The sequence below is a fragment of the Malus domestica genome, chromosome 09 (assembly GCF_042453785.1).
Source record: "Malus domestica chromosome 09, GDT2T_hap1".
Lineage (NCBI taxonomy): Eukaryota > Viridiplantae > Streptophyta > Magnoliopsida > Rosales > Rosaceae > Malus > Malus domestica.
Window position 1 is genome coordinate 20025042 of NC_091669.1, and position 71655 is coordinate 20096696.

Below are 71655 nucleotides of genomic sequence, written 5' to 3' on the forward strand. Positions count from 1 at the left end.
GGATGTTCTTCCATACGAAGTCTTCTATTTTTGCCTCAGTAATGGTTGCCAAGGGTTCTACTTCGGCCCACTTTGTGAAGTAGTCAACTGCAACGATTGCATAGCGAACCTTGCCTATCCCTGCAGGAATTGGGCCGATCAAATCAAGTCCCCATTGGGCGAAGGGACAAGGGCCAAGGGCTAATCATAGGAGTGAGCGGCTCGGAAGGGGAGTGAGGAATAGTTGCATATCGTTGACACTTATCATATGAGCGAGATATTCTGATGGCATCTTGGTGGAGTGTTGGCCAGTAATATCCTTGACGAAAAGCCTTGTGTGCTAGGGATCAAGATCCAGCATGATCTCCGCAGACTCCTTCATGTATTTCCCGAAGGACAGTTTCCGCCTCTGCGGGCGTAAGGCATCTTAGGTATGGTAGGTTAAAACCCTGCTTGTAGAGTTGGTCATTAATGATCAAGTAACGAGTAGCCTTGTATCGAATCTGCTTAGCTTGGACTTTGTCATTTGGAAGGGTGCCATGAGCAAAGAATCTATAAATCGGGGTAATCTAACTATCTCCTTGTTGTAAGTTGCACATTTCCGCAGCCATGGTGCTTGGTGTTACCAACAATTCGACCTGAATTTTTCTCCCAATCTTGTCTTCCACCGCTGAGGCGAGACAAGCCAAAACATCTGCATGACTGTTTGCCGCTCGAAAAATTTGGGTGATCTGGTAGTGGAAGTGCTTGAGCAACAATTGTGTTTGTGCCAGATATACTGCCATGGAGTTATCCTTAGCGTCAAAGTTGTTGGTGACCTGGTTAACCACCAATTGGGAGTCACTGAAGACATCAATTCGTTTAACCCCAAGGTGTTTGGCCAAACGTAAGCCTGCTATGAGGGCTTCATATTCGGCCTTATTGTTCGACGCCTTGAATTTGAAACGAAGAGCATACTCCATCGCCACTTTGTCAGGGGTCGTAAGGACTAGTCCTGCTCCACAATCCTGTTGGTTGGACGAACCATCAACATATAGACTCCATGCTGGGGCTGTCGGTTCTATTTTCTGAGCTTCCGAGGGTAATGAAACCACTTCTTTAGGCGTAGAAACAATGTCAACAGGATATGTGAAGTCGACGATGAAGTCTGCCACTACTTGGCCCTTCTCAGCTGGCTTTGGTTGGTAGGAGCTGTCAAACTCACCCAATGTTATCGCCCATTTGATCATTCGCCCGGAAGTGTCAGGACTTTGGAGTATTTGTCGAAGAGGATGATTGGTAAGCACAATGATGGAGTGTGCTTGGAAGTAAGGGCAAAGTTTTCGAGCAGACATGACCAATGTTAGAGCCAATTTCTCAATGTTGGAGTATCATGTCTCTGCATCTTGTAAGGCCTTGCTAGCGTAGTAGACAGGCCGTTATACATTACCATCATTTCGAATGAGAACGGAACTTACTGCTGAAGCCGATACCGACAGATAGATAATGAGAGTGTCACCAACCTCAGGTTTGGAGAGCAAATGGGCTTTACTCATGTAGTCTTTGAGGTTTTTGAATGCCTCAGCACATTCATTAGTCCATGTAATGTACTTCTTACTTCCCTTAAGTGATTTGAAGAAATGAGCACATCTGTCTGTGGCCTTAGAGATGAACCTAGTTAAGGCTGCCACCTTGCCAGTAAGGCTCTGAATGTCTTTTGAAGTTACCGGTTCCTTCATGTCCAAGATTGCTTTGATCTTCTCAGGATTAGCCTTAATGCCTCGTTGGCTTATCATGAAGCCTAAGAGTTTGCCAGAGCCTACACCGAAGGCACATTTGTTGGGGTTCAACCTCATTCGATACCTCCTCAGAATGGTGAAAGTTTCAGATAGGTTGGTGATGTGTTAGTCAGCATGTTTGCTCTTCACTAGCATATCATCAACGTAAACTTCCATGCTCTTCCCAATCTGTTCGGCGAACATTGAATTGACTAGTCTCTAATAAGTCGCTCTTGCATTCTTTAGGCCGAAGGGCATGACTTTATAGCAATATAGTCCCCTGTCAGTAGTGAAGGCTGTGTGTTATTGGTCCGGAAGGTTCATGAAGATTTGGTTGTATCCTGAGTAAGCATCCATGAAGCTCATGAGTTCACACCCTGTCGTAGAGTCTATAAGTCTGTCTATGAGAGGAAGAGGAAAGCTATCCTTCGAGCATCCTTTGTTTAGGTCGGTGTAATCGACACACATTCTCCACAAGAGCTTTTGGAACAGGAGACTTTCCTTGGTCGGATTCTTCTTAACAAGGACAACATTTGCTACCCACGTTGGATAATTGACTTCACGGACGAAGCCTATGCCTTTGAGTATTTCAACTTCTGCCTTCATTGCCTCGTACCGTTCAACGTCATAAGATCTTCGCTTCTGTCTCACTGGCTTAGTCTTGGGGTCAATACTTAAGCGATGACAGATTATATCGAAAGAAATGTCTGGCATGTCCTCGTATGACCAGGCGAAGACCTCAGTGTTCTCTTGCAAAAAAGAGATCAATGCCAACCGAATGGGTGGTGACAAGGTGGTACCAATCTTTACTATGCGATCCGGATAATCTTTTGAGATAAAGACCTTCTCCAACTCTTCAGCGGTTTGTGTTTGCTGGGTGAAAGAGTCATCTTGAGAATCGTCAGGTTGATTGTTACCACCGTGAAGATCCAAGTTGGCTTTATCTTTGCTGGTCTTTATGACTTGGTCATGTATCGAAAGGGGTTCCTTGGGCATATGCAGGTGTTATTGCTTGATTGAAGTGTTGTAACATGATCGTGCACTAAGTTGATCTCCTATGATGTAACCATTGCCATAGGGGGTTGGAAATTTCATCAACAACATATGTGTGGATATCATGGCCTTGAGATCACTGATGCCTGTGCGTCCAAAGATGACATTGTATGCCGTTGGGCAATCAACCACCAGGAAGTTAGTGGTAATGGTAGCTGTGTAAGGGCATGTACCAATGGTGGAAGGTAAGTGTATGCTCCCCAAAGGTTGCACAATATCACCAGAGAAGCCTATCAGAGGGGAAATCGAGCGGTCAAGCAAATGTTCAGCTACATTAAGTGCCCTGAAAGCTTCAGCAAACATGATATTGACCGAAGCCTCAGTGTCTCCCAGGATTCATCATACTTCAAAGTTGGCTATGTGAGCTTCCACGATCAGTGGGTCGTTGTGAGGGTAAATAATACCTCTTTCTTCCTCAGGGTAAAAACATATTGGATCCCAGTTAGGCTTTTGATACTTACCTCCCCTGATGTCTTCCACGTGAAACACTTGGTGGCCAGACCTTAAAGCTCGTTCACTATTTTTCATGGCCCTGTTGGAAGATTTAGATATGGGTGTGCCACCACTTATGGAATATATCACATTTACCTGGCGTTGGTTACGGTTACCCCTTGGAGGGTAAAGGAGGAATTGATCAATTTTTCCTTCACGTGCCAAAGCTTCAATATGATCACGAATGGTGATACACTTCTCACCGTCATGGCCGTTATGCTCGTGGTAGCAGCAAAACGTGCCCGTGTTCTTCGTGGGCTTGTAATCTGGGTGCCTCGGCTTTGGCTTCGGTATCAAGTGTGTTATGCTGGGGTAAATGGCCACGCATGTGGCAATCAAATGTGTGTATGCCTCATACCCCGGGGTAGGGGCTGTCCTGACACGTGCTTGACCCATTGTGTTGACTGCCTGGGGTCGATTATTATCATGGCGATACCCTTGGTTATCGCGGTAGTTTCCCTTACTCCTTTTACTAAAATGAGACTGGTAAGGATGGAAATCTTTCCTTTTGCCTTGAGATTGATATGTCTGTTGACTTGGCAAAGTATTAAGTAAGGCAGGGGGAGGCACTGCTGCCGTTTGGAAGGTCAAGGTCTTCTCATTTGGTTGGATCTGGCTTCCACTCCCTACTTGCTGATAAGGGTTGGTTATGGGGGGTTTCCCTTGATATGTTCTTGCCTCGGCGGAGGCATGGTTGTAAGCCTGTGCCATCACCTCAGAGTAAGTCTTCCAAGTGTTAGCATTGATCATGTACTTGAAGAAACAATCATGTAGGCCTGCCGTAAAGGCCTTGAGAGCGGTCTTGTCATCTGCCTCAGCGCAGCGAGAATACTCATGGCTGAAACGACCAGCATACTTTTGTAGTGACTCGTCTGGCTTCTAGCGAATAGTGTACAAGTCATCTGCAGAATGCAAGTGATCGGTCTGGAAGATGTGTTAAGAGATAAACAGTTTCCTCAGTTCGTCAAATGAGTTTACTGTCTTAGGTGGAAGACAATAATACCAGTTTAGAGCTCCGCCAGAGAGGGTGGAGGGGAAAAGAAGACATCGCTCTTTGTCGGTGTGCATCCGATATGCCACGGTGGACTCAAAGAGGTTAAGGTGTTCAATTGGGTCATCCTTTCCAGCATAGAGTTGTAAACCAAGCTTTTGTTTTGTTTTCGCTTGAAGATGGGTGTCAAGGATCCTCCTTGTGAGAGGGCCAAGCCTGGGTTGGTTCCAGTCAGGTATCTCGGCCTGACGTTCGGCCTTCAACTTGTTTACTTCCTCAATGAGCTGTAGGACAATGGGGTCTTGAGTGGAGTCATGTACCACTGGGATTTTCTTTGGACTCGCCGTACTGACTTCTAGGAAGTAAGAAAGTTTAAGCAAGGGCGTGTGATTTTTCCATCGCCTCTTGGAAGTAGGAAAGTTTGAGCAAGGGCGTGTGATTTTTCCTTGGACTCGCCGTACTGACTTCTAGGGCGAGTCTATCGGAATACCTCAGAGTCCCCTGTACCTTCATGTTCCTCTAGGACATGTCGTTCTTTCCCTAGATTGGCAGCTGGCCTAGGTCGTGGGAGGGGACCGAGTCTTTCAGAAACCCTTGGGTCATTGATCTTCGAGCATATGTGGAGGAGATTTTCTTGACGTTGCTTTAAGAAGTCTCGGCAGTCACGATAAACGGCTTTCGATCTTTCCAACCCTTCTGCAATGAGATATCTTCCTCCACTTCTCCTGCTTCAAGTCTAAACAGCTGGGTTGAGAGAAGTCTCATGTTGATCAATGTTTTGATGATTAGCTCGCTCCTCATTAGGGATACCCATGTCGAAGGAAGGTGACCCTCCGTGTTGGTGGGGCACCGGATAATGGTTGATGTCCACAGGGCCAACAAGCTCGCATGGTTGAGTACGTATAGTTTCGTGGAATGTCTCAAAGAGCTTCTCATACTGCTCCTGGAGGACCTCATTCTTCATTGCTATCTTGTTGTTTTGAGCTTCTAGCTCATCGAATTTAGCTTGAAGAGCAACCCTCATTCCTTCATTCTTTCGTTGCTTCGCACTAGGTGCAAGATGGGTGTCATTCTGTGTGTTGTGGCTTCCTTCGCTCTCCATGTTGGAGAGGGATGCCTGGTCAAAAGAGAGTGTACGAATGGTGGAAACCAGCTTGACAAAGCTGAAGAGAGTGGGAATAAGTGTCGTTCCCACATACGGCGCCAAATGTTGATGCACAAAATCAGTAAGGACTTTGGTACAACAAAAAGTGTTAAGTTTATGAACTTCGCTAGATTGCTCTGGTCACTAGCGTGGATAAGTATGTAAATGGATAGAGACAGGGAAGCAAACACAAGATGTACGTGGTTCACTCAGATTGGCTACGTCCAGGGAGTATAGGAGTTCTCATTAATTGTAAAGGGTTTACACAAGTACATAGGTTCAAGCTCTCCTTTAGTGAGTACAAGTGAATGATTTAGTACAAATGACATTAGGAAATATTGTGAGAGAATGATATCTATTTATAGAAGAGAGTTTCTAGTTTCATTCTGACATTGACACATGTCGTGTTGTGATTGGCTTCTGATGTTAACACGTGTCGCGCTATGATTGGCTTCTGATGTTGACACGTGTCGCTCTGTGATTGGCCTCCTGGTTGGAGGGAAACTCTTCTGGGTCCTTGACGGTATAACGTTGACCGTTGCTCAGTAGTTTCGGGATTGGTCAAGTATGGTACAAACAAGTTGAATAACATCATGTAAAATAATGTATTTTGGTTAGACAGAAATGTCAACATCATTGTGGACCCCGCTATAATAATAAAAATGGCATAAGAGTAAATAAAGAAAAGAGCTTGATCCATTATGGACTTTTCATACACAAAATGTCATTTTGATTAAAAATGAATAGTGCCAAGCCCTTTTCGTTAAAACTCCCAATGAATAAAGTTCTATTTTTGTGCTCAAGTTCTTAAAGTGCTTTATGGGTTTAAAGCATTTCTATCTCTCCAATACAATTGTAATGCTCTACTAGTTAATTAGACTTTGTGTTTTTCATACCTTTTAATTGTTTAGCCAATTAACACTCAGCCTCATTACAACTCTATGAAAGACCTTTTGATTCAAGAAGTTACTTGATATTGATAGTGAGTTAGGTAGACAAGCAAGCATATGGCGGTATGTTTTGTGAGATCATTTGAATGAAACATATTAACCCACAAATATGAGTTAATGAGTGTATGCCTTGTGAGAAGCTCTTTGTATGCATATGATAATTTTAAGAAGCTTGGAATTGCATTGACATGACTATTACACACACTACACTCCAAGTTGGTTCAATTCAAATTTGGTTAACTCTTGGATAATGTCGTGAACTATTGTTTATTTCTTGAAAGTTATCTCACGGATGGGTTTTCACCAAGATTAAAATTTAGAGATTAGCTATTAATTTTTTTTTTGTCGAGTCCTTGTGTTTTCTTCTGTTATGCTTGAGGACTAGCAAAGTCTAAGTTTGGAGTTATTTGAAGCGGTAATATTTCATATATTTTTATCATATATTTCCTTTGGATTTTGTGTATTCAAATTGGTTAAATGCACTAAATCTAATTGTTTTTAATATATAGGCTTTAGTACCAAAGTTACGCAAAAAAGAAATGAAAAATGGTGATTTGGGGTATCTAGGGTAATTTCGGTGGTGCAAGAGTCGAACTAACTGCACGAAGACATGTGCATTACAACAAGAAGATGAGACTGCAATGGTTTTGGAAATCAAATCGACATGGGGACACTATTCATTGGATTTTAGGAAAGAACTTAACTACTAGTTGTATGATTTCCATTTAATTTTCCCTTTCTTTAATAAGGTCTTAAAGTCCATTAATTAGTTAGTGGGTTTTTAACAAAGTTCTAAAAGATACTAGGCGTTAGTTGGGCAACAGGTTGGGGCCTAGCGCCTAGGCAGATTAGGCAGATTTAAGTAAATCCATTATATTTCATGTAAATAAGTGTCAATTTATACTTAATATATATTTAATTTCATCATAAACTACAAGCATATAATGTGTTCTCATTTAAGTATTCAACAAGTCTCTTACAATTTATTGAAAAAATAAAATGCAAAGTGAAAGTTATCTATTTTCTATCTAAGTGAGTCGTAACTTAGGCGGGTGCCTAGGCGGGTCTGGGCGGGCTAAGCGGGTGCCTGGGCGGGCGCCTCAGCAGGTCTAGGCGCCATTTCTTAATTTTGAAACGCCTAGGCATTATCCGGGTGGTGGTCAACCACCTAACGCCTAGACGATGCCTAGGCGGCGCTAGGCGGAGACTTTTAGAAAAGTGGTTTTTAATTAGAATTTAGTATGATTTATGTTTATTGCCATGGGTTACAAAAAGAGATTAAAACTCCTTATGAAAAGGAGGAAGGCCACCAAAAACCAAAAATCATCATATTGGAGTAAAATGCTGCTGCAAGAAGGACAAGAGGAAGAACTTTTCATTTTTTATTTTGCTAGGGCTACGATGTAGCCTAATCATGAATATTTAATTGTATTGTGGCATTGTTATTATCAAGTTTTTCTTCCTTATTAAGTATCATTTGCTAATCATAATGCACTTGATTTTTATTTAGATGCTTGATTCCCGCCTAGGTTTCAATTAAGTTGATTTGATGCAAGTTAGAGTAGATGTCATACTTAACTTGGGTTTAGTTTCTTGTAATTGATACCATAAACACCTATTTGTAGATGCCATGCAATTAGGGTTTGTGTGATTGTCCAACGATTTCCATAGAGCTTAAGGAGTTCTTACTTGTTTAAATTCATCTAGATGTCATAGAGGGTTAACATGTAAGGATACTTTTGATGCAACTAGATGCCATGGGCATTGAATAATTTAGGAAAAATCGATGATCAATATTGGGGAACTACTTGAGCATAACATATTAAGGGAATTAAGTAAAATTGGTTATGGTGAATTCGAATGCCTTAGGTATTCTTTTCTTATGTTTTCATTTTATTATTTACATGCATTTTATTTCAAGCTTTATTTTATTTCAGTTTAATTCAAAATCTCCTATCTTTTTTGTTAAAACTTCTCAATCATAATTTGTTTCAATTTAGTTGGTAAGACTTTAGAATCAATTCAATTTCTGTGAAACGATATCCATGCTTATATGTTATACAATCATCCGATTTGTATACTTGTGAGGACTAAAATTCGAGACTTAATGAGGTTAATTTTGATTATCTAATTTAGTTTTGTGACTCACTGCACATTTTGTTAAAAAAAAAAGTCTTGATTTCAAATCTTACTAAAGTTAATTATTGAATAATATTTGTTTTTTCAAAAAGAGATCCCACATACGTTAGCACTTACTTTCTAAATGTTTCATATTTAGCAAGGGAATTGTTATTGGCATTCTAAAAATCTCATTTTACACTCCAAATTTTCTATATTTGGAAAGAAAAATACACTTGTGAGGAGTGTAGAATGAGATTTTTGGAGTCCCAATAACACTTCCCTTTAGCAAAACCTAAAATTATAAGGATGACCTCAAATCAACAAGGTTCTCCGTTTTGGGAAGGTCGGGAGAAGAACATATGTCGTATGTAGCATTAGTTTTGTTTTGTAAAGATGTTTCTACAACTTGAACCTGTGACCTTTTAGTTAAAGGAGTAACATTTTCATTTTGCCAAGTATAGTGGGATTTAAACATGAAATTGAATGTTCGTCTTTTTAGAAGCATGAATATATAAATGAGTGCTACTAGGGTGGGGTGAGCCCATGGTCTGGGTGTTGGGTAGGGGTGGAGGGTGTGATCGTCATGCCAAGGTGGTGGGGGGTGTGGGGGAAAATTTGTCAGCAATGGTAGAGAGGACAATTGATGCAATGATCATGATGGTGATGGTGAATTTGAAAATGAGAGTATTTAAATGAAATTTAAAGTTCAAATTTGTAACCTCCAAATACCAAGTTATATTTGACAGAGAATTTCAAAAAAAAAAAATTGTTTATAAATGCAAGCAATAAAATTACATATGTCAATTTAGAAATTCTCATATTTGTCAAAATTTAAGTTTCAAACCCTCCCCAAATCAAGCCAAATTCGCTTCGATTCGATTCGGTTCAGTTTAGGTTTGGCTAATTAAACCTAATCTCGAACGAAACATATAGATTTATCTTATATTTATTCTTATACACGTCTGGTTCTTAAAGGGTAATTTTGTTGTCATTGTATTGAACTAGTTATGAAGGTGTAGTTTGATGAATTTCATTCATTGTGAGAAGTACCTGTTCTTGAATGGAATCCGAGCCAATTGAAGAACAATTAAGTTTGGTTTAAGCTCACACCCAAAACCCTTGAAATTTTACAAAAAAATATCAAATGAGTGTGGCTCAAACCAAACTATTGTCTTTAAAAACTACCAAGCTTAATTGGTGCGCGGACTGAGAAATCAAGAGCTAACTACGTCCTTCTGGTGAATGCGGGCGTGCTAACTCATGACCGAGCTCGGTCGGCGAGTAGAATGAGTGTGATGGTGATGTCGAATGCGCTGCTGACTTTTGTACTCGAGTGATCACGATCGAGGAAGGAACATGTCTTGCCCTTAGATTTTAGAACCTAAAGGCAAGGTTACTAGTCACCGTGAAGTTCAAGATCTTTTGCACTAGGTTCAGCTACCTCAACTATATTCGTTAATATATAGGTGAGCGGACTTGGATCAAACTGTAAGGACACAAATACTCATACAAGATAAGTGTCTTGATGGTGAACATTGTTTGGTCGTCAAAATGCCAAACTCTGAAGTGCACCTGAGAATAACCAATCATAGAACACCGCTAGTGAAATGACCTCGTTTGGCAAAAGAATCGAAGACTCCTTACCGACTGAGACTTGGATAGATAATCAACTGAGCTTGAAGTAGTGTTGTTAATCCAAATTGAAGATACTTCTCGATTGCCTGATTCTATGTCTCCAATGCTGTTAATCCAAACTGAAGATGTTGTTGGTTGTCAACACAATGCTGTTACTCCAAGCTGAAAGGGTGATGACGAAGTTGTAAGAGTTGGTAATTTCTCAAAATGTGAGAGGGTTTTGAGTAGCGCGATTTTGTGCTGAGCGTTTGAAAAAAAAAATCCATTTATAAATCAATATATTTTTTGACTCTATTTAGTGTGTTGTGTTGAAGTTTCTTTTCACGTTGCAGACTCCTATTTATAGGAGCGAGTTTTGCAATGACCAAGTATGCCGAAGTAGAGTCCCACTAGAACTATACTCCCTCGATGTACTTTTGGATTATGATATTATCCCTTTATATGGAAAAACCAATTCGTACGTGGTCTTCGACCATTTTAACTAGAATTAGGATTCTAAACCCAGTCCACTTATGCATTAGAATCCCACTTCTGTTAGGATTCAGCCGAATTCCACTAAGAGCTGGATTTTGGACATCATTTGGCCTGAAAGATTACCACTAGGCCGGGAATTAAACCTTAATGCGAATTCCCACCTTTGACCCAAATCCAATATTTCATACCCAAACACAAACTAAGTATGAAAGTGAACTAAATCAAACCAAACTAGTTCCATTTTTCAAATTTGATTTTCGATTTCGAGAGAACTTGATTGAACCAAACCAGATGGTGCTTGCCTATAAAAAGGCAACAATAATGATCCAATACAAACAAGGGAGTGTTAACGAAAAGGGCTTGGGTTAACTTTTATTTAATGAAAAACAACCCTAAACTATTATTTAATAAAAAGGCTTAAATTTTAATTATAAGGACACAAAACTTATCTTTTAGGCCCTACAAAAACTAAAACACACGGGCTCAAAAAAAGCCCAAACCGGATAACAATTAATATTTCAAAATTGCCCCTAACGGAGCCTAATCCAGGCTCGTTAGCCAAACTAACGGTTACAATCCCAAAATCACTCCTCCATCCATCGCCATTACGATCGGCATACCTACCCCTTCAAACCGCACTAAAAAACCGAAACCTCCATTGCTCGAAACCTCAAGTTCTCAAACCAATTTCAACTTCGATTCAAGTTTTCAAACAATAATCTACACATCAAATCCGGAATTCCTCAACCCAAAAACTGCATTTGAAGACGAAAAACTGGAGAGTCCAAATTGGAGAAACAAAGCTATGAACCTAGAAATAAGTTGTGTCGGACCGATGGGAATTCTTGAACGATAGCTTTCGGATAGGCGAGAAGCGACTTCTCTACGAAATACAACGCCGAAAAATTAACCCTCCGCCGCCCCAGGTGGCGTCGATTTGGGCGGTTCCGACGGCAAAACCGATGATCTCCCCGTCGAACTCCGGTGACGAGCAGGTGATGTCTTCGAGTTCGTCGCCGATCAGAGCATCGTCGGAGATTATGGACGAGAACGAGAGGCTGAGGAAAGAGAACATGTAGCTCACCAAGGAGCTGGCGGAGGTGAAGTCCCTCTGCAACAACATCTTCACCATGGTATCGAATTATGCTTGCGCCCAATCGGAGAGCGGTTTCCCGGAGCTAAAACCGCTCGATTTGATGCCCAAGAAGTGTTTCTCTGGAAAGAGGGAGAACGAAGAGAAGGAAGAGGCGAGTCCGAAGCTTTTCGAGGTGGTGATTGGGGCCAAGCGTGCGAGAGAGGCCGGCGGCGACGGCGTAGAGAACGATGAGACCGACTTGCAGCTTCAGCAACCGAGCGTTAGCGAGGTTAAATCAAAGCTGTCTGATATTGGTCATAAGGAAACGCCGTGGCTGAAGCAGTGCCACATGGCTAATCAGAGGGTGTGTAATTGATCATCAGTTAGAAGCAATGGTATATATTAGATGGAGTTGTACTTGGAAGGACCAGGATTGAGGCACGTGTTAAAATGGGTTCACGTGCGTCATCAACCTCTAGGGGGCCCCATTCCCTTCAAGAAGTTTCTTAGACTTTCTTCTCTTTTTGCTTTATGAATTTTAGAAATAACACTTTTGTTTTGTCTTCTGCCTTTTGATTTTGCATGATATTCCGCATGGAATCTGATCAAATGTTCCCCACTTCCCACAAAGACAGAAAAAGAAAAAGGTGAAATAATAAATCTACTAGAAATCAAAGTTGGGAAAGACCATATCCAAAGCAACGAATAAATATGAAAGATTTAACGGCTCAAAATTCTTGTGTTCATCGGTAATATAAAATCCTTTTATTTTTTGTGTCACCTTATTTTTCAACCTTTCATTGACTATTTCTATAACTGAACACGATTATTATCATTATTTCTTAAACTGAACACTTATACTTTCACTATTTCTTAAACTGAATACTAACTATTTCGTAAACTGAATATTAACTATTTCGTAAACTGAACATTGACTATTTCTTAAATTGAACCGACTATTTCTTAAAGTGAACACTAGTACTATCACTATTTCTTATTTCGTAAACTGAACCGACTATTTCTTAAACTGAACCGACTATTTCTTAAACTGAACACTAGTACTATCACTATTTCTTAAATTAAACACTGATTATTTTTTAAACTGAACGCTGACTATTTCTATAACTGAACACGAGTATTATCATTATTTTTTAAACTGAACATTGGTACTATCACTATTTCTTAAACTGAATACTGACTATTTCGTAAACTGAACATTGACTATTTCGTAAACTGAATCGACTATTTCGTAAACTAAACATTGACTATTTCGTAAACTGAACCGACTATTTCTTAAACTGAACACTGACTATTTTTTAAACAGAACACCCACTATTTCTAAAATTGAACACGTGTATTATCATTATTTCTTAAATTGAACACTGGTACTATCACTATTTCATAAATTGAATATTGACTATTTCGTAAACTGAATTTTGACTATTTCTTAAATTAAATATTGACTATTTCTTAAATTGAACTGTGATACTACCAGGAAGGATATACATGATGGGAAGGGACGTCTTTTTCATAGGCTTGAGAAACCCATCGATTCCCACTTTCTTTTATTATATATATATATATATCCTTTCATTGAAAATTATTTCAATTTCATTCCCCTTCCTCTTTGAGCATGTGCTTCTCTTCCGCTATTTAGTTTGATAAATAGTTCAATTTGCTTTGGTAAAAAAATGTGATTTTCTAGTTTACTTTGATAAATAATTCAGTTTGCTTTAGTAAAAAAATGTGGTTTTCTAGTTTAGTTTGAGAAATAGTTCAGATTGTTTTGGTAACAAAGTATGGTTTTCTGGTTCACTTTGATAAATAGTTCATTTTGCTTTGGTAAAAAAGTGTGGTTTAGTTTGATAAATAGTTTAGTTTGCTTTGGTAAAAAAGTGTGGCTCAGTTTGATAAATAGTTCAGTTTCTTTTGGTAAAAAAATGTGGTTTAGTTTGATAAATAGTTCAGTTTGCTTTGGTAAAAAAATGTGGTTTTCTAGTTTACTTTGATAAATAGTTCAGTTTGATAAATAGTTCAGTTTGCTTTGGTGAAAAAGTGTGGTTTAGTTTAATAAATAGTTCAATTTGCTTTGGTAAAAAAGTATGGTTTTCTAATTCAGTTTGATAAATAGTTCAGTTTGCTTTGGTAAAAAAATGTGGTTTGGTTTGATAAATAGTTCACTTTAATAAATAGTTCAGTTTGCTTTGGTAAAAAAGTGTGGTTTAGTTCGATAAATAGTTCAGAATAGTTCAGTTTGCTTTGATAAAAAAATGTGGTTTGGTTTGATAAATAGTTCACTTTGATAAATAGTTCAGTTTGCTTTGGTAAAAAAGTGTGGTTTAGTTCGATAAATAGTTCAGTTTACTTTGGTAAAAAAATGTGGTTTGGTTTGATAAATAGTTCACTTTGATAAATAGTTCACTTTGCTTTTGGTAAAAAAATATGGTTTAGTTTGATAAATAGTTCAGTTTGATAAACCTAATGTATAAATTGTGACGCAATTCACTGAGACTCCCTGCAAACAAGAACAATCACCCTCCCATCCATCCTCCCTCCTATATCCTTGAACAGCCCGAAACCCTTGCACCTTCAGCAGCCTAAAATGGAACAAGATGAACAAGAAAATCCTTACACTACGCCAAACTATCCAAAAGAGCCATAACAGAGGAGCAATAAGAATGACTTACAGCAAGACCAACAGCTCCCAATCCAAAGATGGCAATAGATGAACCCTTTTTCGGTTTTGCAACATTCACAGTGGCGCCAAAACCTTCAAATACACCAACAGAAACAATAATTGATTACTCCAGAAAGAAAAGTTGGAAAATCCCTAATTTCTGATTCCAACTTTTTCACTGTCAAAATGGGAGAAGTCTTTCGAACCTGTGCATATTCCGCAACTAAGAACACAAACTTTGTCAAGGGGAGCAGCCGGGTTGATCTTAGCAACGGAACCAACATGACAAACAGTGTATTCACTGAAGGTAGAAGTACCTAAAAAGTGATAAATTGGTTTTCCATCCTTGGAGAACCTGGACTGGCCATCATTGATCATGGTACCCCTATCAGTATTGATCCTCAGCAGATCACACATGTTGCTTTCCTTCGACTTACAGTGCGCGCACTCCTTGCACTCCCCAGTGAACACAGGGAGGACGTGGTCACCCGGCTGGAGTTCAGTTACGCTCGCCTACGCTTTCCACAACTCTAAACACAAAATGTTAAGCAAACAAAATTTAGAAAAGTAAACAAACCGCGTAAAATGGAAGCAAATACTAAGTTAATTACAAATTATGTAGCTTTAATATTCAGAGATGTGTACATACCCTCCAGCTTCATGACCGAAAATGCGAGGAAACAGCGGTTGTTGTCCCTGGCACACAACATATATGTTTCAATTCCAACAGCTGACATTCTAAGCACGAAAATGCCTTGTATAGGATTTATCATCACATTAGACTTAGCACTCAAAATCATGCTTAACTTCACTAATCAATTGCAAGTTATGGACTAAGTACTATAAACATATGAAGAATCATGCTTAATGATGTAGTTATCGATACGCAGATATTAAAGTAGAAAATGGCATTCAAAGTTGAAGTTTTTACTTTGGCTTCCCAGAAGTAGACATCGGTGTGGCAAAGAGAGGTGAAGAGGATCTTCAAGCGAACTTCATGTTTCTGCGGTGGTGCCACCTCCACTTCCTCAATTGACAGTGGCTTCCCCGCTTCCCATGCCACCGCGGCTGCAACCAAAAAATCCGAATGCGATTAGCAACAAATACATCGATAAAATCAGTATTTTTACCACAATTACCGCAACAATATCAAGATTGACAAAATGTAATGAAATCTACAATTTATGGAAAAATAGAGACAAAAATTCATTACAGCAGAATATTCAATCCGCTGCCAAGTTAATTTCTTTTTAATCAATTTCGAAATTTTCGAAACTAAAATTTAACTTCTCATGAAATCCACGAAAACCAAATCCTCATCCTCATCATTACCAATTATAAACAATATTTAAAACAAAATAGAAAAATAAAACAGCAGTAGGATCATGTAAACAATATTTAAAACAAAATAGATCATTGGATTCATAGAAATCTCAAGCGTTCGAGAACTAATGATGTATGCAAAAGAAATTCAACTGCAAAGATTCAAAATCGTAAATTGAAAACAGGAATGAAACAGCAACATGCAAATTTTTGAAAACAAAAACCAGATCGAAAGAGAAAGGTAACGTGTTATACTGACAGGGGAACTCGAGCTCCAGAGAATCGATGCTGAGAAGGTCGCCCGTGCTTATCCGATTCGATCGATTCGATTGATTTGAAAAATTGTGGAACTCAAATTGAATTGAAAACAAAAATACATATTGGGTGGAGAGATCGAGAGAGAGGGAGAGAGATTCGATCGATTCGATTGAAAAATGGAGGAATTGGAATTGAACTTGGAAATAAAAGGATTCAGATGTGTTCTTCTTTCACTTCCTTCACTTCTCTTTCTCTCTTTAGATGTGTCAGGAAGAAATGGGGGAGACAGACCACAGCAGAGCAGAGAGACCCATAAAGGAAGAGAGATTAAACGGAGAAATGCTTTGCCGTCAGGGGCAAAATCGGACACTCACTGTTTGGGCCTTTTTATTTGGATTGATTTAGTGTTGGGCTTTGTCCTAACCATTAAATAAACTTACAACATGGTTTTTGGTTAAAACTCAAAGTTTCCAAGCCCTTTTGGTTAGTTTTCCTTACAAACAATGCTACATTTATCATATATTTGTATCATCTCTCTAATTAGAGATAGACTTACCAACACATGTCGATCTCATCTCTATTGAGAGATGGTACAAATATGTAGTAAGAGTAACATATTTGTGCAAAATATGACCCCAAAAAATGTACAATCTCAAATTATGCAATGCAAATAAAAACTCACCATCCCTAGTAAATCAATTTGTGTGAAAAATTGTTACGAGGCGGAGCCAAAAAGAACAAAAGGAATTTCATTATTTGGGAGACAAACAAAACTTTATTTAATGCACGGGAATCGCATACAACCAAACAAGGAGAGACAGACACCATGCAAAGATGCAATCAATCTTGGCACATGGAACCGAAGTTTCTACATTTTCCTACGCCACCGATCAAAACACACGAGTCAGCAGTCAATCACAAACATACCAGAAACTTCCACCACCCACACGAAGCTTCAAGAACCACCTCCTTCCTCAATCCCTCTCATCTCCCTCCAGTTTTCTCTAAATATACACAATCTCCACCTCCCAAATCCAACCAAATCTCCAGGTCTCCGATCTCCTCGCGGCATTTAATTTCGTTCAGGCATTTTCACAAACACCTCGATGGCGGCAGAGGACGGCGCGGTCACAATCTACAACAGCAGCGCAATCACCGATGCCAAAAACAAGCAGAATCCATATTCGATGAAGGTCGGCCTTGCCCAGATGCTCCGCGGCGGCGCCATTGTCGAGGTTAACACCCTCGAGCAAGCCAAGCTCGCCGAAGACGCCGGCGCTTGCTCTGTCATCGTCTCCGACCCGCCCCGCACCCGAGGCATTTCGCGCATGTCCGACCCCTCTCTCATCAAGGACATCAAACGTGCCGTTTCGATCCCCGTCGTGGCCCGATCACGGATCGGGCATTTCGTCGAGGCCCAGATCCTCGAATCCATCGGGGTCGACTATATCGACGAGAGCGAGTATCTGGCCATGGCGGACGAGGAGCATTTCATAAACAAGCACAATTTCCAGATCCCTTTCGTCTGCGGAGCTCAAACTCTCGGCGACGCGTTGTGGAGAGTGAGAGAAGGTGCTGCAGTCATCAGAATCCAAGGGGATCTATCCGGGTCCGGCAATGTCTCCATTACTGTAAAAAACGTGAGGTGCGTAATGGGTCAGATTAGGCTGCTCAACAACATGGACGACGACGAAGTCTTCGCGTTTTCGAAGACAATCCAAGCGCCGTACGACCTGGTTGCTCAATCCAAGCAAATGGGTCGGCTGCCTGTGATGCTATTCGCCGCCGGTGGCATCGTGACGCCGGCCGACGCAGCGCTGATGATGCAGTTGGGTTGCGACGGAGTGTTTATCGGGTCGGATGTATTCAATTGTTCGGATCCGTATAAGCGGGTGATGGGCATTGTTCAGGCGGTTAGGAACTACAATGATCCGCATGTGCTGGTGGAGGTGAGTTCCGGGTTGTCGGGCCTGATGGCCGGTTTGGGCGAGGACAGGATCGAACCGTTTGGCGGCGGCCATGGAGGTGTTTGATTAGGAATCATGTAATGTTGCTCTAAACTCTTCCTTTGTTTGGTTTTAAAACATAGAATAATTTTGTTATACCTGGATATCTGTCTCTCTGTTGTGACTAGTGTCCAGTTTTTCATATGATGATTAACTTGTTGTATTGAGGCCAATTTTGTGAAAATGCAGATAGGATTGAGAATAATAATCTTGTTTTTCGACTTTATCGAAATGTTTAGGAATAATACTGTACTTCGAATAATTTTGTTTATCCATACGAGTTTCGTTAGTTTAATTTGAAGTATTAATGCCTTACAAAACTGATGTGATTTAGTTGTTGAACATTGCTAAGAGTTACGCTCGCTTAAGTACTGATTTCTTCTTGGAGACCTATCAAATCGCTAGTTTGGTAAGTTTGCAGAAAATTTTCTTTCGTGATTTTAGTGAGTGATATATGCATACTTGTCAGACTGTGAGTTTTGCATAAGGACAAATTGTTTACTTGTAAGGAATCAAGTAGTATTCTTATTAATTACTACAATAAGAAGAATTGATATCAATAGCAACCGGAGGAGGCATTGAGTAAGATTAACAGTACGAGGAACACTGAGATTGACATGTGATTGTTACAAAATAAGATGCAAAGGGTTTTTATGTTCACCAACATTTACTTATTTAGTGATGCGTATGAATAGATAAACGAGATTTTCGCTGTCTTTCTCCATTTACGTAAGGGTAATCGGAATAAAGAAAGGGAATTGAATTCCGATTACGGAGTATTCCGGTGTTTACTAAATATTAAGGAATCAAAAAAGTGGTGGAGCCCACACGAAACAAGGAATCCAATTCCTGAAATTGGAGGAACCGGATTCCCTAGTTTTGTGAGGTATTTGAATTCCCTAAGGGCAAGGGAATCAGGAATGCATATTTTATTCTAATTATGCCCTCACTTGTTTCTTATTATCCCAACATTGCCCTTCATTTGACACTCATTATGTCATTTTTAATAAATAAATAAAACCTATTTATATTTTTTTATATAGATAATTTTATTATATAAATTTAATTAAGAATTTAATTAAATTATTAGTATGAAAATAATTTATTTATGTAAGGGCAATATAGTAATCAACCTAGTTTTCATTCCGATTGAAATGAATTAGTAAACAACTTATATGGACTCAACATCATTCCTACTCCGATTCCTGACAGTTTTAGTAAACAACTTCAACAGGAATCTGATTCTGATTCCACCTCATTTCAATTCCTCCTCAATCCAATTCCCCCTCAATCCAATTCCTCTCAATTTGATTACGGATTAGTAAACGCGCCACGAGTGTTGTCAGCTACTAGCATGGGATGGGAAAATGCTAACGGCAGGGGACACTAGTGAATGGCTTGAACCTGGAGATTTTTCTGCCCATTTAAATTTGCTTTCTTTCCAGTTATTCAGCATATGGGTCTCCTTTTCTAGGTTATAATGGAGAGGGCAATTTACTCTGTCCAATTTTTTGTGTTTAACTGCTTTTCATGGGGTGGAAAAAAAAAAAAAAAAAAAAAAAAAACAGAGTAAAACCAGAAGAAAATTTTGGCGGGTTATTTGTCTGAGAGAAGTATTCTTCAGAGTAGTGATCAATTGATCATATATATATCAAGACGTATTTGACATCTTTGGAGATGGTCTATAAGGACTTTACGTAAGCCCAAAATTTGGGTTGGGGGTGATAGTGGGAAAGAGGTTTTTAGACAAAAGTCGTCCTTACCGCTCTTATAAAGTCATTTGAGCATTTTTTTCATTTGAGAATCTCTTCCCCTCACTCTTTTTCGAAGAATAACCAGCACCAAGTCAATAAACATATATTTTTCTAAACGGAGTAGGACATGGGCATCAGTTACCTAGTCATGAACCAAGCATTCTGGCATTGTGCACTCTCGCCTGGCCTCCGGGTAACGTTCTCTCTCGGCATAGGCAAGGTCCACATGCAATTGTGCATTCATGGTTGGACCCACACTCTAGCGAGCATTCAGGACCCAATTCCAAGCGAAGTGTTTATTCGTGGCTTGGCCCGCATGGTTGGGCCCACACTTAGAAATTTGCCTTCATCAAATAGTATATGCTTGGAGACAAGCAGGTTATTGTCTATGAGTGAAAAACATATATAGCCTTTATATTGTGCAACATATCCCATAAAAATGCACTCAGTTGTTTTTTATTTAAGTTTATTACATCTTGTTGACCCTAGAAACTACAAAGCCTACGTGGCGCGCAGGCCGAGTATTCTATAAGCTAACTACGTCCTTCGGTGAATGCGGGGCGTGCCAACTCGTCGGCCGAGCTCGGCCGAGGAGTAAATTTGTTGATGTTGCGTTGAGCGCGCTGCTGACTTCTGTGTCTTGCGATTGCGGCCGAGGAAGGAACAATTCTCGGCCTCTTGGGTTCTAGAGCCTGAAGACAAGGCTGCTAATTTGCGAAGTTCAATCTCAAATTCGGCTGTCAATGTGCCGAATACAGTAACCTGGTAACACCTCACTTCGCCGAGAAGGCTGATGAGATGACCTCGACCAATAAGGATTCGGAAATCCTTCTCGACCGAGACTTGGATAGGTAAGCAGTCGTCCTCGCCGTAGTGCTGTTGATGCCAACGGAAGATGCTGCGAGATCGGCTGATTCTACGGTGACAGAGCTATCTATGCCGACTTAAGATATCACCGGTTGCCTTCACAGTGCTGTTGATGCCAACGGAAGATGTGTCGGCGAAAAAAGAAAATAAAAAATCTCAAGGTGTTGAGAAAGTTTGCGCAGGGCAGTTTTGTGTGTGTCCTCTTTTCTGTCGCAGAATAGCTTGTATTTATAGTATTTTGTACTTGCTTGGCACGAACTGCAACTCTGACTCCTTCAAAATTGATCCGTGTGAAATGCCAAAGCCTATCCTCCAGCTTTTGTGACTTTTCAAACCTAATAAAAGTTAGGCTTTATCATATCTCATAAAAAGCCTAGCCCACCTAAACTTCTTATCATCAAAACCCCATCTGACACCATCCATCACCATGTAAAAAGACCTAGTCTACCTAGGTTCCTTATCCCATCATTATCCAAGACCATGACTTTAAAATCATCAAATCCCCAAGTTTTTTCAATCTGCACGTTCATTGCTAAACATCCAAATTAATTTGAACTGTATCTCTTACTTGAGGATATAATTTGCATCCTATCCATCCCGTTTAAAAATATGTCAAGATAATTCAAATTAAAAGATAATTATGATAAAAACCATAATATTATCTTTTAAAAAAATATCTTCACTTTTCCATCCGACGGCTGAGAACTATGTTTACTCTACGGTCTCGATTACACGGGCCGATGGTGTAAATTTGGGTCCAAACAGGGTGATAGTGGGAAAGAGGTTTTTAGACAAAAGTCGTCCTTACCGCTCTTATAAAGTCATTTGAGCATTTTTTTCATTTGAGAATCTCTTCCCCTCACTCTTTTTCGAAGAATAACCAGCACCAAATCAATAAACATATATTTTTCTAAACGGAGTAGGACATGGGCAGCAGTTACCTAGTCATGAACCAAGCATTCTGGCATTGTGCACTCTCGCCTGGCCTCCGGGTAACGTTCTCTCTCGGCATAGGCAAGGTCCACATGCAATTGTGCATTCATGGTTGGACCCACACTCTAGCGAGCATTCAGGACCCAATTCCAAGCGAAGTGTTTATTCGTGGCTTGGCCCGCATGGTTGGGCCCACACTTAGAAATTTGCCTTCATCAAATAGTATATGCTTGGAGACAAGCAGGTTATTGTCTATGAGTGAAAAACATATATAGCCTTTATATTGTGCAACATATCCCAGAAAAATGCACTCAGTTGTTTTTTATTTAAGTTTATTACATCTTGTTGACCCTAGAAACTACAAAGCCTACGTGGCACGCAGGCCGAGTATTCTATAAGCTAACTACGTCCTTCGGTGAATGCGGGGCGTGCCAACTCGTCGGCCGAGCTCGGCCGAGGAGTAAATTTGTTGATGTTGCGTTGAGCACGCTGCTGACTTCTGTGTCTTGCGATTGCGGCCGAGGAAGGAACAATTCTCGGCCTCTTGGGTTCTAGAGCCTGAAGACAAGGCTGCTAATTTGCGAAGTTCAATCTCAAATTCGGCTGTCAATGTGCCGAATGTAGTCACTTGTAACACCTCACTTCGCCGAGAAGGCTGATGAGATGACCTCGACCAACAAGGATTCAGAAATCCTTCTCGACCGAGACTTGGATAGATAATCAATCGTTCTCGCCGCAGTGCTGTTGATGCCAACGGAAGATACTGCGAGACCGACTGATTCTACGGTGACAGAGCTATCTATGCCGACTTAAGATATCACCGGTTGCTTCCACAGTGCTGTTGATGCCAACGGAAGATGTGTCAGCGAAAAAGGAAAAAGAAAAATCACAAGTTGTGAGAATTTGCGCAGGGCAATTTTGTATTGATTTGCAGGGGTCCTTTTTTGTGTTCCACGACCCCTTGTATTTATAGTGGCTGCATATCTGCTCGCAGCCTGATGGTATTTTGTAGAATTCACCTGCAACTCAACCTCTTGGAAGAGAGATTGATCCGCATGTCATCTATCCTTTGTACGACTATCCGTCATTTATCACTCACTTTTAAATGGATAATAACAAACCAAAAAGAAACCTAATTCTATCAGCAGCTTCCAAGTGACAAAGAACATTAACCAAGAATGATAATGACTATAGCATGCATGGCTGACCATATCCAAGCACACGTGGAGGTCATCCATTTTTTTTTTCATGCAGCCAAGCACACGTGGCTGACCAACTCCAATTTGTCATCTAAAACTTTATGAATGCACAATGCATTAATCTCTCTGCCAACCAATATCCATTTTCCCAACCAATGCCGCAATGTATTAGGACTCCTGGTAAAATACTCTAATGCTCTACTCCACCACACGTTTAAATTCCAAGAATCCCAAATCAAATTGAACTCATTTTCAAGTTGAAGATATAATTTGCACCTCATCCTGTACAAGAAAATATCAGGATAATTCCTCATTAAAAGATAATATCATGATTAAAACCATAATACATCCTCCAATTATTTTAACAATTCTGTCATCCAACGGTTGAGAACTATGTTCATCAACGGCCTTGATTGCACGAGCCGATAGTGTAAAATCGGGTCCAAACACATCTATATGGTTTCATAGATGGGTAACAAACACATCTAGAGAATCTCAAATGATCAAGTCTAGGTGGGGGAATGATATATCAACTCAAAAGGTAGTTACGGCATGTGTAAAACAGAAATGGGCATCCTATATATTAGAGTTTGATATACAGGAGGCATCACATGAGATTGAAACTGCTGAGGAATCATTGATGGTAGATTGGATTGAGACATAGCAGGAGCTTGATATCATTGAGAAGGATGAAATGCTTGAGATGGAGACATTTAGAATGATTGAAACTGGGAATTGTTCCTATCAACGCAAGTCGTAGCAGTATGACCCACCCTATTGCAAATCTGGCAGCCATTTTGAAGGCAATTCAAAATGGTTAACCTGAATACTGACCTTAGCTCCTCAATGCATAATGACCTTTCTTGTCACAAATCTGTAAGGGATTGTAATTATGTGCCATAGACACTACTGTTGACCTGAATACTAGTCGAATGGTTGAGACTGTGAATGATTAAGAAGGGGCATGAGATTGAAGTCATCCTTGCATAGATACGCTGTAATTATGTGACTTCAATCTGTCACAAATCTTCAACAGTTTCATTATGAAATTAAGCCACGATTTACAAGTATTATGAAAAGAGCAACCTTGCAAACTTGATCAGAAATCCACCAATGCACATCAACCGGAAATCTACCGATTCACATTCCGATGAGAATTTACTTTGTTGTATTGTTTGCTTTCAATATATCATATAATTTGTATTCGACTATTTTCACTACATTTCATATTTGGTATTTATTTTCTTTGAAAAATTTAGAATACAGCAAGAATAATGGTCTATCATACAAATTTCTTGTCTTGTTTAAATGTTTGTGTTGGGCATAAATCTTCCCTAGCTAGATTGTATCTTCTCTGTCTGAATGGCTCTACTGCTGTTGCTGAATAGGCACCTCAGAGCAATCTCATAAGTAGCAAAAATTGCCCCATTCACCAGAAATGCTCTAGAAACCGCAGTTCCTAATCCTCGCCATAGCACCCCATAACCATCATCTCTCACACTCTTCCGAAAGCAATCAGCAATGCCGGAATATCTGGGTGGAAGGTACTGAGATGGATCTTGAGCCTGCAATCTCGTTTTCACAACATCTAAGGGATAACAACAAATCCAGCTGGCAATTCCCGCTAGCCCTCCTGCCACCAGCATTGTTTGCAAGCTCTCTTCGCCGGTCTTTCTGCAGCCTGGGTGAAGCTTCTCTCTTATATACTCATAAGTCCAGAAGTATAAGCCATAGGACGGCGCTTCCCTAAGGACAGTAATAAAAAGTCCTCTATATATTCCCCTTAAGCCTTCTGCTCTCATTATGCTTTTGGCAACATCTATAGGGCCGTTGTGAGATTGCAGCTGATGGGGTTTTGATTTTGCATCACGTTGGAGTTGAAGTCGGATTTTTACAAGTTCTACAGGACTGAGTATTAGGCTCTGTATAGCACCTGTGCCAAATCCTCCTAGAGCAACACCTTTGTATGAAGGAGGGTCTTTGGCGGAAACAGAAGGATCGCAGGTTCGGGAGAGGATAGCATATACCTGGAAAACCATGGCATTCTGCAATGCACAAATCATTTGTCAGCTTAGAGCAATTATTTTGAATTGGACGGTTTTTGCTTAATTTGGTCACAATTTTTAAAATTGCTTTTAATCAAGGTTCTAAAAGGCCCTAGTTGGATGGCGGGTTTAGCGCCTAGGCATCTAGAGGGGCTTAGGTGGGGATCTAGGCAATTATTTTTTAATTTTAATTAAATTTATTAAATATTAATATACATAATTGTATAGGAATAAATAAATTTCAAAATAAAATGACATATGGATTAAAAAAACATTAGAACATATTGAAAACACGGGAACCAACATATAATGAGTGTTCATGCAAGTATCTAACTGTCTAAGTGAGAGTTGCGATCTAGCGGGTCTAGCCGCCTAGGTGGGTCTAGCACCCTTTCTTAATTTCTAAATGCCTAGATTAATTGTAGGGTGGCTAGCCGCTTAGCGTCTAGGTGGCGACATTGCTTTTAAAATTGTATGATCACTGAGATTTTTAGTTGTTAGAGCTCCATCCTTATTTTTCATCACAAATCTAACAATTAAAAACTTTGGAGAATAAAATACCTATAGTATACTATAAAATACCGCTCTTAAAATTGATGCGAAACATTAAAAGTTATGTTACAGAAACTTAGCATTCACAAGGCATGCAAAAAAAAAAAGCATGATCTGCATTGTTAATCTTTACATAGAACTTTTGTTTATTCTAGGGTTTATGTATGGGAAATGGCTTTGACACTCCAAACACATAGTCCTCCACATAACCTCAGTGCACGAGGTTCTGTAAAAGTGATTTTGAAGCACCAAAATCATATATTCTAGAATATTCTTACTAACCCTTGATTGTATATACTCTTGTATCTAACTTCTTATTACGTGAGCAAAATCACATAATAAAATAGATATATACATGTGGCACAAGACAGATTTTCTAGTATTCAAGCAAGAACAATTTCAATTTGTAAGTTGATAAGTTTAGTTGGTACCAATATTCATGCCCGTGCGTTGCGGCGGGTCGAGAAATTTATCATGTAGTTAAAAAAATATACTAAAAGTTTTAATACCATATATTTGTACAAGACAAAGAATAAGAAAAATAAATCTTGTTTATTTTCTACTCAAAATGAAATTAAAGCAATATTAAAAAAAATGCATTTTTTTTCAACAACAATACAACTAAGTGTGCTTACATCTCCAATAATACACCGTTAACCTTAAAGAGATACTAGATACATTTAAATAAGCCACAACTAGTTGTGCCAGACTTATATGAGCTTAAATGAGTAAAAACATTACTCTAACAAGGAACACCATAGCATCAAACCCACAAATTCACACCACACCCCATATGGGGCCCAAACCCACAAACCCAAACCATGCCCATATTTACATAAAAATGAAATAAAATGATAATTTCGCAAGTAAAACCAAATTTCTCCCTTCATTGCACCGTAACTAAACTCTAGCGTCACCCCTCCCAAGTTTAGAATAAGAGAAATTATGACCCATTGCTAGATAGTGACTTCTAAAAAGAAACAAAATGCAATTCTCATGATTTCAAAGACGTTTGAAATGCAAATACTTAACACTATCAAAAGTGACTAAACCACAAAAGGACCAAACCCTATTGCAAACACGTAATCGCACTTGTGATTTGACTCATCACTCATAACATTAAGAATCTCTATGACCAAGCAACCAGATTTTGTTTTGTTTTCTACTTGTATTATAAGAAAATTCAAATCATAACTGTCGTCTTTACCTAAATTTAAATATTCATTTTTAAAGTTACGAGTATTTTAGTTGTTAGATATGATTTTCATATTATTATATCTTTATTTTCAATTTTAGTTATTTATTATTTTTTATATTCAATCCTATAATGCCATTGAAATTTTTTTTTATGAACTAACTTAAAAAAACAGTTTAACATGCAATTGTGTGTAATTAGTTTGAGCTACATGACGCGACTAGTGTGACATCTCATGTACATGAAATTTTATCAAACAGTTGTCACATTACTATTCCAAGAAATGCTAAAAGAAAATGAAGTAATTCACCTAGCGGACATATTGTGATCAACATTAAGAAACAAAATCAATCAATTTGAAACAAAAAGAAAGTAAATTAAATATGAGATCATTTTTGTTAGATAAAAGAAGGAGGCGGAGAAGAAGAACCTGGAAGGTGACAGCTGCCATGGGAGCAGCCATGCCTCTGTAGAGGGCAATTGGGCCTTCAGCGCAGACCACATTACGGAGGATGCTGAAGGCCGAGCCTGAAGGCGAGCTCTGTTGCAAGACCCGGAGAGTGTCGAGGGGATAACCAGAGACTACACCAGCCATCCCTCCAACCCCTCCTGCCACAAACTCTCTTCCCCAACTGCTCGCAAGAAACTCTGGCCAGAAATCCATTTTCCCATTCACCAAACACCTCAAATTCCAATTTCCACTGCCCTATCCTCCTCTCTGATCAATACCCAATTCTTGTTCCCCTTTTAAAGGTAACCCAAATCAAAATCCAGCCTCAAATGCTACGATCTGTGTTTAAAGTTCAAACCTCTCCCTCTCTCCCTCTCTCTCTGTGTGTTGGTTTCTACGTTTTTCTCTCAGAATTCGGATTCAGCTGGAAAACCCAATTCAGATACAAAAGTATATACTATTCTAAAAAGGGTTGTTAGAATTTCCTTCTGGGTTATCTTTTCAAAATCTCCTGAAAAGTATGCAGAAACAACAACAACGTCAACAAAATAAGAAAAAAAGTGATATTTTTTTTACTTAAGTCTTTTTTCCTGAATTGCTGCGAAGGACATGCCTCTCTCTCTCTCTCTCTCTCTCTCTCTCTAAACAAGGGACAGAACCAAAAGCCACCGGTTTCCAATCTCTCTCTCTCTCTCTCTAAACAAGGGACACAACCAAAAGCCACCGGTTTCCAATTTGTAGGGAGCGTGCCTAAAAAAGCTAAGCGCGAAGGAAACGGCCAATGTTTCCTTTTCAGAAAAGCAACCAGGGAATGCCAAGTGGACCATTAGCAGGCTCACACGTGGAAGCTGAGGATATCCCAGTGTTTTCATCCTAGCGTATGTTAACCAAAGTTCTGGGATTGTGAAGTTGAATCACACTCCAATTCAACCAATTTTCAGTGGTTGGCTGAGCAAAGCAACAAATGATGAAACCTGAAAGGCTCTGGTTGCTTGTGAAAGAATTACATGGCACGGAATGACCCGTCACTCTTGATGTCTCATTCAAATAATCAATTTATGTAAATTTTTATTTACATAACATTATATTGTTAGTACAAAATATTATAATGAAAATATGTCCGTGTTATCTAAATTGTTGTCTTGATTGATGATGAATTCAAGGGAATTCATAGAGTTGCTATAAATATCATATCAAAAGTTGCAGAGATTGCACAAGTGGGGTTGTACCAGGTGTGGCCTTTTGTGCCCCCCATTTATGGAGAAGAGATGGGTGGAGAATCCATTAAGAGTCTTTTTTTAGAGAAAGTCTTCTTAGTAATAGTATGGTTTCGATCTCCCTTAAGAGGTTGTAAGAATGCAAGCCCAAGTTTTGTTAATTCATTACCATTTACTATTCCATTTTGCACTACACATTTTCAATTTTTTTTTCCTATTCAAGGGAGGATTTGTAATTAAGACAACTTTCAATCTTGATAATAGAAATATCACTAAATCAAGCTCAAATCCTCCATTTTTGAGAGAGTCTTCTTAGTAATAGTATGGTTTCAATCTCACTTAAGAAGTTGTAAGAATGCAAGCTCAAGTTTTGTTAATTCATTACCATGTACTGTTCCATTTTGCACTACACATTTTCAATTTTTTTTCCTATTCAAGGGAGGATTTGTAATTAAGACAACTTTCAATCTTGATAATAGAAATATCACTAAATCAAGAATGAATTTAAGCTATGATCCTTAAACTACGACTTAATTGTATCTATTGTCCTTGAACTCAACATCCATTAAATTTGGTCACTAAATTTGATAAAATTTGTAGCATTAGTTCCTCTATGCTAAATCTGTTATATTTTATGTCTATGTACTTGTGTGGCAGGAATAAAATTAAGTCACGAACAATAGAGATAAACTTGATAACAAACTCTCTTGAGCATCAGAAATTTAGTCAAGCTCTCGATTAGAGAAATACGAGAGTGGCAGTTTAGTATTGAACTCATATAATTTCAATTGAAAAGAACATGAACGAATTTTATTATCTTTAACAAAAGAACGTACAACTAGTGATTAACCATTACGAATATATTTATGAACCAAACTTGTTTCTCTTGCGAGTGGGCTACGAGTTTCTACTGCAATTGCTTGCAATTCGTTATTGTTTGCCTCGGCATCCTTCTCCTTGAGTTCGTCCATGATACACTTCAGTTCTTCGTTAGAGCAACTCCATCAGTGTGGAATTACCCCTGCAATTAGGTTTAATTGCCCCCTAAGAGCAACTCCACTCATGGAGCCCTCCCCCTGGCAATCCACTATTGAATTCACTCTATTGAACAGTAACTGTCTTTAATGAATAGTAACTACCCTTAATGAATAGTAATTGTCATTTGCATCTCCACCCTTGGAGCCCTCCCCTCTGGCAATAGGCAATAGGCAATAAAATATTAGTTTTTTTTGTTTGTTTAAATAATACAAAATAAAATTATTTGTAATTTCCGATAAGATTTTTTAAATCGTTCTCGTTGCGCCACGTGTCATTTTATAAAAAAAACAATTATTTAGCGATGGATTTCGATAAGATTTTTATCCAATGTCATCGTGCCATGTGTCGTTATCTTTTGAGAATCTTTGACGATAGATTTCGATCAGATTTTAACTCGTTCAAAATTGCGCCACGTGTCATTATCCGAAAAGATAATTATTGGAGATCGATTTCGATAAGATTTTTATCCAATACGATCGTGCCACGTGTCATTATCTTTTCAGAATCTTTGAGGATAGATTTCGATCAGATTTTTCACGAATGACGACATGCCACGTGGTCTTATCTACAATCCAATCCTTTCTGAATCGTCTATATAATCCACCATCCATCCTCACAAATCTCACACCAATTTTCTCAACATCTCTATCTCATTATTCATAGTTTCTGCTTCTTTTTCACCATCCATCCTTACAATGTCTTCTTCTTCATCAAGGATGATGTGGGAAATCGATCAGCAAGAGGAAGAATTGTTTAACCAATCTGAAGGAATGTTCAACCTTCATATAGCCGAAAATGAGATGGAAGAGGATGAGGAGCGTACAAGGAGAGATGACGAAACAAGAATGGCCAGAGCCTCACATTCCCGTCGAGTCATCCAGACTGTTGCTCAGATATGCAGGCCCAGCCGTTCAAGAAACCTTGATAGAAGCAGGCAACGACGGGGTGAAGAGCTGTTGGATGATTACTTTATAATGGAATGACATTTGTTCAACAGAATCATGATTGATGTTTGCAACCATGATTCTTACTTTGTGCAAAAGAAGGATGCTTATGGTGTTATGGGTCTCCTGCCTGAGCAAAAAATCACTGCTGTGTTGTGGAGCTTGCGTATGGAGCATCTGCAGACCAAGTGGATGAGATAACGAGGATGGGGAAATCAACCATTCTTGAGGCCTTGATGAGGTTTTGCGGAGCAGTCGAATCTTTGTACACTGCAGAGTACCTCCGAAAACCTACTCACATGAACTTGCAAAGGCTTCTGAAGAAGGGCGAGATGCGAGGTTTTCCTGGGATGATAGGAAGCATTGATTGTATGCACTGGACGTGGAAAAACTGTCCAAGTGCATGGTAAGGGGCATATGGGGATAGAAAAGGAGCAAAATCTATCATTTTGGAGGCAGTGGCATCTTTTGATGCATGGATATGGCACGTCTTTTTCGGGGTTCCGGGGGCTCAAAATGATCTCAACGTCTTTGCCCAATCCCTAGTGTTCAACGACATCCTGCAAGGAAAGGCACCAAAAGTCACGTATGTCGTCAACGGACGTAGGTACAACGAGCCATACTACCTAGCTAATGGCATTTACCCACGGTGGGAAACATTTGTCAAAACAGTGCCACGTCCGCGAAGTGTAAAGGAAAAACATGTTGCAAGCTGTTAAGAGGGGTGCAGGAAGGATGTGGAGTGTTGTTTTGGTATCCTTCAAGCTCGTTGGACAATCATCAGGGGTGCTGCCAGAATGTTTGATGTAGAGTCACTTCGATCCATCATGATGACGTGCGTCATTCTTCACAACATGATTGTGGAAGATGAGTTCGATTATGATGCGGTTGATGAATATGAGCCAGAGCCAGACACGATGAACAATTCAAGAACACAGATATATTGTGCGCATGATGCCACCAAAGAACCCGTGCAACACGAGCCATTAGAAAGGGATGGACGTTACAATGAAAGGATCATTCAACGATATACTGCACTGCAAAGGTCATCTATGCACAATGATCGGCAAATTGACTTGATAGAGCACCAGTGGGCATTGAAACAAGCTGAAGATACTTAAGTTTATTTAGTATGTTTGTTTGTATTTGGTGTGTTTTTTGTAGTGAGTTTTTTATTATTTGGTATGTTTATGTAATTTTATTTGGTGTGTTTATGTAATTCCATTTGGTGAGTTTTTTAGTTTTATTTGGTGTGTTTTATAATTTCATTATATGTGAACAATTTGGTGAATAAAGATTCTATTATTAGGATACATATATTACGAAATTAAATAAATGTACTCTCACTTTAAATAAGGTACTAACTTTAATAAATTGGAAACAACATAAATAATAAATTACAACCCAAAGTGATTGGAAAACTATGGGCTCCGATTACAAAAAATAACCTATTCATCATCACTTAACCAATCTGTGGTGCTAGGATCATCTTGTCTTGTTGTGCTAGGATCATCTTGTCTTGATCTCGCTTCTCTTGCACGCCTTCTTTGAACCACATCCGCTTTCTCCGACTGCCAAAAATATTTAGAATTTGGAGACATCCCTTCTAAATGTGTGTTCATAATGTCATGATCTCGTTGTGCAATTCTTTCTTCTCTAAGCAACTCCCTTTCTTGCCTAAGTAGCTTTCTTTCCCTTTGTTCAGCTTGAAATGCTTGTTGAATAGCTGCAGCTTTTGCCTCATCTCTAGCCTTTTTAGCCTCATATTTCGCCAATTCCCGCGCCAACGTCAATTCACCTTGACGAGCAAGTTCTTGCATGTACTTTCCATAATCATTCTTGGAAGCACTCCCTTTCTTCTTTGAAACCTTCTTACCTTGAGGCCTAATTGGATAACGGGTCGACCCCGACGTTTGTTCAGGAATGGGCGTTTCAGGCACTTCTTCTCCATCTTCTTCATCAACATGGGAGCCATGATCGGGTGTAGAGTGTGGATGGGTGCTGTGTAGAGGGGTGTTGTTCATGCATACTTCTGGACCAACATGCACAACTTTGAATTTAGGACAATCTTTAACAATATTCCAACATTCCCACCGGTTGAATGATTTGTTTCTTGATTTGATTTTGGCAGCATACCATGCTTGTGCTTGAAGTTGCTACAAATGAATAATAATGAAATTATTAGGTAACAAATAAATAATACAAACAAATAATAATAATGAAATTATTAGGTAACAAATAAACAAATAAATAATACAAACAAATAATAATAATCAAATTATTAGGTAACAAATAAATAATACAAACAAATAATAATAATTAAATTAGGTCACAAATAAATAATACAAACAAACAATAATAATGAAATTATTAGGTAACAAATAAATAATACAAACAAATAATAATAATGAAATTAGGTCACAAATAAATAATACAAACAAATAATAATAATGAAATTAGGTAACAAATAAATAATACAAACAAATAATTATAATCAAATTAGGTAACAAAATAATAATACAAACAAATAATTATAATATATTCTTACCTCATCCACATAATTTGCCCCACTTCGAACATTACTACTAGCTTGTGTCAAGGCATCTCTCCACGTACTAAAGGAATGGCTAAGTATTTTCCAACGACTGGACATCAATTCTTTGGTTCTTTTCCCACCCATTTGCTCAAGAAATTTGGTATGAATTAAACTCCACATTTCTCGCAACTGCATCTCATTACCCGTAAGGGAATTATGAGTAACTTCAACCCAACTAGTGCACAACGCAACATCTTCAAGAAGCGACCAATTCATACCTGCATCAGTAGTCATTTTGTGGAAAAAAATTGGATTGAAACTTTGAGAGAAAGATAGGAATTTGATTGAAAGTAGTTGAGAAAATATGAAAATGTGGTGTAAGGTAGATGGAGAAGAAGTGGTATTTATAGAAAAGTAAAAACAATTTTTTACAAATTTTTTTCAGATTTTTTACAGTTTTTTTTCGAATTTTTTATAATTTTTTAAAATTTTTTATTCAAATAATTAATCTCTGCCGTTGGATTTTAAAAAATTTGAATTCAACACTCCAGATTGTGCCACGTGTCAAAACAATAACTTTTCTTAATTTTAAAACTATTTTTTTTTAATTTATAAAGCAGATTAATATCAACCGTTGATCTCAGATCGAACAGTTGATATAAAATCAGCTTTTTTTTTTATTACCGTTGCACATCGGACAGCTCGTATTAAAGAGCCGTTGGGATCGAACGGACCGTGGGAAGCCACGTGGCTTCCCAACTGTCACTGGGTTTTCTGAGGCGCGCGGGCCCGTGCCCTGAAATCCGATTAGGCGACGCGCCCCCACTCGCGAGTGAGGGGCACGCGCCTGACACAAAAAAAAAAAAAGGCCGGACCCAGGCCTTGCGTCAGCCTGACGTCACAGGCCTCGGGCAGCAGGCCTGTCAATTTTCCACGGGCCTGCAACTCGGGCTCCCACCCTCACTCAGGCCCTCCAACGCTGGACCTCCTCCCACCGGCCCTTGGGCTCTTTCCTAGAGCCTGTCCCCCAAGCAACCACCATGGGTAGAGTTGCTCTAACCCTCTTAAAACTGCTCCAGCAGTTGAAAAATCAGATGGCAATTGATGTAAGGGCAGACGCCCCAAAGTTGCTTAAGCAGACAAACGTGGGTCCCCCCACATGATGAGAACATGAGCCAAATGGCTATTTCCTGGTGCATTCCTATGGTTGGATTTCCAATGGTCCATTAATCTAGACCGTTGAAAAATCCTTGACTAGACCGTTGGTTTTCCAACAAAAAAAAAAAATCCTTGACAAACCCAAAAAGTTACTAAAGAATTCCCAAAAAAGAACCAATTTTTTTTTTCTACAAATACCCAACCATATATTAAAAATAAAAATATTACAAACATTCAAAGTCCACACTTGATGAATTTTACAAAGTTCAACACACTTAACTAAACATTTAAAATTAAAAAATATATTTGTAAATAGTAATCGCCTTTACCCTTGCTTTTCGTCCTTTCAAACTATTGGACTTGCACAAAGGCAATTACTGTTTATAATGAAAAGTAAGGGCAATTTTATTGCCCTTTCTCTATAATTGCCATTGCCCTCTACCAATTGGTGGATATGCTCTTAACCTGTCAAGGCAAAACCATATTAGTGGAGAAACTGCAGCTAAAATAGTACACATAACATAATGCAATGGTGTCTTTGTACCAAAACAGCTTGCTATATCCACACCTTTAATTTATCTACAATGTCGACTATTTCATGATGATCGATCATTTGCGCTTGTAATGTTCTTCCACCCCGGCATCTCCTCTCTCTTGTTTTATCAATTCTATCATAACCTTTTGATGCTGCGTAGTAATTGGTTTTGTTATAACCTTCTGCTTGTGCCCAAAATAATGGAGTTGGGCCGAGTAAGATTAAGAAGACAAACTTGAGTCTCAGGTCTGTTTGGATAAGAAGCCCATCCCAAAGTGGTTTAGCTGAGTTTGAACTAAGGATGGACAGTTGAAAATCAATAATGAATTTGGCTCAGTCTTGATTCAATTAGGAGTCTTCAAGGATTAGGATGGCATAATAAGTTTCTTAATATTCTAAGAATCTGATTAAAACAAGGAGTGAATTGAATACCAAGAGATGACTAGGTTCAGAGTCCTAAGTCTGCTAGATCAAGACATGTCAAGGAAATTTAGTTCGAGTGGGACTCTACCTCCGCACTAGGTGAAAATCACTCCTACAAATAGAAGAGGGTTTGCAACATTCAAAAGACCTTCAATGCAACACATAAATTTTCCTTGCGCAATTTCTCGCTCTATGCGAAACCCTCTCATCTTTGAGAAAACACTAACCTCCCTAACTTCGTCAAACACATTGTAGACATCAAAATTTCAGTGAAATAAATGTTGACCAATAATTGCAATTTCAACGCTCACGTGTCACATAAATTTTACACGTAGCGTGTGACTAAACGAAAAAATCAAAATAAATCAGAAAAGTCATCAAATAAGGACACATGTCAACACCTGGCAGAAATGATTTATTTCATCTGAATATTTTATTCAAAATTAGGCCTTGAAAAATTCTATAAATACAAGGCCATTTCATCCATTTTGGGAGGTCTAATTGATAACCAATTCACATTACTCCAAAACCTTGAATCTTTGAAACTCTAAACCTCCCAAGCGAATCTCGAAGGATCAAGAAAGGTCTCTTCGTTCTTCGTCAAATCCTCTTTCAAGATCAAGCCCCGACGCCCCATGAAGAACTTCCACCAATTCAAGATCAAGCCCTGATGGCCCCTCGAAGAAAGTGTTTATCGTTCATCGTCCATTCATCCTAAGATAAAGCCCCAACGGCCATTTGGATCAATAACATCAACAAATCCACACATCCAACCGTTCTTCAAGATCAAGCCCAAAAGCCCTTGAAGATCTGTTCACCCATCAACCTTCAAGATTAAGCCCAAAAGCCCCTTGAAGAAATCCGCACAACCGTTTCTTCAGGATAAAGCCCAAAAGCCCCTTGAAAATCCGTTTGTCAACCTTCAAGATCAAGCCCCAACGGCCCTTGGATCAACAGCACAATCCATAAATCTACACATTACAAAGATTGAATCAGAGGCTAAATTTGTAGAAGAGATTGTAACCCCTAAATCATTAATACAAATATTATTTTGTACATGTGTTCTTGTCTCATTCATTGCAGGAGTTTCAGTGTTTACAAATTTGGCACGCCCAGTGGGACTATCTTTACCTCTCATCTCTATCTGCAAATCCGTAAAAAGCACGAATGGCATCAAGGAAGGCTCAAGTTGTTCCCGTAACCAACGTGAAGAACAAGGGCGTCCTTGCCGTAGGCGGTGTCACTTCGGGCATCATAACTGGAAGCAAGGTAAAAGCTCTTTTTGCTGTCTTTTCCACCCCTGCATCAACTCTGCCGAAGGAACAAAGCACCCGAGGCACGAGCTCATGATCACCTTGGCCTTGCTAAGGGCGCTAAGGGAGGAAAGCCCGAGGAACTACTCCGACTGAGCGATAGCACAGCCATGCAAGTCATGGCTATCGGAGCAACTTCATTTAAGGAGCAGCTGGCTTAAATGAATGAAACGATCGTAAAACTCACAAGGACTGTGGAGGAAGAAGACTTGCAAAACACCGCACTTGTCAACCAACTAGATGCAAAGCCTGACGTGAAAGTCGACCCAATGGTTAATCCATTAAAGAAAGAAGTCGATGAAGAAGATGAGCCATTAGCGAAAAAAGTCGAAGAGAAGCCGGAGCCAGACCAAGCAATGCCATTCATGGGATCTCTTTCTATCTAGCAGCTGCAGAAGATGATCACTAGAAACCACCTGAGCAACCATGCAAAGACGTAGAGCTAACTCAGAAGAAGGTAGAAGATAAACCACTTAATAACAAAGACAAGCTATGAAGTAAACGCAGGGACCGGTCCCCAGCAAAGGGAGGCTTAACGCCTAAGATGTACAACAAGTTCTCGGTCCCGATCAACCAGATCCTTTATGACTTCAATGACAAGTCGTGGTTCAGGATGCCGCAACCCATGATGGGAGACACATCCAAGATTAACCAAACAAAGTACTGCGTATACCATAAAGGTCCAAGAAACGCAACTAACAACTGCATCACATGGATCAAGTACCTTAAGAAGCTTGTGAAGGAAGGCAAGTGTGACCAGTATGTCGACAGGCTAGCTACCATGCCAAGGCAAGAAGCAGATGCCGATGTTAAACCCCCAGCCAAGATGATCCAAATCAACAGAATCTTTGCCGAATCTGAGCATCTAGGGGTCACCAATAGTTCCAAGAAGAGGAAGATCCAAGCGACGAGATCGTTCTTTTAGGTTCAAGCTGTAGATGCTATGCCTGGACCAATTGTTAGCTTCACCGAGCAGGACGCTGAGGGAGTAGACCTTCCCCACGATGACACCTTGGTGATTTCTGTTTAACTGGCCCATGCCATCATTGGCAGAATTATGGTAGACAATGGCAGCTCAGTTAATATCCTACAACTGTCAGTCATCCAGAATATGGGCCTAGAAAACACGATCAAGTGCAAAGCAGAGGTTTTGACCGGATTCAACGGACTTACCTCAACTGCTATTAATGCAATCACGCTTGACGTAACCAGCCATTCAATTGTCGTATCCCAGACCTTCAGATTGTCAGTGGCCCATCTTTCCATAACGGGATATTGGATCGACCCTGGCTAGTGAAGAGTGGAGCTGTGACCTCGATCGAGTATCAGAAGATCTGATTTCGCATCCTAAGAGTATCAGTCGGAGAGATCAAAGGTGACCATGTTATGTCTTGGCGATGCACTGTACAAGTTCTCAAGGAGACGAAGAAGAAGTTTTTTACCCTATTAGTAGCAGCTGAAGTGCAGAAAGACGATTCTACCTCTACCAAATAGCAATCATAGCAGGCGGGTCAGGAAGATGGCGTCAAGGTCAACAATGCTCTGGAAGATGAATCCGGATGGAAACTCGAAGAAGACGTCGATCACATATCCCTTAACCCTAAGCAGCGGTTAAACCAAGCATAACGCACATCCAAAGAAGATATGAGCTATGCTGGATATGAAGTCTTCCACCATTTTGAAGGAGATCCAAGGTCTGACCTGATGAGCAGCTACACTCAACCGATTCCTCTCGCGACCTACTGACTGATGCAAGCTTTTTTCAAGGCAGTCAGGACGTATAGTGAGACAAATGGAACAATGAAGTGCGAGAAATCATTACAGGACTTTAAGAAGTACCTGACATCACCTCCCCTACTATCAAAGACGGAAGCAGCGGAAGATATATGCATCTATATGGCGGTATCTGAAGTAGCAATGAGCTCTACCCTCATACGAGAAAAGTTGGGGGCCCGACCACATGTATTCTAGTTCAAAAGCTCTCATCGATGTGGAAACCAGATACCTAAAAATCAAAACTTTGATTTTGGCGCTAGTTGTTGCAACCCATAAGCTCAAGCCGTACCTTTACACATACATAGTTATCTTCATGATGTGATATTTCGCACAATCCAGACGCACCACGTTAAAGGCGTAAAAATTGGTGGACTTTTAGACGAGCTCAGCAACTCAGCTCAGAGGTGCCTTAGGAGCAGCCGAGCATGCCTTTGCCGCACCAACCCTAAATGCAGGAGATTTCTGGCGCTTGCACATTGACGAATCATCTAACTACCAAGGATTGGGAACAGGCCTAGTTCTTACTACCCTAGACGGTTTGATGCTCGAGTAGTCAATCACTCTAAGCTTTAAGGCGTCAAATGAAGCAGAGTATGAAGCCCTACTAGCAAGTCTTCAATTGGTGAAAGACCTAGCGGTGAAGAAGCTTGCGATCTATTCTGATTCCAATTGATAACCAACCAAACCTCAGGGGAGTATGCAGCATAGTATCCATGGATGACCTGATACCTCGAGAAGGTATGATAGCAGCTAGCGACTCCAGGTGTACATACTCATTTAGGTTCCACGAGTAAAAAATACCTATGTAGATGCACTAGCAGGCCTAGGCTCTACCTTAGACCATTAGCTCAATCGCTATATCCGAGTCGAGTACTTGGAGAAGCTGAGCATATACGGACTACATAGTCAACGGAACACTGCCCGTAGATGGACTGGAGTCCAGGAAACTCCAGATGAAGGTAGCACGCTACTACATGTGGAACGTCATGCTTGTTCATAGATCCTTCTTAGGACCACATCTCCGTTGCCTATCGCCTCGACCTGAAGATTCTTAGCTCAATCTACGAAGGTGTCTGTGGAAACCACTCTAGAGGCTGTTCCCTGGTGTAATAAGCTCTTAACGCTTACTACTACTACCAATCATGCATCATGTGAAACCCTGTCCCAAATGTATGTAATTTCATATTTATGGATTTATGAATTTACCTTTTTACCCCTTATCTCCTCACCCTACCCGGATTACCTTTTGAGATATATTTTTTATCTTCTTATTATTTTAACCTTCTCCTATTCTCTCTACCTGCCACGTGGCACCTCTATCCTTTTTCTTTCATTCTTTATTCTCTCCCCCCCACCAAGCTTTCTCTCAGCTTACTCTCTCTCTCTCATAGATATTTCTCTCTATCTCTGTTCTCTCACCCCTCCGACGACACCACAAAGCAACTCCAATTCTTTGGGCCGAGCTTTCAGGCCCAAACCTTTTAACCCAAAACCTAAGGGCTTCGGCCCATTGAGCAACCCAAATCCAATCATTTGGGCCAGGCTTTCAAGCCCTAAGCCCATTAAAACCAAGCCTAAAACCCTTATGAACCATGCCCTTGGGTTGTGCAAACTAGGGCTTTCGACCTATTGAAACCAAGCCCAGGCCCAAACCTGGATCCGGCCCAACCAAATCTAATATCAGGAACCCAGGCCGCGCATGGGCTTGTACGTGGGCACGTGTGAAGGGCTGCTAGTGCTGGCATGTGGAACACATGTGCTGCCATAGACGGGGATGATCATGGCTGCGTCGGTGACTTTTTCGATGTCCCATGCAGTGGTGCGTAAGGGTACCCAAGGTCCCCCCTTATGTTTTTCGATGTCCTAAATCCATTTATGATGTCTGTTTTCCGAAATTCAATCGTTATAGTGGACTTTTATTCATTGGACCCTTTATGTGCTTAGGTACAATTATTAGTGGCGTTTCCATCCCTCATAATTCGCACGGCTCATCGACGATAGAGTACCTGTGAGTGGACCCCTTCTAAAATGCATAATTTTGCTATTAGAAAGGCATACATGAAAAGCATGATTTAATGGTTACGTTTATGAGTAAATTAGATGTTACACTTTATGATTATTATGCTTTACTGAGAATATTTTGGAATACCATACTTTATTGAATTTATGTTCTTTGTAGTATATATGATGGATGACTATATACTATTTATGAACATGTTTTTACACTCTTTGTAGTATATATGATGGATGACTACATACTATGAAAATGTTTTGAGATATGATGTTTGAGCTACTAAGCTTCGTCGAAATATATGTACTTATGTTGGAAAGATTATATTCAATTTTTTTGTGCTTATCTAGTGGTCACTGTTCTGTCTACGGGCGTATGTTCTGCCTACAAGGGTATATTCTGCCTTCGGGCATATGTTGTGCCTATAGGCGTATGTCTTGCCTACGAGCAATTGTTTTGCCTATGGGCTTGTGATGGAGAGCCTTCGGGCGTTTTGATACCACTATTTAGCACACTATATATGATATATATTTTATGAAAGGTTTTATGGCATGCTAGTGTTTTCGAAAAACCTATTACCTATTATGCTAGTAGTTTCCATAAACTTTGGGGGTTAGTACATTGTGGAATAACTATGTTTGTATTGCTTATATATCAACTTGGTCCACTCATGTTTGTTTTGTGCCCCCTCAGGACATAGGAACAAGGTGTACGATCTGAGATACGAGGTATTCCCCTACTAATGATATCGTGTTACCCTCTCTGCTTTGACTTCACATGTAATAGCATCTTCCGCTTGTATTCTGAACTAGATATATGCTCTGAACATGTCATGCATTATCACTATCATTTTATTGACGGCTGAAGACTATTATATTATTTTGGTAAAGTTTGCATTTGAATATTACATTATGTAGTTTGAGCGAAATTTATATGCATGTTTCACATGTTCTTGGCATATGCATTCATTAAATGCCTTGCGTCACCCTTGAATGTCGACTAGCATGTGGCCATCCTGCTGTCCCTCGGACATCAGGATCGGGGCGTGTTAGATTGGTATCAGAGCATACTTAGGACTTCATTTTTCCACTTGGTAATCTTAAGCTTTCTTGTAACCATAATCTTTCATCCTTCTAAATCTTGTTTGCCTTTTATTAGAATGATGGATCCTACTGGTGGGAATATACCTCGACGACCTCGTTTTGGTCTAATGGGAGAAATTCAGCAATTGACCTCCGCCCTATGAAATGCTTTTCGTAGTAGTAACAGGGCGAATCGTACATATATGGAGATTGCTCATAGCCATGACATTATAGAACTTAATGTAGTTGGAGCTTATGCGGAGGCTGAGTATTGGTTTGAAAAGATGGAAGATACCTTAGAGAGTATGAGATGCCCAATGTCTGAATGGGCAAATACCGCTGGTTACTTATTTTAGGGGAACGCTAGATATTGGTGGAAGTCAATGATAGGCTCTCGCCCACGTGACTCTTTAATGACTTGGGCTACGTTCAGGAGACTTTTCAGCGTACATTTTTTGAGCCCCGGTTATCAGTTGAGGAAGAGGCAGGAATTCCTCAAGTTTCACTAGGGCAATTTGAGTATTAAAGAGTTTAATAGCACTTTTCAGCGCTTGTCGAGACATCATGAGAGAATCTATGGGAACTAGCGGAAGATGATGATTCATCTGTAGATTGTTATGAACCATGACTTTTGTGAGCTTCTGGCACCACAGAGGCATACCTTATACGAGGAGATGATTGAGGCGGCTTTGAGAATCGAAAATAGGAGGTGGAACAGACTTAACCAGACCCAACACCAAAACAGCCTCAGAGCCAGAACCAGCCTCGGAACCGAAGTCAACAGGGTCGTGGATTCCAATCTCGAAGCATGAAGGAGCCTTCTACTTCTTCTAATTCCTTCAGCCCTAGAAGCTCTCAGTCATTTAAGTGACAAGGTCAGGGTTCAAGATCATCTAGTGAGGGCTCATGCAGTGAGTTGGCGCGGTGATCTTTCAGCCACTTTAATTGGAGTGCGGCTAATGAAGGGAAATTTATGAGATTTCATGTGGGATTTCTAGTGACTAGCATGCATATACAATTCAAGATTTATATACGAAAGCAACGGAAGCATGTTATCAAATAATATCAAAGCTCTAGTCATGCAAATCCCCTTCAAGATGCATAGGTTTATGTAAGATGCATCAAAAACAAATTCATATAAAAGAACAAAGTTTAGGAGTAGTTTTATACCTCTTGATGTAGATCTTAGACCAAGGATGGACCACCTCCAAGACCTTTGCTCCTTGAACTCCTTGAGCCTAGCCTCCTTCCTTGCCTCCTCCACTTTGTTTAGAATGAGTGCTCCTAGGTTCTCTTCAAGTTTCCAAAATTGAAAACCTCTAAAGATCCTCACCCACTAGTGTAGTGAGAAGGATGAAGGAATAACCAAAAGGGTGAGAAAATGATTAGCTAAATCACCCTTATGGTGGCCGGCCTTGTGTGAGTTTTGAGAGAGAGAGATGGTTTCTTCTTTTTGTGAAAAACAACACACAAAACCCTTAATGAACTTTTTCACTATAAAGTTCCTTTTATAACACAAAGAAACCTAGCCAACAACTTGACTTCCTATCTCTCATTTTCACTCTATATGGCCGGCCCCCTTAGTGTTGTTTGGGCTTTTGGGCTTTTATTTATTTCAAGTCATCCAATGCTTGAATAAAAGCCCAATGGGTTTAGGCACAATGGGCCCAATTAAACCCGAACGTTTCTTTAAGCCCAAAACGATCTTATATCGCTTTTATGATTTCTTTAGACTTTCTAATTAATCACAACACTTAATTAATCCAATTAATTATTTCCATCATCCATTAGTTACTCACTACAAGAGTGTATTGGTGAACAATCGTTTTAGGTTCTAATTAGCAAGGCAATGAGGTGATTGGCACCAATCCAATTGATTATATTTAATCCAATCACTTAGTGAATTAAAACTTACTTTTAATTCACCTTCTTCTTTGATGACTACATTTAATCATCTAGAAGAACTCACAAGCCATGAGTGACATCTAACCATATATCATGGCTACCCAAGCTAATGTAGAAGTTGTTCGGAGAACCTATTCAGTTGGAATTACAATGCAATTCGATCCTTCTCTAAAACAATACTCTCAATCACATCACTAGGGTATGGATATAATATGTCAAACCCCTAATGTGATTATTCCATGTTATATGATTCAATTGAGTCGTATATGAACGCTTTCCTTTATTATGCTCGATACTTCGGCCGAAGATTCCCGAATCATATCTTAGAGTATTCATCCTCTCATAACGAGGATTAGAGATTCCTTGTTGAACATTCACTTGCCTTCATGACTAAGTGGCTTAACCCCGACTATGCCGTGGACACCCACGGATGGAGTGACTTTGACATAATCAAAGATCAAGTACTTAACCACAAGAGAACGATGATGCCTCAGGTCAAAGGACTACTTACACTATTCCAACCATTAGAGTTACTTGCTTGACATGTGAGTAGACCTCCATGCAAGTACTCTCGTTCGATTGTGTTAAGTGAACTCATTCCTTTAATGAGCACCTACATACTTGTCTTAGTGTCACTACACGAATGGGATGAGACTTTCCATCCTTCTAATTGAAGCAGACATAGTATGTACCGGTCTATGCATTGTCAGTATCCTTCCGACAATCTTATGACCAGGAACCTTTTTGGACATGATGGTTATGTGAAGAAGGTCTATGTAGTCTAACATCATTAGATTACTTCTTCCATCAATCCATTGTCCATGGATTCACTATTTATGACATATATCGTTTATAGAGATAGTCCTAATTAGTATCTTTGCCATTTGATGTATAAGAATCATCCATACATCCATTCATTGTCCTGAAAGGTTTCTTCCAAAGATTGACTTTCAGGGCATATCTCCAACAGCTAATCTGGTCGAGTGTTACAGGTGTGACAACTTTGGAAACATAGCCTGAAATTACGATACTCCACCTTTATTTGATAATTTTCTTCTGGTTCAGGTTACGGTGGGAGTAATAATCCAAGTACTTCGAGTTACGGTGGGGGTAATTTTTTGGCTACTCAGAGTTATGGTGGGAGTAGTAATTAGAGTACTCAGTTTTCTGCTTCGAGACAACCGCAGTATTCTGGAGTAGTTTCAGGCAGTCGTGCTCAAAGGAATTGAGCAGGCCGCAACAGCCAGGGTCCTAGGACTCGAGGCGGCCGTAACAGTGGTTCGGGACGTCAGGTCTATGGGCGTATCAACACCATGACTCAGCAGGAGGTGAGCAGAACCCCAAAGTTATTACTGGTATGTTACTTGTTTGTGGTAACTGGGCTCGTGTTTTGATTCTTCAGGTGCCACTTATTCATTTTTATCCTCACCATTTGCACGGGTTGTAAACCCACAACCTACATCGCTCGGATTTGATATGTTCATTCAATTGCCACCTAGAGATCTATTATGTGCACAGTGGGAGTTTAAGGATTGCCTAGTTATTGTCGAAGGGGAAATCTTGGAGGCCAATTTGATTCCCTTCAAACTTGTGGAGTTCGATGTCATTCTAGGAATGGATTGGCTATCTAGGCACAATGCATATGTCAAATGTAGGGTGAAATTCATGACCTTTGATGGGCCTGGATGACCAGCAATCACGTTTCAGGGTGAGCGATGAATTCTCTAGAATAGTATGTGGGATTCTTAGCCCATGTAGTCACGCTGGATTAACCTTTTCTATGTGCTGGAAATGTGCCAATGGTGAATGAATTCGCCATTCACCATTGATTTACTTCCAGGTACCAACCCCATTTCCTTGGCACCATACCGAATAGCACCAACTGAGTTAAGAGAATTAAAGATTCAACTTCAGAAGATTGTGGATAAAGGCTACATTTAACCTAGTATGTCTCCCTGGGGCACTTTTGTACAATTTGTTAGAAAAAAAGATGGGTCGATGAGACTTTGCATTGACTCCAGGCAACTGAATCGAGTGACAATGAAGAACCGTTATCCCTTGCCTCAGATTGATGATATGTTTGACCAACTGAGGGGTGCTCAGGTGTTCTTTAAGATTGATCTTCATTCGGGTTACCACCAACTGCTGATCCGGAATGAAGATGTACCGAAGACTACTTTTCGCACTAGGTATGGAAACTATAAGTTCCGTGTCATGCCTTTTAGGTTAACCAATGCACTTGCAGCTTTCATGGATTTAATGAATAGAGTTTTCAGACCGTATCTTGATCGGTTTGTAATTGTGTTCATCGATGACATCATGATCTACTCCAAGAATAATGATGAGCACAAGAAACATTTAAAGTTGGTGTTGGAGAGGTTAAGGAGACATCAGCTATATGCAAAGTTCAATAAGTGTCAGTTTTGGCTAGACCAGATCAGTTTCCTTGGACATTTGGTCTCTGTTAAGGGAATTAGTGTGGACCCTCATAAGATTTTTGTAGTGTATATATGGGAACAACCCAGGAACTTTACGAAAGTAAGGAGTTTTCTGGGACTGGCTAGTTATTACCGACATTTTGTGTAGGATTTCTCGGCAATCGTCGTGCCTCTTACTAGGTTGACCTGGAAGAAGGTCAAATTAGAGTGGGATGAGAGTTGTGAATGGAGTTTTCAGGAGCTTAAACGGCGTCTTACTCATGCCCCCGTCCTTGCTCTTCCGGACGATGGCAGTGAGTTTGAGATTTACAATGATGCAACTTTGTCGGGAATGGGTTATGTTTTGATGTAGCATGGGAAATTCATCACCTTTGCTTCCAAGCAGCTAAAAAATCATGAGAAAAACTACCCCACTCATGATCTGGAACTCGGTGCAGTAGTATTTGCTCTAAAGATCTGGTGACATTACTTGTACAGCGAGAAGTGCCGCATCTTTACCGATCATAAGAGTTTGAAGTATGTCTTCACCCATAATGAGCTAAATTTGAGGCAAAGAATGTGGATGTGTTACACCCAACCCCCAAATATTTGTATAATTTCATAAATCCCTAAAATTTTAATGAAAACTTCATTTTGGTTCCCTAGCTTGACTAAATCTAGACCCTTTATCTAGATTCCTAAACTCCCTCAAACTGCCACATGGTAACACCCCAACACCCTAACACTCCTCACATTTGATTGTTACACCCAACCCCCAAATATTTGTATAATTTCGTAAGTCTTTAAAATTTTAATGAAAAATTCATTTTGGTTCCTTAGCTTGACTAAATCTGGACCCTTTATCTAGATTCCTAAACTCCCTCAAACTGCCACGTGGCAGCACCCCAACACTCCTCATATTTCTCTCTCTATACCTTACCCCCCCCGTGACTTCATCTTCATCTTCTTTCTTTCTCCGTTTTCTCTCCCTTCTCTCTTCTTTCCCTCTTTCATCGAGACACACACACACACACCCATACGCACCCATCTGCATTTCCTGCTCGAGGAAGACACAACCATCATCGTTAACCTCGTCCTTCTTTCCTTTTCTTTCCCGTGGCTGCGAGGACGAAACCCAGAAACCTCCTGCGAGGTTTTCTTAATTTTTCGGTTAGGTGAGCCTTGAATTTCCCTCTATTTTGTCCTAGATTCATGCGTGATGGTGTTTTAATGGATTTTATTGTGTTGTTGTCGAGGTTTTAGAACAAAATCAACTCGGGGGAAAGCTCACCCATCTCCGGTGAACCCATATGAGTTGAGGGATTTTCCGGTCGTCTCCGACCGTTCTACCGTAAAAGGAAGGTATAAACACACTCCTCTCGTCTTGTGCTTCATTTTGATACCTAGATCGGACCCTAAAGGCTATGTTTGCAGTCGGCCGAAGCTGTAGAAGCTCCAGCGTTTTTCTCCGGTACACTCGGGCGTTAGGCCCATGGTGAACTCAACCAAAAACCCTTTTCCCCTTCAGTTTAGTTAGTCAGTTGTGTTGTTTTAATTGTTTTAAAACCCAAATGGCCTTCAGGCCATTCCTAATAGAGTCTTTGGCCCGTTCTTTCTTCAACCCAAAACCCGTTTCCTTTTTAGTTTCTTTTATTTAAATTGTTTTAAACCAAATAGGGCCCTTTGGGCCATTTTTTGTTAAGGGTTTGAGCTCAATCTCCTTAAACCCTTTTAGACAGGTCTTTAGGCCTTGTGAGGATCAGGGCCTTTGGCCCGTTTACCTTTTAGACCCAAAACCCTTAGGGCCCAATCAGCCCAACCCAAATCCAAGCCCAGTCTGACCCTTTAACCCGTTGACTCTGACTGTTGACTTTTCGAGGTTTCGTCTGGGACCTTTCCTAGGCTAATTTCAACGTCCTGGACTTGTTTTTGAAGTCCGTTTTCCCAGATTCAATCGTTTGAATAGAGTTTGACTAAAGGTACCCTTTTATGTGAATAGGTGCAATTATTAACGGTGATTCCATTATTCCTTTTTGGTACAGCTTTGCACCATCGGTGTACGGTGAGTGGGCCTCTTCTAAAATTTGAATATTTTTATAGTTTAATGCATAAATGAAATGCATGCTTTACGAGTTTATGAATTTATTGAAATGTTGATTATCGTCTCGTTATTTTGTAAGGAATTAATTGTTGGCCTATATTGAGCTATATTTTAATATATCGTATTTTCTATAAAAACCATGAACTGGTAGACTATTTGATGGATGACGATAGGATGCTAGAACATGTTTTCAAAACCCCTCTTTATTGTATAGACGATGGATGACTTTATACTATGAAGTGGTTATATTTGAAAGGCGTAACCATTCGTACGTACCTAGTGGACATTATGCCGCCTGGGGCGAGGATCTGGTGTTGGCAGTTAGGTAGGGAGAAATAATCCCTAGCTATGGGTTGAGGGACGCAGAGCAGGCATTGGGCCGGGAGTTGGTAATCTCTGGCTAGAGGCGCAGAGACCATGGTTCTGGCATACGGCCATGAGTTATATTTATTCAGTGATCTTACTGGCAACACACCGTGCTTACGAGATGATCTGTGAGACGATTGATATTTTGATCTCCGCGATGTTTTTCTGTGATATGACCTTTGAGATGTTTTTGGCATGTTAGGGTTTTTAGTAAACCTATCACTTATTACGCTAGTAGTTTTCTTTATATAAACTGTGGGGGTTAGTATCTTGATAACTATTTTATTAGTATTGTAAATATGAACTTGGTCTACTCACCTTTGTTTTGCACCCCCATTCAGGTCTTAGAAACGAGGACTACGAGACAACGTACGAGGCATTCCCCTACAAGTAGCAGTCTATCATTCACTTGTGTGATATCTTATAAAGATCTTTCCTTTTGTGATCTTGAATTAGAACGTATTCTGTGCACTCTAGACATTTCCTTAAACTTTGTTTATTACCTTTAGATTCTAATGATTATTCATGTTTATTTTCTCCTAACCATTACTCTTGTATTCAATAAATGGCTTTCGTCACCCTCGGGTGTCAGCTAACACGTGCCTATCCAGGTATTCAGAGAATATCAGGGTTGGGACGTGTCAGATTGGTATCAGAACATGGTTAGGGTTTCTTTTCACCAATTTGGTAAATTTCAGCCTTTCTAAATCTGGTTGCTCTTGTCAGAATCATGGCTAATCTTGGTGGGAATATGCCTCGACGACCTATTTCTTCTATAATGGGGGGAATCCAGCAGTTTACCTCTGCATTAATGAATGCTCTTTCAGGTCATAGGCCGAATCAGACGTATTTAGAAATCTCTAGAAGCCATGGGGTTACTGAGTTGAAATCTATGGGAGATTGTGAAGAGGCTGAGCAGTGGTTAGAAAAAATGGAGGATATTCTGGAGGTTATGAAGTGTCCACTAAATGAGTGGGCAAACATAGCAGGTTAATTTATTCAGGGTAATGCTAATAGTTGGTGGAAATCAACGAAGGAATCTCGTCCACCTGGTTCTTGGATGACATGGGCTGCCTTCAGGAAACGTTTTATTACTTACTTTCTAAGCCCCAGTTATAGATTGAGAAAGAGGCAGGAGTATTTAAAGTTTCGACAGGGTGACCTCAGCATCACATAATTTGACAGTACCTTTAGGCGCTTGGCTATGATATGCTTGTACAAATGCCGCATGGAGATCTATTCTGTGCTCAGTGGGAGTATAAAAGTTGTCCAGTAGTGGTGGAAGGAGAAATGATGGAGGCTAATCTGGTTCCTTTTAATTTAGCAGAGTTCGATGTTATTTTAGGGATGGATTGGCTATCCAGGCACCGTGCTTACGTCGCATGTTGGGAGAAATCTGTTACGTTCAATCGGCCTAGACGACCGTCGATCATATTTCTGGGTGAGCGACGAATCCTTCCCAATAGTATTATTTCTGCTATCCAGGCGACTAAATTGTTGAATAGGGGATGTGTGGGATTCTTACCCTATGTAGTGACGAGGGATAAACCTTTGTTGAGTCCTAAGGATGTGCTGGTGGTGAAGAAATTCACCGATGTCTTTCCGGAGGATTTACCAAGGTTACCACCTGCGAGGGAAATTGAATTTACCATCGATTTACTTCCAGGTACAGACCCTATCTCTTTACCACCTTATTGGATGGCACCAGCGGAATTGAGGGAATTGAAGATTCAACTTCAGGAGTTAGTGGATAAAGGTTACATCCAACCCAGCATGTCTCCCTGGGGCATTCCTGTTTTATTTGTCAAAAAGAAGGATGGATCGATGAGACTTTGCATCGACTACCGACAGCTAAACCGAGTGAAGGTGAAGAATCATTATCCTCTGCCTCGGATCGATGACCTGTTTGACCAGTTGAATGGTGTTCAGGTCTTCTTTAAGATCGATCTTTGTTCAGGTTATCATCAGCTACTAATTTGGGAGAAAGATGTACCCAAGATGACTTTCCGCACTAGGTATGGACACTTTGAATTCTGTGTCATGCCTTTAGGATTGATGAATGCACCTGCAACATTTATGGATTTGATGTACAGAGTCTTTAGACTGTATCTGGACCGGTTTGTAATTGTGTTTATCGATGATATTCTAATCTATTCTAAGAGTGTTAGCAAACACAGAAAGCATCTGAGGTTGGTGCTGGAAAGGTTGAGAAGTCAGCAGCTGTATGCTAAGTTTAGCAAGTGTCAGTTCTGGCTAAACCAGATCAGCTTTCTCGATCATGTAGTATCTACTGAGCGAATTAGTGTGGATCCTCAGAAGGTGTCGGCAATAACTACATGGGAGCAATTGAGGAATGTTACAAAGGTAAGGAGTTTTCTAGGACTGGTTGACTATTACTGAAGATTTGTTAAAGGTTTCTCAGCGATTGCCTTACCTTTGAATAAGTTGACTCGGAAGGAAGTTGAATTTAAATGGGATGAAGATTGTGAGCGGAGTTTTCAAGAGCTGAAGCAGCGTCTCACTCAAGCTCCCATTCTTGCTTTTCCAGACGATAACGGTGAGTTTGAGATCTACACGGATGCCTCTCTGTCAGGTTTGGGTTGTGTACTGATGCAGTATGATAAAGTCATTGATTATGCTTCCAGACAGCTCAAGATCCACGAGAGAAACTATCCCACTCACGATTTGGAACTTGGTGCGGTGGTGTTCACTCTGAAGATTTGGAGACATTACTTGTGCGGTGAGAAGTGTCGCATCTTCACTGATCATAAGAGTCTCAAGTATATCTTTACGCAGAGAGATTTGAACTTGAGGCAGAGAAGATGGATGGAACTTATCACTAACTATAACTACACGATCAAATATCATCCTGGACATGCCAATGTAGTGGTGGATGCACTTAGTCGGAAGTATCAAGGACAACTTGCATCCCTTCAAGCTATTCATGTTCCGCTACTATCGAGAAACGGGCGTTTTGGTGGAAGCAAGTGATCAGGGAGCTTGGTTGGTACACTTTCCAGGTTAGACCCATTTTAGTAGGTATGGTCATAGAAGCCCAGGAGCTTGATCAGGAATGTGCTGACATAAAGATTTCGGTGGAAAAAAAAAAGAAGAGGAAAATTTTATTATCCGAAAGGATGGAACCTTGATGTGGGGAAACAGACTGTATGTGCCTCATGATAATGAAGCAGTGAAAAAGGAAATCCTGGATGAAGCGCACCTGTTAGCATATGCCATGCATTCGGGAAACACTAAATTATATCGCATTATCCGTCCGTTTTATTACTGGTTAGGAATGAAGCGAGATATGGCAGATTATGTGTGTAGAGGCATCATTTGTCAACAGGTGAAGGTTGAGAGGTAAAGACCTGGAGGACTGATGCAAAATCTTCCGATACCAGCGTGGAAATGGGAAGACATCACCATGGATTTTGTGTATGGTTTGCCAAGGACACAGTCGAGATTGGACGACATTTGGGTAATTGTCGATTGACTCACTAAGACCGCTCACTTCTTGCCTGTTTGACAGACCTATTCACTGGAGAAGTTGTCGAAGTTATTTATCGATAATATTGTTAGACTTCATGGTGTACCTGTCTCCATTGTTTCAGATAGAGATCCCAGGTTTACTTCCAGGTTTTAGAAAGCTTTTAATATTGCCATGGGTACTCAGTTACTATTTAGTACTGCCTATCATCCATAGACCGATGGTCAGTCTGAGAGGACAATTCAGACATTAGAGGACATGTTGAGAATGTCTGTTCTCCGGTGGAAGGGTAGCTGGGATAGCTATCTGCCGTTGGTTGAGTTTGCATACAATAATAGCTATCATTCGAGTATTGGTATGGCACCTTATAAGGCTCTGTATGGGAGAGTGTGTCAGACGCCATTGTGTTGGGCAGAGGCCAGCGAACGAGTGTTACTGGGACCAGAGATTGTGGACACTACCAATGCGAACATCCAGCTGATTAAGAGAAACCTAAAAGCAGCGCAAGACCGACAGAAAAGCATCGTGGACAAACATTCCAGGGATCGTGAGTACAAGGTTGGTGACTATGCATTCTTGAAGTTGACTCCTTAGAAGGGTGCTATTCGTTTTGGTAAGCGAGGAAAGTTGAGTCCTCGATACGTCGGTCCCTATTAGATTACGGAAAGAATTGGTGCAGTTGCCTATAGATTGGAGTTACCACTGGAGTTGTCTCTGATTCACAACGTTTTCAATGTTTCTATTCTTTGGAAATATATATCAGATCCCTCTCATATCATTAAGTGAAAGCCACTAGAAGTAAGTCAGGATGCTAGCTATGTCGAAGAACCAGTGGCTATTCTTGATTGACAGGATAAAGTGTTGAGGAACAAAGTTATCCCGTTAGTGAATGCGTTGTGGAGGAACCACGCTATTGAGGAAGCGACGTGGGAAACGAAAGACCTGATGAGGAGTTAGCATCTATTTTTATTTGCTTAAGGTTGTAAATTTCGGGGACGAAATTTTTATAAAGGGGGTAGATTGTTACACCCAACTGCCAAATATTGGATAATTTCATAAGTCCCTAAAATTTTAATGAAAACTTCATTTTGGTTCCCTAGCTTGACTAAATCTGGACCCTTAATCTAGATTTCTAAACTCCCTCAAACTGCCACGTGGCAGCACCCCAACACTCCTCACATTTCTCTCTTTGTCTTCTAGCCCCCGATGACTTCATCTTCTTCTTCTTTCTGTCTCTGCTTTCTCTCCCTTCTCTCTTTTTTCCCTCTTTCACCGAGACAAGTCCAAAATTGGAACGTCGTCTAGATGGGGCACAACACCAATTGGGGGCACCAGTCGAGGATAAACACGAAATACGTAAAACTAAATAGTAAAATCTAAGGATGAGATTTTACAACATACGACTTTTTATCTTCCACACATCCCTGACAATTTTTGTATGTCGAATTAAATGAATTGAAGACGATCAAATGATAGAAATTAACAGAGGATGTGTGAAAGATAAAATTAGGTGTGTGAATAGCACCACCTAAGTGAAAATCCAAATCTGACATATAATTGTGAATAACTTTCAGTATTGTGGTATTCAATTTGAAAATATTTTTTTTTCTTTTCAGAAATGATGAATGTAACTAAAATAGAGAATTATATATAAGAAGGATATTAAACAAGCTCTTACTTGTATTCCAACATTTTTTTGACTTGGTAAACCCCATTGTATCGTAATCCTTTTGGCAGGGCATAAGTGGAGTGCTTTTTGTTGCAATATTTGCTCAAAAAGAATAATCAACAACATAGAAAATGTTTGCTGAAAACAAATCATTAGTTGTGTCCAATTATTAAGACTCAGAAAAGGTAATCAGCTAAAATGAAAGTTTATGAAAAAAAATTGACAACTGCTTACATGTTGCGTGGGAGAAATCAGTGAATACCTATATTTTTTTTCCCCAAACCACCAACTAGGGTTGCAACTTGGGTTGGGCCAATCCGAATCTGTCAATGTCTAACTCGACTTTAAACCCGAACAAGCGGGTTTTTTTTAGTTATAACCCACCCAAACCCTACCCAATTTCAACCCGTTCATTGATTGGGTTTAGTTGGGTTGATCATTTGCCCATCCATCCCCAGCCCGACTAACCAAACCCAATCTAACCAGATTGTAACCCATATCAATTAATGCTTATACTACACCCAAGTGAGCCAAGTCCAAAAACCAATGCCCTTTCTAATATTTTTTAATAAATTACCCTTTATAATTACTTAAACTTTGGGAATAAGAGGTTTTGATTAGTCAGCCGATATTCGTACTCTCTAAATGCTAAAGCTTTATAGTAGATTGTTAGTCTCCAAAACCTAAATTCTTTGTGTCTTGAAGCAATTGCTCAACAACTTTGATTGATTTATAAAATTAAAGTTAGCTAGTTTTGATGCTACTTGGCTTAATTTTTTTTAGGAATTTTTGGAAACAAAGTTGTTATAAGATTAGACTTGAAAAAGTTAAGCAACCCGAACCCAACCCAAGTGAGCCATAACCCAATTAAACCCCGAGCCCAACTGAACCCGAATGAAACTCAACCCAAACCTGAGCACGAATTGTAAAAGTTGGGTTATGATTGGGTTGACCTTCCAACCCGCCCAACCCGCTCGAGTTGCACCCCCACCACCAACCCATTACTTAGACTTGGGCTTATAAAGAAAAGAATTGGGATTGGATTTGTGGATTGAGTCGGCGTGGATGGGAGGAGATCATTTCCGGATCTCTCCCACCAAAGCCCACCAATCAATTAATCCGAGTTCTTAAAATTTAATTCAACGGCTAAAATTATTTTAACTTTTAAAATGACCCCCTATTCATAACTGTTTAATCAAATTTCAGGAGCCAGATTAATTGATTGGTGGGAGCCCGGCGCAGACTTGCCGAAGTTGCATCGGGTCAGCACTAAAGAGTCCCGAAGAGTAGCAGCATAATGCGATACGATATCAGTCTCAGTAAGAAACTCAGCAATCCAAACTCCCGACCCAAATATGGCGTTGCGGAGCCTCACGCTGCCTCTGCCCGCCGTAATCCCGCCATTACCAACACCTTCTTCTTCTTCTCCTCCTTCTCCATATCCTTCTTTCTGGTGTAGTTTCAGACAGAACCAGTATAAACGTTATCCCGTTTGCTCTATCACTCTCCGCCCAAAACCCCTAACCTTTCTCAATCGTCAGACGCAAAGCCCTATCGTTCGGATGGCTCCCGAGGAGGAAAAGCTGACCCGTCGCTCCCCTCTCGATTTCCCCATTGTAAGTTTCTAACCCATCTCAATCTTTCTGTGGGTAATTTTGTCGAACACTTTCTGTGCTCTATTTTGTGTCCAAAAAGTGGTTTATTTTTTCAGTATTTTCTTATACAAGTACCATAATGCTTGTAATGTTTGCCTGTTGGGATCAATTCACTTAGTCCAGTTGAGCTCTCAGCAGCATGAGGGTTCCATTTTGTTGGGTATTTCATGGGTACTTGGGAACTTATATATTCTGGAAGCAATATTCCAAATGCCAATGGCCTGTTTGTGTAGTGGAACTATCCCATCCTCTGGTGTAAACTATACTTGTGTGTATGTGCGAGCGAGCAGGACGCACATACACACACACGCACATACCAAACTAGGGATCTCTAATACACTCTTGCTTCTTGTTGATTGGATTATCCTTACTTAACATCTTTTGATTGAGTTCTAATAAGTGTACACCGGTGTCTTGCCAATAAGTTAACAAGATTTCAAGCAATGAAATTGCTGAACCAATTTTGTCATTTGTCAGCTAAACATATATGAAATGAGTTGAGTCCTTCCAACATTGTGTTGTCTTAGGTTAAGGCAGCATTGAGAGGTGTTTTTTGCTTATTCATGCTCAAACTATTGAAAAATCCAACACTTTCTGTACTCAAGTTCAGAATACAAGGTGCACTGGTTCGTTTGACCTGGTGCTTGTTGCATGATTTATTAGTCTGCTTCACTCTCCATCCTAACCTACAAGTAACTGTTATGTAAATATAATCTTAGATATAGCATATGCATTCTGGAATGGTCTCGATAAGGATTTCATTGTAGATTACAGTGGGAAGGTAAACATGCTCTTAATTCCGTAGTTATATTCGCCATTGAAAATTTTTCTCATGCATCGTATGGATTATTAAGTATAGGATTGAGTAATTGTAAATTTAGATATGCTTATCTTGTGTGCATTTTCTTGACATTGAAGGAATGGGAACGGCCGAAACCTGCTAGGAGACCAGATATATTTCCCCAGTTTAGCCCAATGAAAACACCTTTACCGCCTCCACTGCCAGCAGATCCTCCTGAAGAAGACGAAGAAGAGGAAGAAAAGAAAGAGGAGGAAGAAGGGGATGAAGATGCAGACAAGGAAACCCCAGAAGACCCAGGGCAGCAGTAGATATGCATCAAACCAGAGTTTGTGGGGCATATTTCACTTGTATGTGGTACTGCCTTGCGCGTGTCAAAGCTTTGCCAAGTAGCGAGTGCATCTGCTGAAGGATGAATAGATACAGTTGAAGTAATTTTTTTGGGAATAATACTGGAACGTAACGCTTGTTGCTACTTAGATATATATAAATAGCAATGCCTTTTTGTTAAGCAAATCAAAATCTTGGTTAATCAGAGTTGCGGGATTTTTGCGTTGTTTCATATTATGTTTCTCTACTTTACACAAAAATAGACCAGCAGGTTGTGCGATATGAGAGCACCAATCTCGAAACCTCATTGATATTTTTTGTGAATAACAAACCAAACCAAACAAGGCAACACTGCAAAGAAAGCTCAAAAAGACAGATCAGACAAGCTTCAGATTAGACAAACTCAATTTATTTAGACTGGGTCATAATGTTGCACACTGAAATTCACTCAAGCTAGATCTAGCGCACATTAGAAACTAGAACAGCGCATAAATTGAAAGACGCCAACACAATAGAGTTCGTAATTACAGCTCAAGATCGATATATTGTATCCCAGCTTGGGGTTGGATAAACCCACTCATTTCTTCCCACTTTTCTTGAGCCCAGCACCTCCGAATGACCCCTTCTGTTGTGCCTTGGCTCTAAGCTCCTTCAGTGCCTGTTTATCACAAGCATGATAATTTCATCAATAATTTATCAAAACACTCGATAAAGGAGCCGGGTTATGGTAAAAATAAACCCACCTTTTCCTCATCTTTTTTCTTCTGAAGGTTGGCCAAATCGGACTGCACAATAGAAGATAAAGATTCTTATTGCAAGGGACATTATATGTAATTTGCTAAATAGTCAAAATGGATTTGCATAACTCATCATTTTGGTCCTTAACATTTCAAATCAATAAAAATAGTCCCTGAGATTGTCCATCATCCATCATTTTGTTCATTCCGTTAAGTGTCCCGGAGCTCTTGGCTGGAAGTTTTGGGCAATTTTCAAAGCTTCGTAACTCAATCGTTTCTTAACCAAATTTGACCCATAATATATCAAAATGAAGATAGGAAAGTGTAGAATAAGATTATACCTATTTGGAAACCCAATGGCTGTTGAAAATGACCGGAAAATAGCCTCAAAGTTGACTGGTCCGAGAGAAAACTGGAAAACTGGGTAAACTTTAAACGTTCATAATTTCTTCAATACTCAACGAAATCAAATGATTCAAAAACGAAAATAATACTTCTTGACGAGACGAAGAGAATAGTACCTTTTTAGATGGCTAAATCACCGTGGTTTGTCCGTAACACTGCTTAAAAGTGGCTAACTCGAGACCAAGAAGCCACTTTTGAGCCTTTTTCTGGTCAAATCACGGCGATTTAGCCGTAAAAAAAAGTATCATTCTCTTTGTCTCGTTGAGAAGTATGATTTTCGTTTTTGAATCACTTAATTTCGTTGAGTATTGAAGAAGTTATGAACGTTTAAAGTTTACCAAGTTTCCGGCGAGTTTTCAAGTTTTCCCTCGGACTAGTCAACTTTGAGGCTATTTTCCAGCCATCTCCGGTAACCATTGAACTTCTAAATAGGTATAATCTTATTCTATACTTTCCTATCTTTATTTTGATATATTATGGATCGAATTTGATTAAAAAACGATTGAATTACGAAGCTTTGAAAATTGCCCAAACTTCAGACCAAGAGCTCCAGAACACTTAACGGAGTTTTTAACGGAATGACCAAAATGATGGATGGTGGACAATCTCAGGAACCACTTTTATTGATTTGAAATGTTAGGGACCAAAATGATGAGTTATACAAATCTTAAGGATCATTTTGGCTATTTAGCCTAAGTAATTTTAAAGAGCACAGGAAAGCAAGCTAACTACTACATGAAATTGAACATGTATTTGTAAAACCATGAGCTTCAACGTACGGTGATATGTCACAAACCACCCTGGGCAAAATCTATTTATAAAGATTCTTTGAATAACTTCAAATCCTACAAAATACAAACTTGACGGAAAAGTACTGAGTAACATCACCATGCTCCTATCTAGTGATTAATCAAACACGATAACGATTTCAGCTACATCCTATCCATTAAGCATAAGTTTTACCCAATAAAAGGGATTTTTAAATTTCAACATACAGTAAAAAGAAATTCAGAGCTAAAAAGATCCAGCCAAAACACAAATCATTATCCACCTAATCATTCCTCTAACTATTTTCCCAATTCATACCTCGTCGTACTCCTTCTTATCGGCCTTGGGTGCCTTCAAGGGCTTAGCTTTTCCACCTAAAAAACGAAACACAATTTCATATTTCTGGGCTTGAATATCCAAACGAAAGCTAACGAATTTTTAGGGTTGTTAACCCAATTTTATGGTTTACAAAAAATTGGAGTCGGAATTGGGAATTGAAACTTGAAAATCTAGGGTTTCAATCGTAAAGAATATACCTTGCTTGGAAGACATGGCTGCGATCTAGGGCAAAAGTCTTGCTCGGTTGGAATTGGGAGCAACGACAAATCCACAGGACAGCCCTATTCGCAATAATACGCAGCTGCCCTTCGTGGTTGGAAAATCACCAATTTATATTCGATATTGCTCGTGCTACTCACGTGCGTGAGGCAGCCCCTGTTTTTTGATCTGGCATGAATCGATTTTTTGGGAAAAGGATCTTGCCGGTTTCTTTTCCTAGGATTCCGTGATTGTGGCAGCATCATAGTGTCAGTTTTCGTTACGTACTATTTACATTTAATTTTAAATTTTAAATTTTAAATAATTTCTGACTGTACGACGTACGATGAACGATTACGATCACAGAATTCACGAGATCCTCAAGAAAAGGATCTGACGATAATCAGTTTCCATCATTTTGGTCATCTATCTCTAATAACTAATTTATAATAAGAGATCTTATGTGGTGCGGAATATGGCATAAAGAGATTTTTTATATTTTATATATATATATTTTTTTTTTGAGAAAGTATAGAGAATTGACTTATTAGTGATTTGATAAAGTACATATTACATAAAATCAAAATAAAGGGATCTTTAATGAAAAAGAGTTTTTCTAAACTTTTTATTAACAAAAAATCATCCACTAACTTTATTTTTTACCATTGTTTCATAATTTTTTTTTGGAACAAACTGAGTAATAATATTACAAGACAAAAAATAAAGAAAATTTTTCATTTTTCAGTTTGATAAACAATGCTTATTTTAATTTCAAAATAGTGATTTTATCTTTAGTTTGGACAATTTTTTAAGTTTGTGTCATGTCATGTCAACACTAGTTATTTTTACAACTGAACATTGATTATTTTTAGAATCGAGCACTAACTATTTTTAGAACTTAACACTAACTATTTCTCAAACCAAATAATGACTAACTTTTAAACTGAACACTGGTACTATCACTATTTCTTAAACTTGTTTGTACCATACTTAGGGCTTCCGTATTTGGATCTCGTATAAATACTCGGGGGACTTAAATGTAATTATGTAATAAATGAAGGGGCAAATATGTAATAAATGAGGAGCCTTTATTCTATAAAAGGACCCCTCGCTCTCCTCATTAAGGGAGACCAATTTTTAGGCTATGGGAGAGAGCTCTCTCACTCTCAAAAGCTCTCTTCCTCACATACAAAGCCACAAGGCTCATAATATCAGTGTGGACGTAGCCCAAACATTGGGGTGAACCACGATACATCTTGTGTTATTTACTTTCTTGCAGATTCACGGTCGGATTTACGTTGTTCCAAGACCCCTCCGGTTTTGTGCATCAACATTTGGCGTCGTCTGTGGGAATCGACACGAAAAGCTACATCGGTTCTCTTTTAGTTTTTCATCTCACCACCGTGAGTCTGCAGAAACCCAAGAACCAAACACCAGCACAGTCACTGCAAAACCTAAAAACGAACCAACCTTCCCCAGCTCTCTCTCTCTAGAGAGAAAGGAAACAACTTTCTTTCTTTCTTTCTCTCTCTAAAAATATTTCAGAAGCATGGTTGGAGAGAGAAATTTGAGAATGTGAGGGAGGAGGAGCATAATCTTGGAGATACCTTTTTGTGGGTTATTAAATTTGAGAGAGGGAGGGTGAAGATCTGGGGGTGTGAATGTTGGTGGTGGAGGAGTAGTGACTACTAATTGTATGATTACTTGGAGCTGCAGCCGCAAATGCATCCCTTTGTGGTCAAAACGCAAGAAATCCAGCAATGGATGTGATCAAAACGCAGCAAATCTCGTCAAGGCCGATCGAGAAGGTGATAGTTCACCTGTTGGTTCTGCTCGCAAGCGCGTCGTCGGAGTTCTGCTCGGCACCCCCGAAGACACCCTTCAACTCTGAGTCAAGCTGCATAAGACAAGGGCGCATATTGGGCAGTTCGTGAAAGATACTTCTCACAAGCTCAAGCAAGCTAGTGAAACTGATCACCATTCCCAAGTTACTGTTGTCAAGAAGATTGCGGATGCTAAGCTTACAAAGGATTTCCAGGCCGTACTTAAAGAATTCCAGAAGGCTCAAAGGCTTCCGGCTGAAAGGGAAACAAGACTCGACCTTTGGAGGCTGACGGACGGTGCAGATCCTCTGATTAGGCAAGTGGTGCAGATACTCTCTTTCTCCATGAGGTATTTCCACTGGAAAAAGAAATCCGAGGACGAGGACAGCTCCATGCTTTTTCTACCGTCGATGTAACCAACAGCTACGCCGAGCTGACGACAATGGCCAAGGTGGGACTTTTGTTTAGGACTTTCTCACCGACCTTCCCGTACCCAGGCCTAGTCGGATTCCTGACGACCTTCGACGACGATGGTGGCGGAGCAGTCAGCGTCAGTTTCTGCTCCATATCACAGATGGGAAAAGCCTCAATGGGTAGAGGTGCCGAACTGGAAGACAACTGAGCCGGCGCCGGTCCGTGAGAAACAAGTGTTTGAGCCATCGCGTCTCTATGCTCTGCGACCATCGATCCAATTGCCACTGCATGCAATGACACAAACTTTAACAAATTCAGCCTCTTTCATTCTCGACAAGCAGGACGAGGAGCGAAACGCTGCCGTCTTAGCCTCCAAACCTGAGTCTCGAAAAGGCTGTGAAAATTCCAATGGCTACTGCTGCAGTCACCTCCTTTTCTTTGTTTAGAAATTATGCAACAACAACTGTGAGAGCTTTTGTGACAGTGAAAGCCTCAAACACCAATTTCATAACTTCCTTTCTTCTTCTGCACTTTCGCAGATCCCTGTGCCGTGTTAGCACTACAAACAATAAGGAGGCTGCTGCAAAGTTAGCTGCAGTGAATGCCGACACTGGAGCTCCAACAATATTTGACAAGATCATATCTAAGGAAATCCCATCAAGCATTGTATATGAGGATGATCTGGTCTTGGCATTTCGTGATATCAATCTGCAGGCTCCTATTCACGTTTTAGTCATCCTAAAGCTCAATGATGGATTAACTGGCCTGGGAAAGGTAATCTATGGCCTATGATGAGAGAAAAACTACTACTGAAGAGAGAAAGACTGTTGCTGAGGACACTATGCTTGCTTACAAGGCTGCCCAGCACATAGCGCTTGCGGATTTGTCACCAACTCATCCAATAAGATTGGGTCTGGCACTGAATTTCTCAGTGTTCTACTATGAGATTCTCAATCAGTCTGATAAAGCTTGCAGCATAGCCAAACAGGAAAACATGCAGGAAATGGAGTGGGAAACAAAAGCAAAAGCAGAGATAAGATTCTTTTCTTATTATTAATTTTATTATCATTCCTTGTCTGCCATCTGCAAAAGGGAAAAGAAAAATAAGAAACAAAAACAAAAACAAAAGCAGAAAGCAGAGAGAAAAACAAAAGCAAAAGCAGATAAAAAGAAGCAGACATAATTGCGGTGGTGATGTCATTATAGGCATGACCCATTGAGCAGAGGGTCGGATTTATTTTTGAATGATGTGATTTTTTTTTTTATCTTTCAGAGATATCTGTATAAACCCCATCAGAGTGTAATAATAAAAAATAAAAAATAAAAAATAAAAACGGCAAGCCCAAAATAATGGGCTGGAACATTATGTGGAGGGCGAATGCCCATATGCCCAAAAGAGCCAGGCCCTCTATTATCACCAACTAGGTGATCAAAAGTACGTCCAGTACTCCAAAATTATACATGAGCATCACTCATGTCAATCATACATAAACATTCATGAGCACCACTCATGTCAATCATACATAAACATTCATGACCATCATTCATATCAACATTCATGACCATCACTCATGTCAATCAGAGCTCTAGCTTCATTTACAGAGATCTAGCTTCGAAAGCTTCATTTACAGAGCTCCAGCTTTCAAAGCTTCATTTACAAAAGCTCTAGCTTCAAATCTTCACTTGCAAAGTTTCACCTACAAAGCCTCAGTGCAGGGTGTACAAATACCGCCTCCAAACAACCGCCACTTCGACCCATACATGGATTCAATTTGAAGTCTCTAGCCAACAAACTCTATTGACTGAAGACTTGGGGACTACACTATGTACCATATATTGGGCCCCATGAAAAATACTTGGGGGACTCTAGCCCATTATTTATGTACTGAGGAGCGAACCCTTATTCTATAAAAGAAACTCCCTCACTTTCATTAGAGAGCACCCATTACTTATGTATTGAGGAGCGAGCCCTTATTCTATAAAAGGAACTCCCTCACCATCATTAGATAGCATCGTCGCCTGCTGAGCAACCGCCTCGCCACGAGCATCACTCCTAACCCATCACTTATGTATTGAGGAGCGAGCCCTTATTCTATAAAAGAGACTCCATCACCTTTAACACCACAAGCCGAGCCAACCAAGGCAACATAAGCCATAAGCCGAGCAACCTCGCAACATGTGCTACTTCTAGTTAAGCATCATTTCAGATTGAGCACCGTCTCATATCGAGTATTCAGTTTTAGACGACATCTAGTTACTTCGGCCCACACATGGACTAAATTTCAAGTCTCCAACCAAAAGACTCTTTTGATTGAAGATTTGGGGGACTACTGTTTGTACCATACTTAGAGCCTCCGTATTTAGATCTCGTATAAATACTCGGGGGACTAAAATGTAATTATGTAATAAAGGAAAGGGGTACTGGGCGTACTTTTGATCACCTGGTTTGGTGATAATAGCGGCAGACTGCCGAATAATTTTTGAAGTACTAGACGTACTTTTGATCACCTGGTTAGTGATAATAGAGAGCCTGGCTTTTTTGGGCGTATGGGTCTTCGCCTTCCACATAACATTCCAGCCCATTATTTTGGCTTGCCGTTTTTTTTTTAATTTTTTTATTATTACCCTTTGATGAGGTTTATACAGATGTCTCCGAAAGATAAAAAAAAATCACATCATTCATAAATAAATCCGACCCTCTTCTCAATGGGTCACGCTCATAATGCCATCACCACCGCAATTATGTCTGCTTCTTTTTATTTGCTTTTGCTTTCTGCTTTTGCTTTTGTTTTTCTTTCTGCTTTCTGCTTTTGTTTTTGTTTCTTATTTTTCTTTTCCCTTTTGCAAATGGTAGACAAGGAATGATAATAAAATTAATAATAAGAAAAGAATCTTATCTCCGCTTTTGCTTTTGTTTCCCACTCCGTTTCCTGCATGTTCTCCTGTTTGGCCATGATGCAAGCTTTATCAGACTGATTGAGAATCTCATAGTAGAACAATGAGAAATTCAGTGCTAGACCCAATCTTATTGGATGAGTTGCATTCATATCAACATTCATGAGCATCACTCATTCAACATTCATGAGCATTACTCATGTCAACATCCATGAGCATCACTCATGTCAATCAACATAAACATTCATGAGGATTACTCATGTCAATCAACTTCGAAAGCTTCATTTACAGAGTTCTAGCTTCGAAAACTTCATTTACAGAGCCCCAGCTTTCAAAGCTTCATTAGTAAACTAGTACTATCACTATTTCATAAATTAAACATTAATTATTTCTTAAACCGAACACTTATACTATCACTATTTCGTAAACAAAACACTAACTATTTCTTAAACCAAACATTAGTATTATCACTATTTCTTAAACTAAAAACTAGCTATTTTTTAAACTGAACACTAATACTATCATTATTTCGTAACCTAAACATTGACTATTTCGTAAACTAAACACTAATATTATCACTATTTCGTAAACTAAACACTGACTATTTTTTAAACTGAACACTAGTACTATCACTATTTCATTAACCATGGTAGAGAAAACAATGGACAACAGATGAAGCTCAATTGGAAAATGCACACTAGCATCTATGGTTTTGGGGGCCAAGAAATTAGTGGCCAATGGTTTGAAAAATAAACTTGGAAAAGGCATGTCATCAACATTAACTAGATACAAATGATTAGTTGTTATACTGATTAATGGATGAGTCGTGAATATTCTAACAAAGAATAGCAAACCCAAATAATTATTCTATACACAAGAATGTCATCAAAAGTATTATGATGGTCGAATCTCTTCAGGAAGTGTCATCCAAAGCAATTAGTCATTTAAGTTTGAAGAGAGCAGGTCTTTCTCTAATTTTAGGAAAGATGGGAGCCTATTCCATTCTCACAAAAAGTTCATATAGGAAATCATCAGTTAAGATTATTATGAGAGATAGTTTATTACATTTTCGTTGAAAATGGCGAGAGCGGGAACATGATAGGAGCATTGAAAGTACTAACTATCATTATTAAAGCTCCTAAACATGAAATAAAGAAGGAGGAAGGAGGCACGTGGGGCTATGAGGCTAGGGTTTGAAGCTACTAAAGAAAATAATAATAAAAGGTGTGGGCTGCAACATATATGGTAAGTTTGTGGAATTTGCAATGCATGTGCTTTTGTGAGGTTAATTTTTGTTTTTTATTTTTTTTTTGTCCTTATCATTAAATAAAATTATAGGATGATTTTTGGTTAAAATGCAAACTTTTGAAGCCCTTTTTATTAGTTTTCCTAAAAAAAAAAATAATGAATTGATAGCAACAAATTTTCATCAATTTCCTTAAAACAATCAAATTTCCATATTTAGACTGAGTTAGGCTTTAAGCAAATTATAACAAATGAACTTTTTTGAACAAAAGCGAGAAATTGGTTTGAAGCTCTGGTTTAGAGTGAGCGAAAAGATTTTCTTGAGAGTTTTGATTTTTTTTATTAAAATGAGAGAGGTCGTCTCATAAATGACAACTATGATATATATGTCTGAATTCCGCACATATTGAAAAATCTCTCATAAATGACAACTAATTGGGCCAATACACAAAATTTTAAAGTATTGAAACAAAAGCTCAATTATTTTGAAGTCCAAATAGATATTGGGTTGCTATAAGTAGGCCCAATTCTAGTTTACACCGAAGAATTGAAGAATCCTAACCTGATAATCCCAAAAGCTTAAAGTTAAAATAAGGGAACTTTTATGAAAAGAGCTTGGGCAAAGTTTATTTTAATAAAAAACCATGCTATAACCATCTAGAACCTGCAATACCATGGATGGAGCTGATTTGAAGGTTAGGCAATTACAATTAGTGTATAGGTTTGCTAGGCTTTGTCGTGGAAGGAGGTGAGGAGACAGATATGATGGTGCTTTTGTGGATGGAGCTGACGATGAAGTGTGGGAGAGGGGATTGGGATAGGGTTTACGATGGAGGGTTGGAATTACTGGGGTTGGGGGGGGGAGGGAAGGGAGGGAGTTACAGAGAGGGGGGAAGGGGGGAAAGGCAAGGGACATCACAGAGAGCCGTCGCGAGGGGGGGGGGAGAGGGGGGAATACAGGTAAACTCGTTCTTTCATCTCTTAACTTCCCAAGCGCGAGACTAAAAGGAAAGATGCAAAAACCTTTCCAGTTGGTCATACATTCTATATCGCGATGAAGAATACCATAAACATCATTGACGATGACCTGGGTTTTTTTAAGTTCTTTATTTATTTTTATTTTTATTTTTTGTCCTTATCATTAAATAAAATCTAGTGTATGATTTTTTATTAAAATATAAAGATTTGAAGTCATTTTCATTAGTTTTTCTTTTTTCTTTTCGGTGTTTAGCACAATATTTTCATTATTTTTGTATTTGACATACCCCGATCCTAGAATCAAGGCGTGCTGGCCGTTACGTGAGCGTGAAGTAACCAAAAGTGTGATGCGGAAGCAAAAGATATGAGAAATATGAAGGAATGAAAACCAACTACTAGCAGTAATATCCCACCAGCACGTTAGAGTGAGTTTAACAGTAAAACACACAAATTCAGAGCCTAAGAGCTAGGTGCAGTCAAGTAGGACCATAATTAAATTACAACACCCGCAGGTGAGTCCTACATGCAGGACATCTGTCAGAACGCCGAAGAAAACCTCGTGAGAAACCAACTGCTAACTAGAACCTGGAGGGGCGCAAAAACAAAATTGAGTGGGTCAGTAACACCAAAGTTTTCCAAAACATTTCATTTAAAACATTTCTAACCCCTCACTCTAAAACCTGTATACTTCCCCAGAAAATATCATAATAGTAGATAAATCCTCATATGTCACAAATCATCAATCTAGCACAAATCCAGAAATATGCCATGCCATAAATGTCAATAACGAAACATGGATGCATCAAAATAACAGGTGACATAATGAATCAACCGGAGACCCTGCAGTTGGTCCTGTACGGTTAATTCCATAGCTCAATATCCAACCCAGCTGGAGTTACCACGGTGACCTATACGGCACTACTATGCACATAAATCGGAACTACCTAAAATAGTCTGTACGATAAGAAAGGTGTAAGAATACGCTCTAGTGCTTCTCTCATCAATCATTTGCGCGCATAATCTAAGGTCACCTACTAGTCAGAACCACCTCTAGTGGTCTGTACGACTAGCATGTCGGAACCCTCTCATGGTTTGTACGACTAGCACCTACTTGGATCCAAGATGAGCGTGCGGTGCGGTGAATAATATAAGCACTAACACCAGGGGTGCAGGTTATGAGCTCTCAACACAATTCACATCATCAATGATTCACATGAATAACATAAACTCACTTGATATTCACATGAATAACATAAACTCACTTGATATTCACATGTGCGTCCACAACACCAATTCACATATATATGCATCAATTATCAATTCATATAACTCATAATATGCATGCATGGCATTTGAAACATACTTTCATATAAATTCAATTTCTGGGAAAATCAATAACATATAGGTATATACGGAAAACAAAACTGCCCACTCACTGGTAAGTCGATGGGTCGTAACCCCCGTGACGTCCCTGGATGCGCTCGTCCTCGGGATAGGTGTCACCTATATGCGAAACAACTATAACAACGTTAATTAAAGCACATAACCAACAAATCGAAATAACTTCTCATACGATGCTCAACTTGGGTATACGAATATACCACATCGACCTACTCGACATCACGGACGTCGAGAAATTTTTAGAAAAATTTTCTGAAGCTGCACACGCCCCCACGCGTCTGGCAGGCATGGGTTCACGCGCCCCCCACGCGCTTGGGCAGGCATGGGTTCACGCGCCCCCCACGTGCGTCTCCTACCTCGGTTCGCCGGACTGAGTTTTCCGGTGGCCGGAAAACTGGAGATTTTTCAATCTCCTTGTTCTCTGTCGTTTCTCAACCATTTTCTTCGTATTTTATATCAAAATGAAGCCCTAAACATGTAGTTTCAAGTTATACTACTTTAAGGCTCTAAAAACTACGAAATCTCACCGGAGAAATTCCAAGAAAACCGGCCAATTTCGAACCCAGTGATCCCGACGTCCAAAACCTTTAAACGAAGCACTCCGAGCTTCCTTGGGACCTCACTAAGCTCACTATAAGCTTAGAATTCCCTGAAAATCAACATATCACGATTGCATGAACAGTGACATAAATTGGGGGTTCGGGTTTCACGTGATTTCGAAGGTTTCACGTTCTAAAACTAGTACCAAACGATTTAGGAGGTCGAAAGGATGAAAAACCATACCTTTTTGGCGTCGATCCGTGAAAGTTTGAGGGTATTGACCCTTGTCCCTACAATTCGAGAGGGAGAGAGAGACTGAACGGAGAAGAGAGAGAGAGGCACGAGGGAGGGAGAGAGAAGGGTTGACTGTGTGTGTGTGTTGTGTGGTCCACCTCAAACCATCACCATCCATTTAATTTTCTAACTCCCTAACCCCAAAATACAATCCAAATTTTAATCCCACTAAAACTATGTTTCCAAAAGTTTAGGAATGAATGCATTTAGTCCAATATGTCACACACACACATACCTTAATACCCGCCAAGGGTAATTCCATCATTTCACGTCCCCGATATATAAAATCCCGGAACGGGCTGTGACAATCTCCCATCCTTATAGAATTTTGTCCCCTGAAATTCATACGACCAAACAATCCGCTTAATACCCATAAAATAACCTTGGGTACATCTCTCTCCTTCGATCTTTTATCTCCCAAGTAGCTTCTTCTACTGAATGGTTCCTCCACAATACTTTCACCAAGCTCATTGTCTTATTCCTTAGAACCTTGTCTTTCCAATCCAAGATAGTCACTGGTTCCTCATCATACGTCAAATCCGGATTAATCTTCGAAGGTTGAAGAGGAATCACATGTGAAGGATCTGAAACATAATGTCGAAGCATCGAGACATGAAACACATTATGTACCTTAGATAACTCCGGAGGCAACTCCAACCTGTAAGCAACTTCACCGACCCTCTCAATGATATCATAAGGTCCTATGTACCTAGGACTTAATTTGCCTTTCTTTCCAAATCGCACTACACCTCTCCAAGGAGACAATTTCAAGAATACCAAATTACCCACATTATAAACTCGATCAGTAACATGTCTATCTGCTAAACTCTTTAGTTAATCCTGGGCCGCTTTCAGGTTAAACTTAATCACCTGAATATTTTGAGTAGTCTCATCCACAATCTCTGGGCCTTCTAATACTCTTTTGCCAACCTCTGACCAACCCAATGGCATACGACAAGCTCTACCATAAAGCGCCTCAAATGGTGACATACCAATGCTCGAATGAAAACTATTATTATAGGCAAATTCCATCAAGTCTAGGTGGTCATGCCAAGAATCACCAAATTGTAACACTGAAGATCTCAACATATCCTCCAACGTCTGAATAGTCCTTTCTGATTGTCCATCGGTTTGAGGATGATAAGCAGTGCTGTAAAGCAGTTTCGTACCAAGAGCTTCCTAAAAAGCTACCCAAAACTTAGAAGTAAATCTTGGGTCTCGATCAGAAATAATATTCATTGGAACTCCATAATACTTCACAATCTTCGTGATGAACAACTTAGCCAATTTATTCAGGGGATACTTTTCCCTTACGGGAATAAAATGCGCTGACTTGGTAAGTCGATCTACAATCACCCAAACACCATCAAATCCATTTCGTGTACGAGGGAGCTTATACACAAAATCCATGGTTATATTTTCCCATTTCCATTGAGGAATGGGAAGTGGTTGCATTCGCCCAAAAGGCTTCTTTCTTTCCGCTTTGACTTGCTGACAAACAATACATCTACTTACATATTCTGCAATTTCCCTTTTCATACCCGGCCAATAATAAAATGGTCGAATGGTATGATACATTTTAGTTCCCCCTGGGTGCATCGCATAAGCTAAACAATGTGCTTCGTCTAAAATTTCTTTCTTTAATTCCTCATTATTCGGCACATACATTCTGTTCTCCTGCATAAGCATGCCATCTGATTCTCGAATCCTGAGGTCTTTCTTTTTCCCTTCATTTCTCAATTGGATCATTTCTTGAATTTCTTCATCAACCATCTGAGCTTCAAGTACACGATCAACCAAAACTGGCCTGACTTGGAAACTAGCAAGAAAAGCTTCTCTTCGATCTTCTAACTCTAACTTTACTCCAGTAGCTCTCAGTTCTGCAAGAAGAGGAACATGGCAAGCATACAAAGCATTAAGGTGACCATGAGATTTCCTACTCAGTGCATCGGCTACCACATTAGCACGACCCGGATGATACTCAATAGTGCAGTCATAATCACTTAGTAATTCCGTCCACCTTCGCTGATGAAGTTTAAGATCATGCTGAGTAAAAAGATACTGAAGACTCTTATGATCTGTGAAGATCTTACACTTCTCACCATAAAGATAATGCCTCTAAATCTTCAAAGCAAAAACAATGGCTGCCAATTCAAGATTGTGAGTAGGATAATTCCTTTCATGAATCTTCAACTGTCGAGAAGCATAGACGATCACTCTATTATGCTGCATCAAAACACATCCCAAACCATTCAAAGAAGCATCACTATAAATCTCAAAGTTACTGCTATCATCAGGAAGTACCAATACTGGAGCATGAGTGAGGCAATATTTCAATTGCTGGAAACTTTGCTCACAATTCTCATCCCACTCGAACTTAACATCCTTCCTGGTAAACTTCGTTAATGGCAAAGCAATCATAGAAAAATCTTGAACAAACCGTCGATAATAACCTGCTAGACCAAGAAAACTCCATACCTCAGTGACGGTTCGTGGTTGTTCCCAATTCTCCACTGCTGCTATCTTTTGAGAATCTATTTGAATTCCTTGTGCCGATACTACATGCCCCAAAAATGCCACTTCATTCAACCAAAACTGACATTTACTGAACTTGGCATACAATTGATGCTCCCTCAATTTCTTTAATACCAAGTTAAGATGTCGAATATGATCTGCTTTAGACTTAGAGTATACCAGAATATCATCGATAAAAACAATAACAAATTTATCAAGATATTGCTGGAATACCTCATTGATGCTCCCTCAATTTCTTTAATACCAAGTTAAGATGTCGAATATGATCTGCTTTAGACTTAGAGTATACCAGAATATCATCGATAAAAACAATAACAAATTTATCAAGATATTGCTGGAATACCTCATTCATTAACCTCATGAAAGCTGCAGGTGCATTAGTCAGTCCAAATGGCATCACCAGAAATTCATAATGTCTGTAACGGGTCTTGAAAGCCGTCTTAGGTACGTCTTCATCTTTAATCTTCAACTGATAATATCCAGATCTCAAATCAATCTTAGAGAACACGCACGCACCTTTCAGCTGATCAAACAAATCATCAATGGGAGGCAATGGATAACGGTTTTTAATCGTTACCCGATTCAATTGCCTATAATCAATAGATAATCTCAGAGTTCCATCTTTCTTTCTCACAAATAATACCGGAGCTCCCCAAGGTGAAGCACCAGGTTGAATGAACCCTTTATCAATTAATTATTGTAACTGAATTTTCAACTCTTTCAATTCAGCTGGAGCCATTCTGTATGGAGTTAAAGATATAGGATCTGTACCTGGAAGCAAATCAATAGAAAATTCCACATCTCTGTCTGGCGGCAATCCTGGCAAATCATCTAGAAATACATCAGGATAGTGCCTGACTACTCCAACTTCCTCTACACTGTTAGGGACAACATCATTTAACACCACATGTGCTAAGTATCCTTGACAACCCTTCGATAATAATTTCCTTGCTCTCATGGCAGAAATAACTCCATGTCTCACCCCACTTCTTTCACCCACAAAAGTAACTTCTGGTAATCCAGGACGATAAAAGGTAACAGATTTCCCGTAACAATCTATCTGGGCACGATTATAATACAACCAATCTGCCCCTAGAATCACATCAAAATCCACAATATCTACCGAGATAAGATTAGCTGGCATAACTACACCCTCTACCATCACTGGACATCCAAGATAAACACTATCAACATAACATTTGTCCCCTCTAGGCATGGCAAACTCTAAATCATATCCTAGAGGCGAATGGTGAGGTTGAGTCATTTGAGCAAATGTATGAGAAATCACAGAATGTGTCGCACCACAATCAATCAAAACTCTAGCAAAATGACCAAGAATATTTAACGTACCCATGATCAAATCTGGATGGTTCTGAGCATCTTGCAGTGA

The 71655-nt window shown here is 39.7% G+C and overlaps 5 protein-coding genes, 2 long non-coding RNA genes and 2 pseudogenes across 8 annotated transcripts in view; 4 read left to right on the forward strand and 5 right to left on the reverse strand.

Annotated features, from left to right (window-relative positions):
• The first annotated feature begins 2964 nt into the window (after positions 1-2964).
• Positions 2965-12047, forward strand: LOC114827142 (heat stress transcription factor B-2a-like; annotated as a pseudogene).
• Positions 12048-14054: 2007 nt separating this feature from the next.
• Positions 14055-16159, reverse strand: LOC103400528 (alcohol dehydrogenase 1-like; annotated as a pseudogene).
• Positions 16160-16675: 516 nt separating this feature from the next.
• On the forward strand, positions 16676-18197 carry LOC103434771 (pyridoxal 5'-phosphate synthase-like subunit PDX1.2). The gene has a single exon (XM_029108380.2). The coding sequence runs from the start codon at positions 17036-17038 to the stop codon at positions 17960-17962; it is 927 nt and encodes a 308-aa protein (XP_028964213.2). The 5' UTR covers positions 16676-17035; the 3' UTR covers positions 17963-18197.
• Positions 18198-23899: 5702 nt separating this feature from the next.
• Positions 23900-27656, reverse strand: LOC103405390 (mitochondrial arginine transporter BAC2-like). The gene is made up of 2 exons (XM_008344390.4): positions 26911-27656; positions 23900-24733 (listed from the first exon to the last, which is right to left on the reverse strand). Exons 1-2 carry the CDS (start codon positions 27142-27144, stop codon positions 24023-24025), a joined length of 945 nt encoding a protein of 314 aa, XP_008342612.2. The 5' UTR covers positions 27145-27656; the 3' UTR covers positions 23900-24022.
• Positions 27657-53959: 26303 nt separating this feature from the next.
• LOC103443812 (uncharacterized) lies at positions 53960-55925 on the forward strand. The gene is made up of 2 exons (XM_008382708.4): positions 53960-54525; positions 55483-55925. The coding sequence occupies exons 1-2, from the start codon at positions 54265-54267 to the stop codon at positions 55672-55674; spliced, it is 453 nt and encodes a 150-aa protein (XP_008380930.3). The 5' UTR covers positions 53960-54264; the 3' UTR covers positions 55675-55925.
• Positions 55926-56086: 161 nt separating this feature from the next.
• LOC103443811 (uncharacterized) lies at positions 56087-58355 on the reverse strand. Its single transcript, XR_530559.4, has 4 exons — positions 58140-58355; positions 57922-57977; positions 56437-56478; positions 56087-56351 (listed from the first exon to the last, which is right to left on the reverse strand). It is a non-coding gene; the product is annotated as an uncharacterized lncRNA (long non-coding RNA).
• Positions 58356-60785: 2430 nt separating this feature from the next.
• LOC103443824 (uncharacterized) lies at positions 60786-61434 on the forward strand. The gene is made up of 2 exons (XM_070804421.1): positions 60786-61151; positions 61234-61434. The coding sequence occupies exons 1-2, from the start codon at positions 60786-60788 to the stop codon at positions 61432-61434; spliced, it is 567 nt and encodes a 188-aa protein (XP_070660522.1).
• Positions 61435-65867: 4433 nt separating this feature from the next.
• Positions 65868-67902, reverse strand: LOC139188178 (uncharacterized). 2 transcript variants are annotated; one of them, XR_011571444.1, is made up of 4 exons: positions 67680-67902; positions 67424-67545; positions 66932-66998; positions 65868-66080 (listed from the first exon to the last, which is right to left on the reverse strand). It is a non-coding gene; the product is annotated as an uncharacterized lncRNA (long non-coding RNA). The 2 variants fall into 2 exon arrangements; XR_011571443.1 differs by lacking the exon at positions 67680-67902 and having other exon boundaries at positions 67424-67641.
• A 560-nt stretch (positions 67903-68462) lies between these two features.
• The window catches only part of LOC139187819 (uncharacterized), a 3900-nt gene continuing 707 nt past the window's right edge, over positions 68463-71655 (reverse strand). Inside the window, exons 3-8 of the mRNA XM_070804422.1 lie at positions 71037-71357; positions 70609-70946; positions 70331-70478; positions 70024-70288; positions 69656-69702; positions 68463-68845 (exon numbers count right to left, since the gene is read on the reverse strand). Coding sequence (XP_070660523.1) covers positions 68565-68845; positions 69656-69702; positions 70024-70288; positions 70331-70478; positions 70609-70946; positions 71037-71357 — 1400 coding nt within the window. The 3' untranslated portion in view covers positions 68463-68564. The remainder of the gene's footprint in view (positions 68846-69655; positions 69703-70023; positions 70289-70330; positions 70479-70608; positions 70947-71036; positions 71358-71655) is intronic.

What these genes read in the sequence shown, in the direction of transcription:
- LOC103405390 (XM_008344390.4), bottom strand. Translation starts at nt 27,144, where the DNA reads ATGGATTTCTGGCCAGAGTTTCTTGCGAGCAGTTGGGGAAGAGAGTTT. An exon ending in TGGCAGCTGTCACCTTCCAG is followed by an intron (nt 24,734 to 26,910) that starts GTTCTTCTTCTC and finishes TGTGCATTGCAG; the next exon opens with AATGCCATGGTTTTCCAGGT.
- LOC103434771 (XM_029108380.2), top strand. Translation starts at nt 17,036, where the DNA reads ATGGCGGCAGAGGACGGCGCGGTCACAATCTACAACAGCAGCGCAATC.
- LOC103443812 (XM_008382708.4), top strand. Translation starts at nt 54,265, where the DNA reads ATGGCGTTGCGGAGCCTCACGCTGCCTCTGCCCGCCGTAATCCCGCCA. An exon ending in CCCCTCTCGATTTCCCCATT is followed by an intron (nt 54,526 to 55,482) that starts GTAAGTTTCTAA and finishes TTGACATTGAAG; the next exon opens with GAATGGGAACGGCCGAAACC.
- LOC103443824 (XM_070804421.1), top strand. Translation starts at nt 60,786, where the DNA reads ATGGCTACTGCTGCAGTCACCTCCTTTTCTTTGTTTAGAAATTATGCA. An exon ending in GATTAACTGGCCTGGGAAAG is followed by an intron (nt 61,152 to 61,233) that starts GTAATCTATGGC and finishes CTTGCTTACAAG; the next exon opens with GCTGCCCAGCACATAGCGCT.